Consider the following 64,846-nt stretch of genomic DNA (forward strand, 5'->3'; position numbering starts at 1 on the left):
GAAGAAGTAGATATTCTATTCAGATCATAACATTTCAGAATTTGTTTCACAGAAAAAGTTCACTTTCATAATCACCCCTTCCTCCTTATGTTTGGCAAAAAAAAAGTGCTGGAAACCTGCCAAGCAGAACTTAAAAATGTGGTCAAAGTTCTGAAAAAGACAAAGCCTGTTTCCTTCAAAAATACATGTGAAAATGACTCAGAGCAGGGACTAGGAGTCCTGCAGGTCTAGGTCTACCCTGAATGAGCAGACTGAGATTGGAAAGGCTCTTGTGCACAGGCATGTGGGCCTTGCAGATTTATATTGGAACAATCTCTGAGATTAGAGAGACAATGGAATTCTTGGTTTTACTTCTCTGCTATGCCAGTTTTACAGATTATTCTGTAGGTATTCATATTATTCATTAGTAGGTATTTATCCGGGTTTGGGTTTTCCTAGGGTTATCCCACCGTTCCTATCCTCTCACACTGCTCGGTGGCAGCTTAAGAGAAATTCTGAAGTATTAGAGAAGCTTCCCTGCATCGATGTGCTTTTGCTCACTTGTCACCCCGCAAGGTGCCTGTAAATGCGGGGAAGAGAACGTGGTTCCTCACTGAGCCACAAGGGACACTATCAGGCTGAGTTTGGAGCCCTGCTGGGGCTTTCGTGCCCCTCCCCTGACTGGAAGAACAGGAATTAGGGATCTGCGAGACTTCTGGGTAATGAGATCCTTTGAGTTTTAAAGAAATTGAGACTCATCTTGCTTCAGGGGAAAAAAATCGCTCTCATACAAAGGGCCTAGAATATACCATTCCTGAATCGGCAGCTACTGGGAGTCTTGCAACCCCCTGAGAGACCCAGGTACTAGCCAGTCAAGAAACAGGACACTCACTGCTCAGGCTCAGACTGAGAAGTTGCTCTGAGCAGAAAAACTCTGTAGCCAGACAGGATGAATACGCTGAGCAGAGACAGGAGACCAACACTAAGGATGTAAAAAGAAAAATTTGCTGATGACAGTAAAGGGAGCATGCAACCCTCCTTTCCATACAAGCTGATGAAAATACTGAAGGAAGGAATTACAACTGAAGCCTGTGCTCACAGGGGAGGAGGTTTGTGCTCAGGTGCTCACTAAAATGTACAGACTATGCTATGTTGAGCAAGCTGCAAGGATAGGGCTCAAACTCAGACAGAATGAGGCTTCTTATAGAGAATATGTGGCCAAGAGCAAGGTAAAAAGGGTCCATAAAACCGGATAAAAACTTTGTATGTAAATCTAGTCCATCTTTATTTCATTAAGAGAATGAACTCATTAATATATCTGAGTCCATTTTGCCCTTATAATTCCTGACTGGCTGTGAGTGTGTAAATACATTGCAGGTATGTGTCTGACATTGGGCTTCAACAATACCAACAGGGAGCTAGACAGGTGTTTGCCAAAACACAGGGCAATACACAGATGACTTATATTAATAATGCCATTTTCAGCACGAATAGTCCCATAATGGCTATTGTGAAGAAAATTAACTGTACCTGAGCCAAAACCAGCACATCATATCAGGAGCATGTCTACAGCTCCTAGTGAAACTGCAATGTTGTTGTGCAGATTTTTGAACTATATGAAAAGGGTTCCCCTTCTTGCTCATCTCTCTGCATTGATGGACTTGATAAAGTAATGGGGAAATGATGCTTCGCATGAAGGTATAGCTCTGGAAAATTCTGTTACAGATTTGCAGTGGGGGAATTAAAAATTTCTTTATTTTTTTTATTGACAGGTCTGAATTCTGATTAGCGGAAGATTTTAAAAAATGCAATTGTGAGGCATTCTCTAACTTCATTTGAAACTGCATTCCACTATGCAGTGTAGACAGAACAAAACTGCAACAAATCTCTCCTGTCATTGATCATAATGCACAATTGAAGTATCACAGGTCAAGCTATCATCTGAGTAGTTATTCTGTTTGCTTAACTTTTTCATGTGGCAGAGGCCAGAGATAGGCCTGGAGAGATCAGCCTGCAGGTATTCCTATCCCCACTTGAAAATCCATTCAATGCCTCCAGCATTCCCTAAAACCAAACCAAATCAGCACTAGGATGAGGACTAAAGACACAGAGAGACTATCACAGCTGGGCAGACAGAACTTGGAAAAACCTGCTGTAGTGTATGTTTACCTTTGGGCAGATGGAGAAAGATTAAAAGAGCAATACTAAGTGGCTGTGACTGTGGTGGCCCAGATGACAAATCCTTCTGGCAACGCACAAGCTGAGCAGCATGATTCGCACAACTATCATCTCTGCATTTGATTTACTCTATCTCTTACGTAGGAACACACATGGGGAAAGTACCTTCCAAAAAATATGCAACATCCTGTTTGTTTAGCCTCAGCCCTGGCCAAAACCAGGGCTTGGTTCCTTTTTTAGACGCCAGCTGGAGCTCCAACCCCACCACGGATGGGAAGGGGGACACACAGGTAGCGGTGGTAGAGAATTCAGAGTTCAAACTGTGCAGGTGGTGGGTGCAGGTCCCACGGCCACTCCAGACAGCAGGCGGAGGCACCTAGGAAAGGAACGGGGAGGCACCTCCGTCTTCCTCACGGCGGCAGCTCCCCTCCCCCGCCCGTTCGAGGGCGCAGCGGGGAAGCCCCGGCGGATCCTGACGCGCCAGAACGCGAAGCGAGGCTGAGGCTGAGGCTGAGGCTGAGGCTGAGGCTGAGGCTGAGGCTGAGGCTGAGGCGACGGCGACACCGACACCGACACCGACACCGGCACCGGCACCGGCACCGACACCGACACCGACACCGGCACCGGCACCGGCACCGGCACCGGCACCGGCACCGGCACCGGCACCGGCACCGGCACCGGCACCGGCACCGGCACCGCCCCGCGCAGGGCCGGCCCGTCCGCACCGCCCCGCCGGCACCTGGCGCGGCCCCGCCCGGCCGCGGCGGTGGGCGGGCCCCGCATGCAGATGCGTCCCCCGCCTCTCCGGTGCGTGCTGAGGTCAGGCTGGGCTGCGCTGCCAGCGCGGAGCAGCGGGGCTGAGGTCGCGGCAGACCCGGAGCCGCGGGGGCGGGCGCGGAGCTACGGCGAGCGCCTGGCTCGGGCCAGGAGCGGCTCCCTCCCGCCGGGAAGCCGGGGGGCTCGGCGGGGCCCTTTCAGCCGCTGGCAGCGGGAGAGCGGGGAGTGCGCGGAGCGGGGCGCCCGGCCCGCCCCGCCGACCCGCTCCTCCATGCGGGCGGCGAGCGGGGTTGGGGCGCCGGGCGCCGGGGGCAGCGCGCAGCGGTGCTGAGGCCGCGACCGGGAGAGACGATGGCCAAATGGCTGAACAAGTACTTCAGCCTGGGCAATAGCAAGACCAAGAGCCCTCCGCAGCCCCCGCGGCCCGACTACCGGGAGAAGCGCAACGGTGCCGGCAGCGCGCCCCGCCCCGAGGGGCCGCCGCACCTCCACCTCCACCACCACCACACCTCGCCCGGCTTTTCGCGCCGCCGTCTGCGCGACGACACCAGCGACCTGCTCCGTGCCTACCGCGCCCAGAAGGACCGCGACTTCGAGGACCCCTACAGCGGCCCCGGCTCGTCCCTGCGCAAGCTGCGCGCCATGTGCCGCCCGGACTACTCGGCGCCCGAGGACCTGGGCGAGGCAGCCCTCAAGGCTTCCTCCTCCTCCTCATCTTCGTCGTGCTGCGCCACGCCTCCCACCACCGGCTCCCCGCACCTCTTCCGCAGCCACAGCGAGCGCCGCCCGGCGACGCCACCCGACGTGAAGTACATCTCCCCCAAGCACCGGCTGATCAAGGTGGAGAGCGGCGGTGGAAGCAGCGACGGCGCGGGCAAGAAGCTCAACAAGGGCTCCAAGCAGCCGTCGGTTGCGGCCCCCTCTGCCGTGAAAGATAAAGTAAGTGTTGGGGTCCTGTTCCGCCCCTGTAGGCTAGGTAGTAGGGCTGGGGCTGCGTCAGCCCCTGGAAGGACTTTGGGCTAGGGGACCAGCTACTGTGCATCTGGAGTTGCCTCTGTTCTCAGCCATCCTTCATTGGGTGGCCTGGCCCTTCTTAATACTTTAGGTCGTGCTGGGCATGTGTAGGGGTAGCACGTGAAGTGATGGTGCCCTGTCCTTATGGCTTTCAAGCTCATCTTCTTTCTGATGGGGCAGATTCCCAGGTGTGTCTAGCCCTCCTTTGAGGCGAGTTCACTGCCAGCCTCGTGATGGGTACCAAGGCTCTTGGTATAACCCTGAAGAACAGGATATGACTCGTTAGGGGGATGCTTGGGGAGCGCTAGAGGCCCTTGAAAAGCCTTGTGCTTGTGACCCCAAGCTGAGGACCGAGCCCCACTGCATGTCGTATTGGGCAGTCATACATACAAATTAAATTGTTTTTACGGAGAGAGTTTGTCATTTGTTTATTTATAAATTTTTTTACCTCCTAGTTCAGTGTTAAAGGTGAGGTGGTTCAAAGTCCTGTCTTACAATGCATGGCAACTTCCATGATAGCTGTGTTTCCAACTGGTATGTAGCTGAAGCAAATTCCACAGCTGCTTGCCCAATTGCAAACGTTATCCTCTCTTTTACTGGTCATTCTCCTCAAATTTGTACGCTCCAGTACAATACTGGAAAGTACTGGACTTGGGAACTCAAGTTAGAGAGGGTATAGCATTAATTGTTTTTTAAGAACAGCACATCCTCCTGCCTGTGTTGGTCTTGTGAGTGTAGTTCAGTTTCTCTCGTGTATTGGAAATAAATGTTTCTCTATTTTGTTAATTGGCATTTTCAACTCCAGGATAATAGTCACATCACAGGAATTTCAGGTATGTGCTGAATGTTATCAGTCTAAATGATCTGTGTGTACATGTTTAAATATGTAACATGATTGCATTGCCACGCTTCCATGACAACCTGATAAATTATATCTGTCCAGGTGGAATTCCAAAGAAATCTGCTTGTGATGGTGATGATATAGGGTGAAAAATCTAGGATTTATTCTATTGTCTTAGTAGGTGTTCCTGACTGGTAGCAACTTTTTTTGTGGAAGTGATTGATTAAAGGTTAGCATTTCCCTCTGTTTTACACTATATGTTACAATCTATTCAGTCTTCTTCAAATTTCCTACATTGATATTAGGTATCCTCTTTTAGGGACCGCCCTTCAGCAAAAACAAGTGCAGAATGGGGGCAGAATGTATTTCTTTTTCTTGTTTTAAAATCACTGTTCAATTTTAGACCCTACTGAAGCAATTTTCATCAGAAAATACGTATTTGTTGCTAGGTAACGTGGTGCTTTGTAATGGTCATAAATATGTATGCTGGTCCCAAGCCCTTGTTGCAGGTTCTGAAACTTGTAGGCAAAAATTCTCAGTCATATTTGGAGGTTTTTTTTCCAATTATTGAGAGAGAGAACTATACATGACAAGCAGGAAATCTGAAAGTATCTGAGAAAAGCCATCTGTGGCTGCCAGCAACAGCATTTTTATGCAACATAGCTTGCCTTTTGTTCAATTGTGTTATTTTATCCCAGCAGTGGGGGTGAAATCTCGTTTATTTCACAGCCCTGTAGAGCAGAGCCCAAATGTAGAGTCTGACAGGTGAACTTGGTAAGTAGGGGTCATACTGGACCAGCAGGGAACTGCTTCTCTTCTGTTATTCTGTGAAGCCTGTGATTCACTGAGGAAGAAAAATTAGGAACATAGTTAACTCAGTGTCTATAGTTCAGTAGTGAACAAAGCAATTGAAAATAAACTTCTCTAAGAAAGATATAATAAGGAAGACAGTAAAGATGGAATAAAACCCCCCAAAGCTAGAGGTCTGCTGTTCATAAGAATTCACAGACATGCTAAAAACATTTTAGAAATTGGGTTTTTTATGCTGTGTGTAACATAGCATAAGCTAGTAAACACTTTAGGAATTAAAAAAAATAACTAAGGGCCATATAGTTTTGTCTTCATAGAAGTATGTCAGTGTTTAATGATCCAATAATGCCTGTTAAATCTTGTGTTTCATTCCAGCATCACTGTTTCAGTATTTTGGTGGGGTTTTTTCTGATTTTATTTACAAGGATAGAATGCTGTTTTCCTTTATGTGTTGATGGAGAAATGAGAAGTAGGGGTTTCAACGAATTCAGTGAGCAATTTTATATCTTCTGTGGTTTGTCATCAGTAAAGAACTGGCTGAAAATCTCAGTTGTGTGTCATACTTGAAAGAGTTACTGGAATGGGAAGGAGATTCAGGGAGGTGCTTGTTTGGTGTGGTTACTTATAAAGGGCAAATGGCAAAGTATGGATAGTGGCAGATCAGTTAGCTGAAATTCCCAGAGGAAAAGAAAAATTGTAAACTAGCTGATTCAGGGAATAAAGGGGATGGAGATTTAAAGTGGTGGCAGACATGATTATATTATGCAAGATTTTAGACAAAGGCTGGTAAAATAACCACAGAGATATAATGTGTCTGGGATTCAGGAAGTTTTGATATGTAGCAGTGGAAATACCAATTAAAGCTGAAGCAGACAAACCCAAATTGCCATGCACCTTTTAGTAGTAATGTGACTAGCCTGTACAACAGGTGCCCAGTGAGAGTCATAATTTCCAGATGTCTTTGAATTCAAATTGTTGGGAGGATTTTTTTTTTTTATTATGTAGGTAATACAGTTAGGTGGGTTTGGGGACTTTAACTGTGATGTTTACCTTCGGACAAGGGAGAGCAGGGTGTGTTAGAATTAATGGCTGAAGCAATTCAGGTCCTCCAGTATGGTGGATGAAGAAATGATTGGCTTCCATCTTTAGTGCTGTCTTGTGAGAGCTTAACTTCTTTGCTTGCCACAAAGAAGCTAGGGAGTGTGGGCAAGTTGAAACAACATGTGGTTGTATTCTGGATCAATCTGGCATCTCCTGTATTTATGTAAGAATAAACACAAGACTTCATTTAAGACCAGCTCACTAGGCAAACCACTTGTGAATGGAGATCAAAAGAAATAAGCTGAAGTCTTCCTGAGTGATACACACACCATACACATGGTGTGTGTAAATCCATGAAGTAATAACTGAGGGGGTAGTATGTGAAGAAATACTTCAGGTATGTTTTCACCTATTATGTATTTGAACTTAACCATTCCTCTGCCATGTTTTGCAGCTGAAGAACCTGGGATACTTCCCAAAAACAGCTGTATCATGCTTCATCACAGGAAGTTCTTAAGATGTAAAAGCTGGGTTTGTAGCACATTGTCCTTTAAAAGACATTTATTTCATAATAGTGCAAAATGCTGATCATCTCTGTTCAGTGGAGACAGAACAATGTAACAATTCTTTCTATTGAATGCAGAAGACACTGCAAGTTGCAAGATCTATTTCCACAAAGAAATTTTCGACATTAATCTCTCTTCTCCATTAGACAGGTTTGTTGGCACAGGTCAGGGACTCTGAACAAATAAATCCCTAGGCAAATATACACTTACAATTCAAACTCACTATCCCTCACATGACAGTCTGGACAAACAGCAGCATTGGGGTCTGGGGTCTTCTTACTTCTGATTTTCTGTTTTGTTATCAACTGCTTGCTATGTGTTTAGTTGGTTCTGCCATCTGTGTTGTAATATGGTTGTTGCAGTCCATAAGCTGTGATCAATTATTTTTAAAATAATATTTAAAATGCTAGTTTTGTCCAGTTTAATTATTATTAACATACATATTGTTAGCTCCAGACTGTACTATAATCTCTGTTCAACTTAAAGAATATAACCTTGTAGTTCCGATAAAGTTCAACCTACAGCCTAACAATTCTAGCTATTTTTGTCAAGCAAGCACTCAGCTACTTTCAAATAGTACAAAATTTTGAATGGCAAGACAGGATGAATCTGATGCAGTACAGAATAACTTGATTCTGCACAGTTGGAGTGGATCTAGTGCAAAATCATGTGAATGTTGTGCAGCAGCAGCAATCAACCAGGCAACTGCTCAGGACAGCAGAGCTGCTGACTGGATGTACAAAATTCTGAAAACACTATCCATGTGTAAGAAACAGGTGCCTTTGCAGTAGACTAGCAAAGTAGTCTAGTTTTTGAACTTCTGACATCTTGCATAAAAGTGATTAGACTATCTTGCATAAAAGTGATTAGACTCCGTAAAACATTATTAGTGTCTTTATATTATTAAAGTTTGAGCAGATGCTTGTCTTATTTTTGTATATGGAAGGCCTATATTTTATTTGATCTTTAAACTGAGAACAAGTCGTGTATTTAAGAGAATCTTGCAGCTGGTATTTCAAGGTGCACTGAGAAAATACTTGAAAGATGTGTAAGCTGTGTTGGGGTTATTTGTATTGGAGAATATTATTTCTAGAGATCCTAAACTACAAATGAACCTCTGTGTCTTATTCCATGTTTAATCCATTGCAGCAGATTTTCAAGCTGCCTCTCCATACAGTTGGTTCTGAAATAGTCTTCCTCTCTACATGTGGTTCCCATTGTTATATGGCTCTGGCTTTGAGTAAAAGAAAAAAAAATACTCATGGCTGCTGGTTGTGCATTAATTGCTTAGGCAAGGCCATACATGAAGGCAGGAAGTTATAGTTTTTCTGCATATCTATGTTGTTACAGGGCAGCTGTAATGCAGCTAGAAATGCAATTTTTTCACACATGTCAGTCTCATGATTAAGAGACTACAGCAGTCTTGTGAAGAGGAGAATATTTAGACACAGCCTGAGACTTTGGAGTCTTGGCTTCATTTTTTGGATTGATGTGGTAGGCTGTTCAGTTACAAATATGCCTGGTATCTGCACTGTATGCACTGCTTGGAACACTCACAGCTCTGGAAGCTATCCAGATAGTCAAGACTTTTGGGCACAAAGATCCAAGCAGAGAGAGACTATCAGGAAAGAGTTGGACAACGTGGAGATTCAAGAAGGGAGTGGTAGACTTCTGGAAGAGTGTATCCTGTGTATACCTTTGCAGTAAGCATCTCAACTCCATTGTAAGAAAGTTCCTCAGATACTGCCTTCAAACAAGGGGATGGACTTGCTGTTCTGCTACAACACTGGGGTCACCATAAATGCAGCTTTTTTACTATTGCATGATAGCACACATGTTACCTGCAGACTTTTCTTCAGATCCCTCCAGATGAGTAAAGACATCTGTATTACATATCCAACTTCTACATATCCAACTTTAGGTAAACTTGCACACCAAGTGTTAGCATTAGGAGTGTTGAAATGTGCATATGGCAGTAAAATCCTCTATAGGCCAAATAAGGTTATGCAGTTTACTATGATTCAAAGGGTATTCTAACTCTAAATGAGAAATTAGGCACAGCGAAAACTGTATGGGAACTCAAGTATTTTAGCCTGATTAATGAGGGGAAAGGATCTAGAAAGGAAAAAGATGAAGCTGTGTTTCTCTTTTTAAACATCAGGTTTGCATGTTATCTTGTAGTTTGCAATCTGATCTTGTGGCCAGTTTACCATTGTATTTGCTTGGATCACTCAAAAAATGTCTGGTTTTAAAAGATTCTTTGCTCCCCAGGCTTACTGACAATGGGATAAGAGAGATCTTTATGTCTCTAAACGCCTTTGTAAATGTCCTTGTTTGTGCTAACCACTGCCTGGTGGCAAACTATATGGTTTGACTTTTCACTCCTTTGCTGCCCTGTGTCAGTGTGGTTGTATCCTCAACTAACAGTATGGTAGACATGGTTTGGAACTGGAGGAAGTGATATGAGACTGAGCAGTTGAAACAGCATAATGGTGAATTCTAGCAAGAGATAGGAAAGGACTGTAGTGCAGATCTTCCTGGATAGGTTGTTGTTTTTGTAAATGTTACCATTAGACAGTCTATTTACAAGGAAACAGACATAAGGTGTGGTTTTGGAGTAGTTGTGCATTGTCCAAGAAGTGTGGAAAATTGTTTAATTGCTATACAAAATATATGGCTGCTAATAACATTACATGGGATACAATGTTTTTGCGCTTTTTTTTTAAACTTTGTTTTCTAAAGGGAACAATATCTCTTAATTGTTCTGCCTATTCTTCCTTCAACAACTCTTAGATCTACTGAAAAATCTTCAAAGCTGTATTTTCAGATTTAAAATACTTGAGTGGATGGGTCAAGAAAGCACCTGTTTCTTTTTGAGGGGAAAGGTACAACTGCATTTTTAAACTTTGAGCAGGAAGTGCTGCATTGCCTGCTGTGTGAAGAGTGGTCTGCATTGCCCTTTGTGAAGCAGTGACACTAATGGGATAGCAGGGGACTTCAATTACTGCTTGGGGATAGAGGAGAGAAATGGAGGGCAAGAAGGCAAAAACTGTTATTTGTATCAACTTGTTAGTAGTTCAGTTCTGTCCTGGTGGGTGTGTGGACTTGTAAAAACGGAAGAACAATTCATCTTCGCTGAGCACCAAACCTTGTATGTGGGAGAAAGCTCTTGAAATCCTGTTACTAAATACTGGGGGTTTTTCCCCCAGCACCCCACTATCAGTTCACGATTCTCTGAGAAATTTAGGCACCACATTTCCAAATTTGTGTCTCAATTACCTTTTAGATGAGATGTGTCACTCTTTGGAAGTCACTGCTATGAATGAGGCCTGTGATTCCTTCCAAGGTCAGAGCTAGTGTTGGTCTTACTAATAGTCAAATTTAGGACTAGGAGGAAATGCTCTATATACACTTTATCTGTAGGGTAGTCTTCTAGAGTCATACCCTAAATTTCTGACTTGGTAGCAAGGTATTAAAGGTCCTTGATTTATTTTTCCTGTTACTTTCATATCAGGATCTTTCATGTACAGATCACTCTATTAGCATGTTTTCCAAGGCTGTGAAATTTATTTTGAATAAAAAGTGGTACTTAAGTTACAGGGAGGATTATCCAATTCAGTGCTTCCATTTTATTAATATGGAAAACAAATCAAGACCAAACTTCACAGTCCTGCTGTATACAGGCTGAGCTTTGTCCAGGCTTCAATATCAGACATATTTCTGATGTCTAGTTGCCTGCCTATTACATAAAAATATAATTATTTAGGAAACATCTGCTTAGGGTATGTTTGGGATGTGAGACCTAGAGGTTCCTTGGGGCCAAAGAGAAAAATTTGGCATTTGTCAAAAATATCATGTTGTGAAAAAACCCCAGACATACCCCTGCAAAAAATCCCCAACCGATACAACACAACACCAACCAAACAAAATAACAACACAATTTTCCCCATGTAATATTGCTAATCATTGTTGGCCACCATGATGATTAGATGGATAGAGCACCTCTCATATGAGGAAAGGCTGAGGGAACTGGGGTTGTTCAGCTGGGAAACAAGAAGGCTTTTAGGGTCACCTAAATGGACCCTTCCAGTATCTGAAGGGAGCCTATAAGAAATCTGGAGAGGGACTTTTGTACAAGGGCATATATTGACAGAGCAAGGGAGAATGGCTTTGAAATGAAAGTAGATTTACATTACATTTTAGGAAGAACGTTACTGTGAAGGTGATGAGGCTGCCCAGAGAAGCTGTGGATTCCCCATCCCTGGAAGTGTACAAGGCCAGGTTGGATGGGGCTCTGAGCAGCCTGGTGTATCTGAAGGTGTCCCTGTCCATAGCAGAGGGGTTGGAACGAGATGATCTTTAAGGTCCTGTCCAACCCAAGCCCTTCTATGGTAATTTAGAGTCACTTCTTCTGCAGCTAGAGACTGATCTTTTGTGAATACAAATTCTCAGAGAGGATTAAGAATTTTCATTACATTGTGTTAAATGTGTTAACTGTGGTGTTCTCAGAGATATATTCACAGTTTTTAAGTGTCCTTGTCTTCTTTATCTTTGCTGATAAAGACATGCTGTTATCTGCTGTATTGGTGGACTCAATTTCAACTCTCAGAAGTTGAAAGAAGAATATATGGTCTGTCTTTATACAGTTATTTAAGTATGTGCCTGCCCATGCCAAGGAGGTTGGAACTAGAGAATCTTTAAGGTCCGTTCCAACCCAAACCATCCTATTATTTAATATTGGCAATATAATAATATATTTTATTTTATAAGAAGAAATCTTTAAAGTAAATATCCCCTAATAAATTCTCCAAAGGCCTGGTGGGCAGGAAAAGTCTTTTAGATTTTTTGCTACATGTTGTTTATTATAATTCCTCTTGGATTCTTCTAGAACAGTGTGTCCTTAATCACAATAGCTACTAAATTACTGAAATAGCTAACAGTTCTGTACTGATGTTGGTGTTTTAAAGAGAGCTTGATCTTCTGCATTTCCGTTCAATTCAAAAAAGAGATTACCTCCATTTTTTTCAGTGTGGTGAGTCCTCAGTTGTTTCCTTCTTTTTCATTCCCTTTAAAATGTTTGGTTTAGTCAGAGAGAGATACCTGTGAAATTATGCACTTAGGTGTGTTCTTTGGTTTCTTCCTGTGGCTGCATATGCAGATTATGCTTTTGAATATGCAAATACTCATTTAAACTTGTGTTTAATATGATAATATTTGTCAGACTTTTTTTAAGACAGTAGAAGAACAAAGACTATGAATAAACAGTGAAGCTTGCAACTTAGTTAATATAGAATAGAGGGATAAACCAACCACAATCTCAGTTTATATGTAATTTTCTGGGAGGTAGAGTGATTATTGGGTTTTTGGATCTTGTATCTGCTGATTAACTTTTTAGCTAGAGTTATGGTTTTTAATTTGTCAACTTGTCTGGTAACTGACCTGTACTCTTTTTCTCTATCTTCTGACTTTTAACTAGCAACCTGCAAGGAAGAGCCCCTGCGAGTGTTCTCTAAATGCTTATTGACTTCTTTTAATAACTGCACTTCTATTTTTGTGCTAAAGTTTCTTTTGTTTGATGTTACTGATGCTTCAAAGTACTACAACTACATGTATACAAGAATAGAAAATAATACCATATATCTATGGGGTGCCATAGAACAGGCTTGAATAGAGCAGAAATCAGTAGTTGTAGAAGCTCCTAGTCCACACCCAGAATGTAGATCTTGCATTCTGTCAAGAGATAAGCCACAGGTCTTTGACAATAACCCTGACAAATGCAACTGATTTTGACATTAATTTGGAATCTGGATGACTGCCTTCTGGGGATTCCTGATAGCTGTGTTTTCATTTTGACAGACAGGACCTGTGGGGAAGGTGGCTGGATTTGGCAGAGCAGGGAGTCAAATTAAATGTGTCCTGCTCCAAAGATCATCCTCTGTGTATGAATGCTGTCTTTAGCATTTTTCTATGAATGCATAGAAAATTTCAACACGTTGCCATTCCTCTGATTATGCCCATGGTAGATGTGGCAACTACAGCATTAGATCCTGGATAATCTAACTAGCTGAGACTTCTAGGAGGGATGCATTGGTAGACAGTGGATGTTGTCCATTATCTTCTACCTCCTGTCCAATGTTCGTCAGTCAGTAACATGAAAGATCACTTTGGAGACCAGACGAATGAGTTTAGCCATTTGCCTTAGAAGGGCACTAAATCAAAGCTGTGGAAGGGACACTGCGTGCAGGCCCTAACCTGGGATCTCCTGTGCTTGCCTTGACCTCTGGACTGTAGAAAACAAATGCCTGACTGAGACCAGTTTGCTGGACAGTGGTTGAAAGGTTGTTGGGAGAAATATAAACAAACAAAATGCCTCTTTCTGTAAAGCTAATGAGCTCTGGTGAACGCAGGAGCGCATTGGTGGTCACACAGAAAGACCTCCTTCTACGTGCCTGGGGGGAAGAAGTGGCAGCATGGTGCTCTCACAGTGGATCTTCCCCATGTGGCATGGAGGTGATCAAGATCATGATCTTCAGAGCTCCCACTGCACATGCAAGGCATGTACCCGTGATATTTGTGTAACATTGGAACACTTTTTCTTTATCAGGGTAGCATGAAAGGGGTATGAGAACAGTGTATTAATACCATATGTCATGAAGCAAGTGTTTTGTTTAACTAGAAAATTCATGTACTCAGAACCTTCTATTTCATCAAAAGTTTTTGTCTGTACTTTGTCTAACCAAGCATAGAGGCTTGGAAGGTGAGCTCATCAAGCTAAAAGTAGCTTATGTGGAGATGGTAAAGAGACTTGCAGAGTAGGAACTCTTTTTCTGCCTGACATCTCTGAAAAGAGGAAAAATAATCCTCTGAAATAGGGTTGTCAAAAGGAGTTCAGACATTTACAGTAAGTATGTTATAATAAAACCAGCAGTCATACTCATTTGAGGTTTTCAAGCACTGGGGTTTTTTTGAAAGAAGTAGAAATACTTCAGATTTCCTAGAAGTGGAGAATTTATAGCTGTTAGCAAGTATAGAAGAAATCGAATTCTGGCACTGGCCAGCTGCTACATCTAGGCTGAGAATTACTGAATTTTAGTATATATGGAAACAGTAACAGTCAGCTGGGGAGTCCTCTGACAGCTCAGCATTGTAAATCCACATGTAATAAGATACACAGTTCAAGGAATGGTGAGGCAGGCTGCTCTTTCTGCCTGAGTGCTGAAAAGTGGGTTTGGTATTTGCTCTGAGAGTGTTTAGGTTGGAGTTTTTCGGATTGCTTTTTTGGGGGGGGAGGCAGAGTCTTATTTGACAGCATCTTTTATGTATAATTTTCCTCCTAGTGTACTTTGGGCAAATGACGAAGAAGAAGAAATGTCAAATAGCTGTACTAAGTCTGCTTTCTGTTTCGTGTTCTAGTACAGTTATGCAAACGATTGGTGAGTACTGTGTGTCAACATTTGCAAAGGAGAGCAGCACAGAGCACATGCGACCACCTAGCAGCTCTTGACAGGGTTGGAGCAGAAGAGAACATGGATGGCATTTCAGCTGCATCACTGAAATAAAACTGCCCTTGTGCCAAGGAGATATTACTGCTGTGTGATACACATTGTCCTCTTTGTCTCAAGTGTGTGCAGCTGCTGTCACTTGATTTGCTGCTTGGGCATATGTTGCTAGACAGGGGGGAGGGGACTTTTCCCTTTTGTGTTAACTGTTTTTCGAAATAATGAGGGAGTAATTTTGGACACCAAGTGAAAGAAAGAATTATGTTTTCCTCTCTCGATGATCCACGTCAGTCTGGTGATTTCTGGTCAAAAAAAAGCTTCCAGTCACTTTAAACTCTGAGTGGAGGAAAACACAAAAAACCCATAATTAAAATGTCAGTCTTGTAGTAAAATAAGCAAAATAAGTAGTATAAAATTGCAGTGTGCCAGTGTTATGGGGCCTGAGTAATGACTCTGAAGTGCGTTAGATGTTTTGTTTCCTAATCTTAAAGATCTCTGTCTTTCCTAATAGAGTGTTCATTTATTCCATGGCACTTGTGCAGGTGTTTGATCTGTGAATACTTGTGTGTCCTGTTTTTCTTCTCTGACTGGTGGGATATGCTGGCAGCAAGAGACAGAAGCAGATGCAGCCCCAGTCTCTTAGCTGGCAGTGCACTCTTGGTTCTTTGTTGGAAAGATGGAAACTGTTGGAATAGCACTGTGCTGTAAGTCTTACTAGAGCTTATCTTAAAAATATGAAGTAACTCAGTTGAAAAATCCCTTGTAAATAAAGTAAGCAGTCAGGGCAAAACCCTTTAGGCTTGCCCTGCTTTGAGTGATGAGTTGGATAGGGTGATCTCTTGTGGTTCTTTCCCACCTGAATAATCTTATGGTTTCATAGAGATTCTGATGTTGAAGCCTGCCTCTGCCTGCTTTTGTTTGCTTCAGACTCTTTTGCCTGCTGAAGATTCTATCTCTGTACTCTGCAATAATTCTCATATGAGGATTTCTGGCTTTGCCCCAGTCTGCTTGTCACATCCCAGGAACAAAAGTCAGCTCTACCACTTCAATTATAGGGAGGGATGATTCCTGTGACTTTAATTGACTGATAAAAAACCTATAGATGGGACCTACACAGCATACAATGATTTTGCAGTGGTCAGGAAAGCATAGTAATATAAGGTCAAGTGTGAGGTTTTCTAACTTTCAGATTTTCTTAGTCTTCTAGTGGGGGACGAAAATGCGTTCTGACAGATTATTTTTACTTATATTTTGTGAACTGAGACAAAAGATAGCAAAAAGAAATTGTTTCTTTGAGAGAAAGAATGGCACAGATGGGTTTGAGGGTTTAAGTTTAGCCAAGAAGTTTGTCTTGTTTTTTTCAGGTGAGACCTAAAATTTAAATGCTTCTCATTAATGCAGTGAAAAGAATAGCCTTAGAATATTTATTTTAAAAATTTCTTGCAGTATTTTCAGTTGTAGCTCATAAACCTTAAAAAGCAGAGGAGATGAAGTATGTGCAAGGGAGAGAGTGCTTTTTTTTTTTTCCTGAATATTAGCAGAGTTCACTGATAAGATTTGCGCTGGATGGAATTTGCTGACTGGTTGGCTCTTTCTAATTTGTCCATCCCAGTTATTCCATTGCTTGTGCTAGTCAGAAATCCTTTTGACATGGAGTCTGCCTTTATTAGGTTTCTGGTATAAATGGGAGCACACTTCTATTTCAGTACTGATCTGTATTTCAGTATTGATCTGTGGCAATTTTGTATTTGTCCTCTGAACCAAGACTGTACTTTGAAGATGGCATAGGATGCAGCCAAGTGAAGCAGTTTTTATTTGCTGATATGATGTCATTGCCTTCTGCTTTGCACATCTCACTGGAGACTTCAGTAACAGCTACCTTCCTGTCTTTCAGGTATTGATAGCTGATGACTACTCAGATCCATTTGATGCCAAAAGTGAGTTGAACAGAATGGGAAAAGGGGAGAACACCGGCTATATGGAACCATATGAAGCCCAGAGAATAATGGCTGGTAAGAAAAGACAGTTACACGTGTGAGCTCCAGTTGCATGGCAGTTCACATGCATATTATCACTGCTATGAAACAGAAATGTCCTTTGGCAGGGAAAACTGTGGTTCTGAAGATGCTTAGGTAGGCAGCAGCAAATGCCATAGAAGCACTGCATTTTCCCCCATGTGCCTTTATACCTAAAAATACTGCTCTGTTCCTCACTTTTAAATATAGAAGTTTTGTACTGTCATGTAATAAGATGAAAAAATAAGAGCAATGCGAATTGGAGTGTGTATTCTTCCTCTTGGCAATGTGAAGGCAGTCATCTGTGTATGTGGTTAAGATGGCCAAAGCATGATATTGTGTTATTCCACTTAAAAACAGTTGAACAGCTTGCTAATGGAATTTTTTCCTCAATGAGATTTGGACTTCTTGGTGTTTGAGGAGGGCTGCAGAGCTACATCTTTCTGTAGTCTTCTTGCCTTCCTTGCTTCTCTGATGTTTTTTTTTTATCAATAGTCAAAATGAGACACTTTAGGATGCCTGTGAGCCTTTAATTGCTATTCTTGGTAGTGTCCTTCCTTTTCTGTCATGTAGGAAAATGGTTAGGGGTGATGTTGTGGTATGCCTTTGAACTATTCAAACCCTTTTACCGGCATTGTGCAACTCTATTTTCCGTGTATTTTCTTTATCAGGATCAATATCCTACTTGTTGGCTGTGCAGTCTGTAAAATGTTCTGAGGTACTGGGGCATATGTTTTTAATTTGTGATGATTTGACCAGTCAACACATATCTTTGTGCAGATCCTTGGATTTGTACAGCAGGTCCTTTTTTTCTCATTTTGCGGTATAAGTCACTCTTGTGCCTGGTTAAGTTGATTGTATGCTTTCCTTTTCTATTGGCAGCTCCTGTTTTGGGCCCTCAGGAAAGATTAATCAGTGGGGGAAGATGAGGCTGTTGGATGAAAAGATCATTTTTTCATGCAAGTGTTCCTATTTTTCTTTTCTTAAAGCATTTCTGAAGAGACACAGGAAATGACATGGAAACAGCTCCTTGGAAGTTTTCAGTACCTTATAGAAGGGCTGGGGGCTGTTACTTTTCATTAGTGTAAATCTATTAATTTTAAGTCAAGGAATTTCTCAGAAAATCATATTAGTCCAAATAATTTCTTGCTCTTTATACAGCAGTGGTGAGCACTTGTAATTTAAATTAAGCTTGTAGTGCATTGGTTTGGTTCTTTTAGGACTGGAGTTTGTTCTCTCTTCTTTTTCAGATTAGTCATAAGAAATGAGATATTTAGCAGGATGATACTGGATGGCTTATCTGCAGTAAGGGACAGTAGGTTCGTGAGCCATTGAAATTACGAGACATCCTTGTGCCTAATTGATACTTGGTGCAACTGATAAGCTGTTATATCTGCTCCATGTCATTATAAAGGAAACATGAGGAGCTCTCCAAGATTCTAAAGGCACTTTTGAAAATAGGGTTTAATTGATTATAATGATAGAGCAAGTGTTCTGAATATTCATGTGACTGAGCAAGTAGAAGATGATTGATATACCTGTGAAGATGTTTAGTGTTTTGAGATCTGGGTATTTAGTTTCCAGTCATCTTGTCCTGATGTGGATAGAGAAGGTCTCCCCATAAACCTCCATGGCATCAGGCTATGTTGACTGTATTCAAGCACATAGCTTTATGTGTGGGGATTTTGTTATTGCTCAGGTATTGCCTTTGCACTTTACTTGATAAATTAAAATCCAAAGGCAACTTGTTGGAGAGTTTTTAAAGGTTCTGTTTATATTTACTGAGTGAATTCTATTATGTACCTGCTGCTTCTGAAGACCTTTTGACTGAAGTTCGACTTGCCTCAAAATATTTACTGCTTTGTTACGTTTGTTAGTTTTGTTGTCTGATGAATAGAAGAACATCAGATGGCTATCAGTTTAGCCTGACTAATCTGATTAAACCCTTCTGATTGCATTTAAAGTGGCTTAATCCTAGAGAGCAGGAATTTGCATAATGCAGTGGAATGTACTGTAGGAGACATAGAAAATAAAACAGCTTTTTAGTGGTTATTCCATGTTTACTGGTGTACCCTAACTCTTGAACTCTGGGGACCCAGTGTAAGCGTTGTTGAAATATGACCCTAAAACTTTTGTGCGTGCTATGTGTTCCTTGATTTAGTAGAGGATTAGGCAAAAGCAGGTGTCCATATGAAATAAGACCTTGTGATTTCAATATGAGAAAGTAAGCTTACATCTGAATAGAAATGCATGATGACTGAAGTAACTAATATTTTTATTCAGAGCTTATCCTTTCTTCCTAAAAGTTCTGTGTTCTTGCAGTTGTCAGGCAGTTTGTTCTGAGCTGATGTTTGATTTAAAAGAATAGGCAGTCCCTGAGTTGTTTTATTGCAAGTAATTATTGAAATAAATAATTCTATCTGTTCCCATGCTGTCTGTGGTTAGAATTGGGTTCAGTCAGGCTTGAAGTTTCTTCTGCTGATAGTGCTCCCCAAAAATCCCCAGATTTGCGGTTGTGATGACTGGAAAAAAGTGCAACCTTTATGATAAGGTTTGGAAAGACTTCTCAAAGAAAGATGTGACTTGAGGCCAAGGTAGAGTGTGTTGATAACAAATGCACGTTGATAAGAAGCTATCATCTTTTGTCAGGTGAACATATCTGCTGTGGTATTGCCATTCGTAAGTGTCTACCCTGTCTTCAGGAAATCTGTGCCAGAGGTTCAGAGGGAATCCCTGGCAATCCAGTTCTTGAAGTGCTGTGTGGTGGGAATCTCAGCTTGGCTGGGTGTGCACCCAAAGCCACAGCAAGAGTTGTTGCATCTTTGCCTTTGGAGATTTGATGTCCCAGAATAACTACATGAGTATAAAGGATTATATAGGTGTATATATATATACATCATATACCACCTCTATGGTTTATGATGTAAAGTATCCTGGACTATGCATGGAATTGGCTGAAGATCCTGGACTGTCTGCTATCAAGCGTGCAATGGCACCAATAGAGATAGCTGATTTCTAAGGATGCTGAGTAGTAGGTGGATCTTACTTCTCCCCTGGTATCAGTCTGTAGCTGCTGCAGTGGCATGTGGCCTGTTACAGAAACAAGCCTGTGCTGCTTTACCTTGAGTGTAACCAAGCATCACTGCTTGGATCAGGTGTAGTATGTTCATGCTTGAGAGAGAGCTCTGCAGAGAAGCAGTGGCTGGAGATGCTGCATTTGAACAGAAGTGAATGGCTGAGACACTGTCAGGTCAGAGTGTGGGTGATCATAATATACAGCCTCTCTGTCATCCATTCCTCTCAGGGAATGCTAAGGGAATAGAAGTTAGTTCCGCTTGAGTATTTACTCCCATCAGCTTGCACTGAAGATCAAATCCTGGAGAAGGGTCTCTTTGTTTTCTGTGGTAATCCCTTACCTGAGAGAAGAAAAAGTTTCCTTAGTTCATGGATATGACTGTGGCAGTGGTTGCGGAAAACGTGTGCAATTTTTTCCCTTAAAATCCCCTGAAAGTCAGAAGGCCCTATTCTAGCTATAGCTTTACAGCCATGCCTTTCCTCTTTCTCCTGACAGCTGTGTGTGTTGACATAACTTTTCCAGGCAAGTGCCTTTCAGAAGGAACTAACACCAGTCCTCAGATTGCATGAAACATCTGCAATCAAATGCCAGATCAAGGCTGCCTATACCACAGCCTTCTGTGCACCTAAAACCTGCCTTTGGAGAAGGATCCAATTTTGGATCATCATTCAAATGGAGATATGCTGGTAGGCAAGTTGTTGCACAAACAATTGTGTCATTTTAAGATATGATAAGGAATACTGGCTACAGAGATTGAATTAATAAACTGCATCTGTTGTCCTACTTGGTGCTTGGATTTGAAGAGAGCATCTTGCTTCCAAAAGGAGATGTTTTATGCCCTGACTAACCTCTAAAGTTACCCTGATCAGAACAACTTATGATCTCTTGAGTATGAAACACCTAGCATGATACATACTATAATGTATAATTCAGCTTACTTAAACAACTGTAAAATTAAGGTCATTTTAAGTCTCAGAATAATTTGTGACCACATAATGAAAAATGGCTGGGTAAGGGGTGGGGGCAGGGGTGTTTGTTGAGAGAGGAAGCAGAAAGAGTTATTGCGATATGAGACCTACCTTAAGAAAAGTGTGTTGGCAAAATAATTTCTGTTCTTTCTGGATCAGGAATTGTATCTTCTGTTCTGTAGAATGGTCAGGGAAGGAGAAATAGGGAAGGTTAAGCCCTTGAGTTAGAACAGCGATTTGAAAAGTGAGATAAGCATGTGGTGCATCAGTGCCTTGATTACTTAGAGATCTAGGAATGCCTCAGGTCAATGCCCTGACAGTCTTGATGTACATCATGTTCTTTCCTTTGCTTTTATAGATGTGATCTAGGCCTGTGCCAGAGACATCAGCCTCTTTATGGGCTTCTGGCCTCTAGGTCATGCATTTGCCTCAATGATGTGGTAGCCAGGGAAAAAACTCTCTTCTTGTGTCTCAGAATTCTGAAGACTTAAATGGGTGGCATTTCTGCAGACCGTTGCTTTCCCTGAGATGTAACATTCCATGTGGTATTCCTTGTGGAGCAAATGCCATGTTGCATGCAGACTTAAGAAGGCTGTCATAGCACTATGGATAAAACATACACTGTGCCTCTATTCTGATCCGGGTAACTTGAGAGGTTCCTCAGGGCATAAAAGATCTCCTTTTGGACAGCCAAAGTAGTTGTAGGAAGTAGTAGGAGGAAGAAATTCAATTTGTTATTGATGTATTTCTCACAAGAGTCTAGTCACACAATTGTCCTGGGGACTTGGCATGTTAGGTCTTGTAGCTGGGATGTGCCAACCCATGAGGACAGGGAAAAGTGCTCAATGTGTATTTGGTAAGTCCCAAATCAACACAAAAGCATGCTGCCAGTACTCCTTGAACACTGGAAAATCTAAGTCATAAAAAGGCTTCTGGCCATAAATGGAAATCTGAATTAAAGTTTAATCTGAAAAGATGAGCTTGTATGCATGCTCCAGGGTTAGGTGAGTGATGTGGCAGAAGGATCTGTGTACTGGACCTGAAGAGCTGGAATCTATTCATAGGGATGCTCTAGAGCATTAGAATCATGGTACAGAGATACCTGTTTTCTTGCCTGTGTTGTTCAGTGCTTTCATCAACCTGAGCAATTACATATTAGCAAAAGTGAGCATAAACTAAGGGAAGTGTGTGATGAGGAAAGGCAGGGTTCTCATTTAGAGGGGCTTTAATGAATGTGAGCATTTTGTCAACAGGAGCTATTTTAAAATTAAACGAGGGGTTATTAGAGAGAATTCTGAAAGAAAAATATCAGCTTTGTTCAGAGGCTCACAATATTTTCTTCTTTTTCTATGTATTTATCATCCTGTCTCCATATGCATCATCCTGGCTGTGCCATAGAACATCAGTGAGCAAGTCTAACTAGCTCATACTTAGAGATTTTGTGCTTGGCCTTCTTTCTCTGAGGATGCAGAAAGCTGAGACTCCTCTATAGGTGCAGACAGTGCTAGAAGAGTAAATGCCTTCTTGCACTTCACTACTTCTTTCTAGGGACTGAAGTAAGAGTCCATAGCTGCATTACAGTGGAATCTCTAATGCATGACAGGCAGCCTAGCAAAAACAGTGCACCTGCCTTAACTGGGAGCTTCCCATGGACATGCTGGGAGAAGTAGCTCAGTCTTTGTGCCAGCTATCACAGAAATGCTGGGAGTATGGAGAAAACAGCATTCCCATGAACCTGGACCTACTTCAAAAGGTCTTGGGTGTCAGTTTCCCTTGTAACTAAAAAGGCTGTTTTTTTGTTCAGACATGTAACTTCATCTGAATAGTCACTAGAGCACATTGGTGGTGAGTCAGATCTTGTAAAATTCTTTACCAGGTGGCCTCTGGCATGTTGCTTGTTGGCACCAGGTTTGCAACTGCAAATAATACAAGAAGAGCAATGATAACTACTTTGATCAAGGCTTTGATTAGGATGCCTGGATTAGCATGTACAGCTTAGGAAGTTTAGGAAGAATATTTTTGGGCTATTGAAAATCACTGAGCCTAGCAAGCTAACCAGATCTCTAAGCACTGTAGTGGCTCTGTGTAAGATTTGCTGTCTGTCTGTACTTGAGCATGAGAGACAGCTGTAGTGAACACAGGAGAAGCAATGTGTTTGTCCACTAAGCTCAACAGCTGTCATAATTTTTTACAAACTTTAAGCTCCTTCTTTTGTTCCTACTTTCATGTGTTTCAATTCTAATTCTCTTTGAGAGTCTAACAATAGGCTAGCCATGACTGGAAATTAACCCCAAATGAGAATCGATCCATTGTGAATTTCTCATTAGCACCATTATCATCCGGTTTCCAGATGATGTAAATAGACCATATGCTGGTCATTCTAGTAGAAAAATTAAATTTTTTTTTCCTTTAAAAGTGTGGAATAGTGCAAGGTAACACTTCACTCTTGAAATTTAATGTGTATGCGCTCTCATCTCCACATTTGCAATGTGGACAGCCGCTGGTAGGATTTGAAGATCAGTAGCACACAGAAGTAAGTTTGTGATTGGTAAGAAGATGGTTTTATTTACGTTGGGAGTTTCCTATAGAGCAGCCCTGGAAATCTTGGGGAGCTCTTCCTAGAAGTGACAGAGTGATGTCTGATGTGCCCTGAGCATTCCCCATCATTTGTAGCATAGTGCTAGTGTTACTGTCACCTGCTGCTATCCTGTAGTGCAAAATTCCCTGCAGCTCATGAGAAGCAAGGACATATGCTCTGAACAGCTGTGCTTCTTCCTTAAAGTATGCTAGATGCAATGTTAATTAGAAACCTCCTGGGCGTCAGCATCTATTTCAAGTTGTTTCTTACTTAATTTGGAATTTGGACAGACATTCCATTGGGCAGTGATTTAAAGAAAAGAAATTGTCTAGGAACAATTACAGAAGAGAAAGTCTTCCTTGGCATTAGGTCTAATGTGCATGAATTGAGTGATGTTTGAAATAGTGCTGGACTTGCTTCAACACAATTCCTTGCGTTCTCTGCGCAAAGCAACAGATCTCACACGTGCCTTGGACCCCTACCAGTTTAGAGCATGTCCAGTTGCCAGGATCATCAGTACTTCTCTTCCTGTCTTCATGAGCACTTTGTACCCCATCCGTGACTGTGAGAAGATAAAGCCAGAAAGTGGAGAGCCTAGTTTCTCATGTAGTGAGAGACAGATGTGTTGTGGTTGCTGCAGCTAGGTGCATTACTGGGCTAGAAACCAGCTGTGCATAAAATTAATACAATTTCTTTATATTTAAAGATGTCTCTTCCCCTAGAAAGATTTAAGGTGTTCTCTCTAATGATTAATACTACAAGTTTAATTTAATGTTGGTTTTGTTTGTGGAGTTTTTTCTCCGTTTCAACACCTTCATCTTGCTCTTTTGATTTGATATAGTTTGGAAATGGACTAAATGTGAAACTTGAATCACAAGCCTGAATAAAAATTGAGTTTTTCACAGTTTCTTGACTCTTTCTCATTAAGACAAAAGTTTATGCCCAAAATAATGCAAACAAGATGTACAGAACTTTGGAAATGTACATCCGAATTATAGTAGACTACTTGAGGATGCATGTTGAGGGACTGTCATTTCATTCATTCAATTTCCTTGCTCACTGTCTGATGTATCTGGCCTATCTACTTGCACAAAAACCAAAGTGAAGGAGTGGATGTTTGGGAAAGAGAAACCAATGAGGACAAAATGCTATTTAACCCTTGCCTGCAGTCTGGAGGACTGGTGTTGGCAAAGAAGCAGTCGTTTCAAGCCACATTTGATGAAGATGGTTAGTTTGACAAAATCTATCTGCTTTCCTAATACAAGCAACATGTGTAATGTATGCAGGTGCTTTTTCCTTGGTGCCTGCCTGTGCTTTGCATGCAGCGTTGCTTGTGGCATAGGGAGTTATATTTGCATTTCTTAATATGCTGCCTTGATTCTATGTCTGTGGTAACTGGCAGGTGAAAACAGGTCTTCCTTCTACGTCATCCTTCTCATCCCCAGATAAGTTTCAAGATTTTGGACTGCTCTTCTTAAGAACAATGATGCTTTTAATATAGGATGTGAATTGCCTGTCCCTTCAAGACAGCAATTCTTCTGGCAGCAGTTTCAGTAGCACTGAGGTCTGTGTGGTCCCAGAGGATCTGTAATTTTAGCACTCTAGCAGCTGTGTCTTGGAAAGATGAAAAAGCAAACTGTGACCCTAGAATAAAAGGAATTCAGTAAATTGGAATATTGGTATTCTTTTGGTTACAAAGGTGAAAGAGCTACTGTTTTTAAATTTTGTGTCCTGCTGATCTGTTCAAGTCCTTTAAATCTCCCTCCCGTCTCCCCTCTACCCTCCTCTCCCCAACTCCTACCCTCTAGTACCACATATGTTGAATTTGAAGGTGTCTTACTTCTCTGGTCATCTATGGGTACTTCATCTTGGCACAAAGGATTCTCTTATGTAGAACATGCCTGAACATGAAAGTATATGACCATGATGGAGTCCTCTGCCTGTGCTGTAGAGATTGGTGTGAGTTGTGTAAACCCGTAAATTGGATAAAGTAAATAAAAAATGAAACTGTTTTGCATTTTCCCTTGTAATCAGACCTCTGTAGACTGTGATTCCTTCTGATTTAATCAGTGTTCCATCTGTTCTTTCCATGCCTGGAAAGGCTTAGAGGCAATGAACACAAAATGAAATAAGAGGTTCATTGAATACAGGGGGAAAAAAAAATCTCACTATGAGGACAGTCAAATTTTGGAGGAGGTTGCCTAGTGAGATTTTATAGTGTCTGTCTTTGGAACTTTTCAGGACTGGACTGAGAAACCAGATTGTGAGTAACCTTGTCTGACTCCATAGCTAAAACCTGTTTTGAGTTGGACATTGAACAAGATGACTTCCACTTCCTGAGATTTTGTTTAACCTAGCTTATTTTATGATCCTGCAACTGTTTTCTGAAAGAGAAGTGGGAGTCAGCATATCCCAGACTAGATTGCTGGAACCCATGTTTGTTTAGTCTCAGCTGATTTCCAGCTTTACCACCATGGCAGTATGTTCCCAATACTGATTGTTTTAGACTTTATCTCTGGGAAGACCAGACAGGTGACAGTGAGGCACATGGAAACAGTCTGCTGAAATGTAGCTTGAGCAGGGGCTTATGCACATATATTCTGGTTTTGTGGAGGTAACCCTAGATGGGCAGAATCCATGCTGAAAGCATGCTGTTGAAGCAAGGGAGTCTGACTCTTGACAGCTGTTCACTATCAGTTTGTGGGGGGAAGGAGCAGAGGCTGAACAGATGGGTTTCCAGACTGCACTCAGCCTGTTCATGCACTTCTGGACTCTGTTGGCAGGAATTCTGGTTGCTTTCCAGGTGGAGGTATGATGGAAGCATGGCTGACTGATACCACTGTGGCCTGCCACAGCAAAGGAACACTGTAAACTCATTTCTGGTCTGACTGGAAGGAGTGTTGTTTTATTAGGTAGGGGGACATCAGAGGTACGTTGTGCCGGCTTATCAATTCACCTCTCAATCTGCTCAAGCTGGTGCCAGCTCTGTTGCTTCTTGCACCATGGCTCAAAAGCAGAATGGGGAGAATTTGTTGCATGAATAATCAGCGGTGTATGGGAGATGTAGACTGTTGCTGATGAGTTTTACAGGGATTTGTTATATGGAGATGCAATAGTGATACTAAAAGAAAAAGTGAGACATGCACTTGGGACAAAAAATGATACAAAAATCCCTTGTCACACTTGTATGTATCTTCAATTACGCTTTGTTCCTTTTCTCTTTCCTTTTATTCTTTTGCAAAGAGGCTTTTAGCCAAAGGAAATGTGAAAATGTTCAAGAGCAGCATGTTAATAAACAAGCTAGGGTCAGGATGACAGCCCTGGGAATAGATATTTCTAGCCTAACCTGGATTTATTGTTTTTTAAAGGCAACTAGTGGACTTCACATGGGCTGTCACAGCAGAAGGAATTTCAACCCTTTCCCCAACTAGCTGTACTCAACTCAAAGGTCCTGCTTGGGGGTCCTTTCTCCCCCGCCCCTAAACTAGTGAGAATTTTTTCTCAGAAGAGCTTTCTCAATCATTCTTTCATATTATACTCTCACTTACTCAAATCACTGTGTTTTTTATCTGCACTGTACAGAAGAGTTAAGTAGGCTCAAAAAAGCTGGTACAGGAAGTATTAGTTAAGGATGAGGTAAACAGAATAGTTTTGAAGGAACAAGATACCCTTTCAGCTCTCATATGTTGTCATTTTTATTGTGCTTAGCTTGCTAGTAAATGAATAAAATTTTTGCCTGCTGGTTTTGCATCCAGACTCTGCAAATCCCGAGTGGCAAAATATGAGTGAAACCTTCAGTAAATTAGGTCTGTTTCTGACATCAGCTGCAATGTAGTAGCTAGTGTGCTTTTCCAGTTAGGAAACCCAAACCAGATGAGTCCTTTCATATCCTTAGAAGCAAATGAGACTTGAAGATTCAACGGGTTAGTTCTGTGTCTGTTTTTGCCGCAGAGACTGTACATCTTGCCACATTAGTTTACCAACAGTTTAATGTGGCTTCACAGCAGTGTCACAGAACAACCTTAAAACTTCAGTGAGAAGTGGTGAGAAACACAGTTTTTGTGCTCTTTCCATTTTATGTAGGGTGGCAAAAATGTACAGCTTCTCTCTTTCTCTGATTTCTGGCTATGAAGAACTCTGCTTGAAAATGCTCCTTTGGAGGAGCTCAAACATCTATGCAAACCCAGCTGTTCATTATCATTCTGGCTGCTAAAATTATTAGAAGCAATTGTCTGCAGGAGCAGCCTGTTCCTGTTCCTCCCTGACTGAGGTCAGGTAAGCCTCATCTGGTTTTGGTGTGTGTTGGTGTGCTGATATGTCCATTAATCTTTGTTATCCCTACTCAGGTAAAGACCTAGGAAGCCTTCAGTGTGTTTCTATTTGCTGATGGACTGTGTTGTGGTACTGTGATTAAATTTGTTGAATAATACCAATGTACAAATAGAAAATGGAAATATTTAGTCTTCATTTGGGCTTGAACAAGGCTATGCACTGTTCAGTTTCATGTGTAGGTGCCTTGAAGTGGGAGAGTCCACATACATCTTGGTTTTATGAATCAGGATGTAGGCATGCAAAACTGATGCTATTGCAGCTTACACTAACAATTAAGAGCAATGCAGGTAAACCTGGGGGAAATAGGTTTGCCTGAAGGAACTTGGCTTGCTTTCTGCATTCATTTTCTGTGGATAATTTGAAAATCACTGTGATGAAGCAGTGGGTTTTCTGCTGTTCTGGCTCTTGTCTTTTGTACAGCTGAACAACAGTTGCACTTGTCTGGGATGGGCTGCAAGACAGAAAAGTGTGAGCCTTTTCTAAGCAAGTCCTGCAGCAGCAGTTATGGCTCTAATGCAGCCTGAGATTATTGTGAAGGTGTCTGTGCTGCTGCCTCAGTTGAAATAGAAAGGGGGGAGTGAGATGAAGTTTAAAAAGGTGATGTCTTTCATACGTACTCTTAATTTAGCATTATGTTTTTGTAGAGTAGCACATACTATAGCTCTTTTCTTTGGCTGTGACATGCACCATCATGGTAGAATATAGAGCATAACAAAAGACAGCCTCTCCTAACTATTTTAAAAGGATCTTTTTGTATCCATCTCTTAAAACAAATAACAAAAAACCCAGCAAAAAATAAAGCCTTCCACAATTGTCTCCATGGGTGTGGTTTTGTGCATTGTAAATATTTCCATGTTCACTGTTTGGTGGTTTAGAGAGGCATATTGGAAAGTAAGACTGTAACTGGAAAATTTACCAGAAAGTGTTGACTCAGTTGTATCAGGATCAGGATCATGATTGCAATGAATTTTTATAACATGACATTTTCTGACTTGACCTAATTGGAAAATATTAAATATTGCTCTTCCAGATTTGTGATACTTCCATTGCAAGAAGTGAAAAAAAGTACTGATTTATGATGTTTGCACATGACTGTCATTTGTGTTCTTAAAGCACCTGTTCTTAACCATTCTGTGCTGAATGCTAACCAGATTTATTTGCTGTTATGTATCAGTGTAAGCACAAATACTCTTGAGTGATGATGTGATAGACTGTATACTGCATACACGCAAACACTGCTGCATGTTCTGTACTGTTATGTAAGTCTTGTCCAAGGGGAAAACCCAACACTGTGTAACTGACAGATTACTCTGCAAGTGGGCTTTTAACTAGGAATGGACAGCCATTCAGGGTTTACCTTAGTATAATAGTTAGATAAATCTGCAGACACAGGCAAGGTACTGAATATTAGCATCTGCACAGCTCAGTGCAGGGTATTTGAAACCTACAAATGCTAGACACAAGTTTCTTCTTCCATCAGTCCCTTGCTGACCTACTTGACATAATGAGTAAAGAGATCATAGGCCAAAGAGGATGAGCTGAAACATTTTCCTAGTAATTTCAGTGTTCATATCCCCCACTTTTTCTGTGCTGTCAGCTGTCATTTAATGCATGCAAGGCCTTGGATTGTGATAAGTAAAATCTATGGTTGCATGTAATGACAGCTGAGCAGCTTTCTTCATCTAACCATGGGAAGGTAGAATTCTAAACGAAACTATTTTTTCTCCAGGGCTGAACAGCAAATGCAAACCATTTTTTGTGTCTACATTAATGATCTTTATGGCATACTAGTGCTAGGCTTTAAATTTACATTGGAGCTTAACATTTGTGGTTATATTTGAAAGTTTGTATGTCCAAGAGGTGGTGATTCATCTTTATTTGGTGCTGATCGGGGTTGCTAGATTATCCCCGTAATTCAGTTTGAATGACAGAACAGAAAGATTGCAACTAGGACAATGCTTCCCTTGGGAAAGCGTGTAAAAGTGGGGAAAATTGCAAATAACCACAGTGGTTGATTTCTGCCGCTCGCAACTTGCCAGTTGGAAAATTGCAAATGATCACTGTTGCAAATAATCACTGTGGCTGTTCCTTGCAGTGAACAGGAGAAAAACCAGATGGTTTAGCATGCAGATGCTGTGTGGCTTTTAAGTCCTGCCAAAGGAGGAAGCAGTGCTGATAGTGCCTGCTCTTCCTGGAATGCTGGTTGGGGAAAGAGCTCTTACAAATGGATCAGATATTGTTTCCAACGCTTTGACTTCTCTTTGTTTTCTTAGCATTTTTCTTTTAAAAAATTACTAATAAGGATAAAATAATGGACATTAGTTACCAGGAAAGTTTCAGGCTGTGTTTTCAGCTGGCAGTTGGGGGGTTTTGAGTTTTTTTTGGTTGGTTGATTGATTTTTTTTTTTAATCATGCAATCATTCACAGGCTGGATGAAAACAATGTGCAATTCACATTTCTGTGTTCCTCTTGATGATGTAGCCACAGGTCTATGAAATAAATCTGTTGTAGGAATTATTAAGTAGCAGTTCTTCTCCCTTCCTTGTACTCTATATGGCAAATGCTAGCAGGTGGCTGAAAGAAGATAACATGTCTCATCTGGCTGAGAATATATCTCATCTGAGTTTGTTAAATCAGATATGGAGTTTCTTCTGGCTACAAAAATCTACTGCCGTACTGTACCATGTAAGTTGTACCTGCAGGGAACTTCTTCCCACTATTTGGATCAAAGGGAGGAAGTCTAGAGGGAGGCCTCTGTCTACTGATCCTTCTCTGTGCTCTCCCACATTCCTAGGAGGCTGTGTTCAAAGCCAGTAACATGCAGAAAAGATAACTCCTTTCTGCATTATTCTCATAGAATTAAACCTCCAGCTCTCAGAAAACTGTTCCCTATGTTGTCTTGTTCATATAAACTCCCTTTTGCTCCCATCTGGTTATTCCTTGCAATATCATCCTGAGTATATAAATACATACTGAGTATATAAATAATCATTAAAAATAATTTTGATCAGCGCTTATCTCAATTGATAATTTGATTCTTTTGAGTAAGCTTTCAGCAAACAGAGACTCTCACAGGCAGACATGATGCAAGAAAATATCTTCCTTCTGTGTGAGTCTTCAAGAGCATTTAAATTACGAATGGTTTCTTCTTCAACTCCTGCCCTCTCTCAAGGTGATTGCTGTGAAGGTGAGATATTGTATTCGTGTAGAGCACTGGCAAGGGCACGGGGGACATCAGTAGCAGTCATGAGCAGCAGGACTGATGTAACTGCAGGAAACAGTCATATTCACTATAAACTTCTTGGTCCTAACATGGGACAGCATTAGCTTGTTTAAAATACTCATTTAGACTTTGGTGTTAAGATGGCTTTCAAGGAGAATTTATTCTGTTTGTACTAATCTTAAAACAAATCTCTTGGGACACTGTAGTTTGTGTCCTGGGCTGATGAGAACCTTTGTACTAACTGGTGTACATGGAAATCCCAGCACAGTGTTCTGTTTCCCAGAGAGCTTCTGTTCCCTCTTACCACAAGAAATTAATGTTCTTTTACACAGCTCAGAAGTTTTGGAGCATGGAATGGGGATCTTGAATTTTTTTGTTTGCACTGTTGCCACTTGGATTGCTCTGTTTAGGCCATGAAACAATGATTCTTAAATCCCAAAGGTCAGTACTCCAGGCAGATCAAGAAAACCTACAAACAAACCAGCAATATAGCACTGTGATGTAAGTGGCTGTAGCAGCATCTGGAGTTGGCTCTTACTCTGTCAAGCAGCAGTAAACGTACAAAGTTGTGGAGTTTTTTTGGGTTGTTTGTCCTCTTATCTAAATAAAAAGGGCATCCTTACTCCTCTTCTGTCTTACTGAAAAATGTGCAAGGAGAAAGTAGGTCAGCAGCATCAAAGCACCTCCAAAGAGGCAAGCTCTGCAGAAATCAAGAATTTAAAACTGACAGTTAAACACTGCTTAGTTATCAGAAAATATGGTGTTGAGGTGGAAGGCTTTATAGAATAAATTTCTCCCTCCAAGGAACTGAAGAAAGTTAATTTTTTATATTTCTTTGCCTCTGCCAAAAGAGAAATACATTTCTAAAGATAATTTTCATGTCCTTTAGAAAACAGTATAACTGTCCTTCCAGGCCACCAGGATTTGGGTTTTCTTCCCATGTGTTTTGTTTTTTTAATCAGCCTCCTTTGACTCCACCAACACCTACCCCTCCTCTTCCTCACCCTTCCCACCCATAATGACAAAGGTGTCCTTCCTGTCTTCTTGGGCAGGGTAGTGGTTGCTTGTTTTAATTCAGTGCATACCTTCTGTGGAAAATATTAATGGGGTTTTTTTGCTGGTTTATTGATACTTATCATAAACTGTCTTCTCCCTGCCTACCCCTGCTCTGACTGGCCTAACAACTTCTCTTTATCAGGATTGTTGGAATGTAATGTTGCTTTGAATGCTTTTTCCTGGGGTAATGAGTCATACTTGGACTTTAGTAGTATTTCCGGCATGATGCAGGCAACGTGAAGATGTTGGTTTTCACATCAAGGGGGTTTGCCAAGCCTCACAGGGAACAGGGGAACAAATGTCTCTTCGTTCCTGGAAAGTGGCTCACTTCTGAGTCATTTGGCTTCTGTTTGGAAGAAAAGATGAGGGAAGGAAAATCTTCTCATATCCAGCTTTTCCTGTAGCAAAATCTGGAATAATTACCATTGGGTGGCAGTTGCTGCAGTCTCAAAGCAAAACAGCCCTCCCTGCGCTGGAATATAATTGATGCTCCCTTGTGTCGTAGCAGTTGGAGGCATCCAGCTGGATCTGGAAGCAGAGGGAAAAGCAGTTTGATTTCTGGTGACCTGAGGTGAAATTTGACAGGGGTAAAACTTAACTTCTCTAGGGAATATGCTTTGTAGTAATAAAATGTGAATTCTGCATTACAAGTCCTGAAATATTTTCAGGCTATCTTTCCAAAATGGATGTGAAAAGAAGCAGTAATGGCAAGGCTTGGATAAGTAAGCAGTTGGCTGAGTATTTTGACCTTTTTTATCTGGGAATTAATTCAATGGAAGCAAATGTTCATATCAGGGTGATCTTTGCATTAATCTGTCTTATGCCTGGGGCAAACTGGCAAGTTACTGGTTGATTGTTGCTTGCCCATACACCTGGAGCAAACAGCTCACTGCCCTTCAATGTGATTACTTGCCAGTTCAGTGATTTTCCATTAGAAGCCTCAAGAGCAGAACATGTGTAAAGCAGAGGTTTGAGCATTTCAGAAAAACTTGCCTTGATAGCAAGCACTCCTGCGGATGGGCCTTTGTTGTCTGTGATCAGATCTGGCCCTGGTGTGACCTTTACCTGCTAGAGATTGCCAGGCTGTCGGGATAATGTGGGGGGAAATGCATCAGATGCTCAGCAATACCTCTCAATGTGAACCTGAGCATTTTCAAGTTTCTTTCTGCTTCCACTGAAAATTTCTGGTTTTCAGTGGTAGGTAAGAATACAAGAAATGCAGTTGGCTCTTGTCCTCAAACAGGCCTTGTTCCTGAGTTATGTTCTCATGTACTTTTTTTTTTTTTAATATGGAATTTTATTTTTCCCAGACTTATCCACAAAAAGCCAGTGTGCGTATGGCAAGTCCTCCAAACACTTTTTGGACTGCCCTTTTAGGGCTTTTGAAAATAAAATGTTTGAATCCACATTCCACAAGTTCTGCTGTTTGTAATTCTGCTCTGACTATCCTAGTTAAAGTCAGGTTAGCCTGTTCTGTCATTGCTAACAGAAACACTCCCTCTCCATATGGAGAATTTTGTGTATATAGGAGGAAAAAATGAAAGAAGTTGACTCTGTTAAGTCTATAGCTCTTTGCTTGTTTGCTTTAATGAAATACCTGTATCTTCCTGATGATAAATGTTTGGTCTGCCTGTGTGCCTTGAAAAGTTTTGCGGGTTCCAGATAGCTTCAGTATTGAGATCCTTGTCACTGGAATTATCTGGTAGATTTGAGTGACACAGATGTATTCAGTGAGAATAGCAGCCCAGTATTTGGTGTTCACTGCAGGCTGGTTACAGTTTTGCTTGTAGTTAATAGCAGTTGTGTTTTTTATTTGGTTAGTGGGAAACTAAATCCAGGTCAGTGGGATTGAAGTTGTTTAAATGCTGACTTCTGGAAAGAGAGCAGAAGAAAAGCAACCATCTGTAGTCTGAAATCAGAGGTAGGAGGACAGAAATTCTTCAAGCTGACAGCTTGACAGCTGTCCTCTGTACAACCTTATTCCAGCATAGTGTTTACATGTTAATGTGTGTTAAATAAATGAATGAAAAATCTACTGGGCTTCCTGCAAATAACTATGTATTTGAACAAATTTAACTGCATGCCAAAATGACCTTGAAAATCATTATACTTACATTAAATCATTATACTTACATTAAAATCATTATACTTACATTATACTTACATTATACTTACATTATACTTGTTGGAGTTACAAGTATTTCCAAGTATTTTGCTTCATGCTTTCTGAAATAGGATGAAGCTTTATTCAGCAATGTGGCCATATAAACTCTGTGAGTTCTGTACTGCTGAATGGAGCTGAGTGCAGCTAAATGTCCCCTGTAAAATCCCTTCAATAGAATTCTGTTCCCTGTCCTGAGTATTGCTCTTAGGCTTGTTGGATACAAAGGGCATTGATAACCCTTGTACTTTTCTTGGAAGTCATTTTAAGCGGTAGTTTTTCAAAAGTTGACCTTGCATCTTTGTACTGTTTCCAGCATGAGACCTTCATACTCAGATTTGTCTCACTAGGACAGGCTAGAGCAGTTCTTTTGGCTAGAGAAAGCAGCTGAGAACTGGCAGGCCTGTCATTTTAATTTGGCACTAGTCTTGAAAGTGGCAGCTGAGATGGAGAGAGGTCTGGTTTATCACTTTTGTACCTGATATGTGTGGGCCAGTGCACTTTGAAATCTAACATACTGGCAAGTCTAAACAACTTTATTGCACTGCTGTTGATCAATCTGTAAGTTAATATGACTATATCCAATTCCACTGTAGTTTTCCCTGTTTTTCAGTGGAGCATGCATAAATTACAGATGGCTGTCAGCCTGATAAAAGAGCCACCTATGTCTGTCTTACCACTGATGCTGTGATTGGTTGCATGTAATTTGTTTAAAAGGTTTCCCAATACAGTAGCAGAGTTTGAAAGAATCAGGCAATTGAGATAAGGTAGAGATTTTGTGTCCTGCAGGTTTAGACTCTTCCTGCATATTAGATGTAGACGAGCAAGATGTGCTGTTACTGCGATGCAGGAACCCCAACCTGCACAGTCATTGTTCATTGTCTTTCACCACAAAGGAGAACAAAAACCCTTGCAAAGCCTTAACTTCAGGGAACCCCTCTATAACTAACATCCCTTACATGATTGTGACAGTAAGACTCCTGCATTTTGCCTGTCTAGTTTTTTATCAAAAGATATGTTAAAAATGGGCTGTAAGAGGCATTGTGTTTATTACTGCCTGGTGACATTTACAGATATGGTTGATTTGGGAAAATAGGCTTTTATATTATCAGAACTTTTTTTTTATAGCACATTGTTTGACCTCTTGTTACTGCATGCTGAAGTTTGAGATGAAGGAAATATCTATTGGCATCTGGCCATTATAGAATGGTCTGGTTGTTTTTTAGTCTGCTGCATCCTTTTGGAAGGCTAGCTGTAGAAGTTCACCTGTTGGATTTGGTAAGCAAGTAAGGAAATGTTGAAAACATCACTTTGTTGGCTTCATAGCTGTTCTGTTCCCTTGATGATATATCCCCTAATTCTCTTCAAACTATTTTCTGGAATATAGTGCATCTATATGTAATCCTGTTCAGTTATTTAGGGCTATTGAGGTGTTTGTTGTGCCTGATGTGGCTGCTTGTCCTGTGGAGCTCTATATGTGAGTATCAGAATTGTTCACCAAGTGGGAAGAACAATGTCAAATCTTGTATCTCATAGTATTGTTTCAGTTTCGGTATCTCTCCTAGTCAAGTTCTTGGTTTTACACAGGAGCCCAAACTTCTGGAGCCTGATTCTGTAATAACCACTGATCTGTGAGAACAAGAATTATCTGTGGGAGTCTTCCAGGCTGCTGGCAAAATTAGTGCTTTCAAAACTTCAATTGCTACTACTTTTGATAGTTATTAACTTAATGCTGAATTGTATACAGATATTCTTTTAATCAGCAATACAAATTCTAATTATATAGTTCATAAAAGTGAATTTCTAAAGAAAAAGTTAAATTAACATAGTTTTTTACTTCCTAATATTTCCAAAGACTTTAGCCCTTAGAAATGTCACTGTTAGAGGCTGTAAAATTACTGTAAGAAGTGTTGCATCACAAATGTGCTGTTGTCTTCTACTATTTGATTCCTGATAATCAAGTTTGCGCTGAGCTGTCTGTGTATATAATGCTAACACTGCTTATGGTACAGATTCAGCTGTGCTGTTGTTTATTGAAAGGAACTTTTTCTGATTTAGCTTTTAGTAAAGTTACTTTTATTTACAAATACTCTCATCAGTGAATTTTCAAGCATATTTATACAAAGCTTTATAAAAGAGATTGGAGATATGTGTGTAGAAGTGTATGTGCATACATGCATATGTTTTTATATATTACAGAATCACAGACTGTGGTGAGTTGGAAGGGATCCACAAGGATCATTAAGTCCAGGGCCTGGCCCTGCACTTTCTTCATCTAGGTTGTAGTTCTTTCTAGAAAAAAACAAAATGTTTATCTTTTTGAACCGGAGTATTCAAGAGAGCAGTTTATTCTTTCTATTGCAGTTTTTTTTTTCTCAATGCAGCATTTTTTCTTGATTTGGTTGTTCATAACTAGAAACTAAGAGGATGTATCTTGCTTGTAGCATCAATTTTGGTGTATATTTCTTCAAAATTACCATATTTTTAATGCATAAATGAAATAATTTGTTTTTCCAGGAATAAGGGCACTGTCATTTTGCAGACTTTTCACTGTGCTTTGAGGGGTTTGGAGAAGTTACTTGATTATAATATCCTTATTGATATATGACTTGATTTATGACTTTTATTGTTTTAACAGAGAGAACTGCTCTAGGTTTTTGCTTCATTTGTAGCTTAAAAAGTTCTCTCTCTGAGTATTTTCATAACTTTGCAGTTTGCTACATTAGGTGTTCTTATTTTGTTGTTGCAGTGGTCAGTATAATCACACAACATCTGAAGTTGGAAGGGACCTCTTGATATTGTCTAATAAAAAATCCTGTTCAAGCAGGTTCAGCTAGAATAGATTGCCCCAGAGCTATGTCTAGTCAGATATTGAATATTTCCAAAAATGGATAATTGCCTCTCCAGGCAACCCATTTTTGTGTTTGACCATTATCACAGTCAAAATGTGTTTGCTCGTATTCAGATGGAATTGCATATATTTTGACTTGTGCCTGTTGGCCTGTCAATAAAAGTCTGTCTCCGTCTTCTCTTTGTTCCATCAGGTATTTATAAGCATTGATAATGTCCCCACTAAATCTTGTTTTCTCCCAGCTAGCAAGTCTCAACTCTTTCAGTCTCTCCTCATATGAAAAGTGCTTCAGTCCCTTTACTGAGCTTCATGGCCTTTTCCTGAAACTTCCTGCAGTATTCTGTGTTTTTCTTGTGCTGGGCAGATGAGAACTAGACCCAGCAGTCCAGATGTGGCTTTACCAGTGCTGAGTAGAGGGGAAGAATCACATCTGTTGATCTGCATTCAGCGCTCCTGATGCACCCCAAGTTAGGTTGTCCCTCATTCCCGTGAGGGTGCATTGCTGGCTTGTGTTTAACCTCCTGCCATACAGGACCCCAAAGTCCTTCTCTGCTGAGCAGCTTTCTAGCCTGCTAGTCTGCTATTTTCCGGCCTCCCTGGGTCCCTTTGAATGGTAGCACAGCCACCTGATCTATCATTCACTCTACCCAGTTTTGTATTGGTGGATGGAGGGACTGTGGCTTTGCTAAACCATGGCTCTGTAAACTCCAAAGAATGAAGACACTTCCCATGACCTGGGAACCTATCCCGGGGCTGCACCTCATGAGGGGAAGAAGGTACCTGCAATGCAACACTTGGATCTCTTGAGCTACCCCTTGTGCCTGTTCCTCCTTACTGCTTCTCCTGATTCTGCCCAAGAAGGTTTGATTCTGACTGCTTTTCAGGCAGCTGAGAGCTGCTGTTACAACCCCCTTGATGTGAGATAAGCTCTAATGCTTTTGTTTAATGTTCTTATTCTAGTTCTAGCTCATTTTTTGCTGATACTCTGTAGGTGTATGCAGACAATTTTTTTTTAATCAGCATATGCAATTGTACTGTGTGATTTGTTTTTTTATGTTTTTGTGTCTTCAAATTTCACTTCAGAACTATCTCCTCCTGAAGAGCTAACTATACACAAATTTCAGTATTCTTGGGAATTTAGGTACAGTTTCTTGTGAGTGTGCTTTCTAGCAGCTGACAGGGATTGTGTGCTTCCTGCAATCTGGCTCTACACAAGCTGGGAAATGTTGGTGGAGGCATGAAGCTGTGGTGGTTAACTGGAGCAAACTTTTGCTTCCAGCAAGTTACCAATGGTAGAGGTAGAATTTAGAAGTCTTGTACAAGCTTGTCATCTCTATAATTACATGGCTATTAAGAAATGGGTGGAAGTTGAATGCTCTAAAATTATAGACTGCAATGATAAGACATGGTTAGTAGTGATTCTGATGCAATTTTCTTCCTTGCCAACAGAGTTTCAACAGCAGGAAGGCATGAAGTCCCATCAGAAAAACATGCAGCTCTATGACACACCCTATGAACCAGAAGGCAGTGGTGTGGAATCCGATTCTGAAAGTGTGGTGAGTCGCCGTTTACGAGAAAGCAAATTGCCACAGGATGATGACAGGCCTGCAGATGAGTATGATCAGCCGTGGGAGTGGAACAAAGTCAGCTTCCCAGCTTTGGCAGGTAGGATTCTTAGATCCCAGCCTCAAAATTCCCTCTCACAGTTATACTATATATACTTGCCTTTGGGGTAAATCAAATACTTATGCTCTTCTGTGTATGTGTGTGTGAAGAAATGTCTGAAAAGTGAATGTGGGTCATCTCAAATCTTTACCTGCTGCAGAAATACTGCAGAAACTGCACTTTTTGTTTGGTACTTCAGCCAATCTGTTGTCAATCATCTTAGCACTTGTTTCATAAAAGTAAAAGTTCTGATTCTCCCACTCCTTCTCCCTACCCTCATATTAATGGATGGGATGTAGATAGTGTTTATTGTTGAGTATCTCTATAGTGAGGAAGTTGCTTTGCAGGATCCTGAAATTGTGAAGCCATTCTCAAAGGGACAGTGTGATGAAGTTTTGGGGGCAAGGCAGGAAGAAAAGAGGTGTGGCTCCAGGACTGAGCATGGAAGAAGCCCGAGAGCAGTGATTACTGAGTAGTCAGTGTGCATTTACCCAGATAAATCCTGCTTGACAAACCTGTTTGCTTTCTGTGTTAAAGCTACTAGATCTCTTAATGGAAAGAGAGCAGTAGGTGTCATCTGTGCAGACTTTAGCTTTCAGCTTGTTGTGCTGTGGCATCAGCTGTGTTTGGAGGGTTGTAGCCCAGATGGGTGGACTAGTAGATCTGTGAAAACCTTTCAGAGTCATTACCTCAAAGGGTAGTGGTAGTGATTCATACTCTTCCTGGAGTCTGCTTATAAGTGTGATTCCTCCAAGGATATGTTCTGAAACCCTTCCTGTTTAGCATAGCTATTAGTAACCAAGTGCAGAAGGAGAGGAAATGCCCCTTATCAAGCTTGGGATAACAGCCAAGGGAGGGGACGGTGTGTGCAAAGCTGCCATTCTGAGGGACCTGAACAGGCTGGAGAAATGGACTGACCACAAGCTTACAAAACCTAATGAGAACAACCTAAAGACTTGCATCTGGAGCAAACTAACCCCCTGCAATCATATGGACCTAGATCTGTTTGACTTGCTGGAAGCTTTGCTAGGAGGGCCTTAAACAGCCCTGGGGGAAGTGGACTAAATGTGGCTAGCAATGCTCTGCACCATGATGAAGGCTAGCAGCATGCTAGCCTGTGTGAATAGGAGCAAGCCAGTGGATGAAGCCTAGTGACTGTTCCTCTTTACTTCGTATTTCTTGAGTTATGCATAATGCTGTGGCAGGATTCTGGTATAAGAGCAATGTTGATAAACATTTTTGTTAGCACGCAGCCAACAAAAAGACAAGAAACTGCAGCATATGACAGGACATGTGAAGAGATGCTGAGAGAACTGGGCTTGCTTAGCCTGGAGAAGAGAAAACTTTGGGTGGGACATAGTGTGAACTTTCTAATGCCTGTGAGGAGATCCTCAATAAGATGGAGCCAGTTTCTTCACAAATGAGCAGGTGTGTGATGGGAAGATGAGATATAGGATGAATCAGTAGAGGTTCTGACTCAAGTTGGTTTTTTTCTCTGCAAGAGCAGTTAAATATTGGAAACAATTATTCAAGGAGCTCTTGCAGTCTCTATCTTCAGATTTTTCTCATCCTGTGCGAAGAAATGACTGGATAAACAACCTCATCTGATCACATAACTTCCCACACAAGGTTGGTGATTGTGTGCTACCCAGAAGTAATTTTTCTTTCAAAAACCAGCAATTTCATTGCTTAATGATGCTGGGATGCAAGCTGTGGGACCAGTATACATCTGTCTCCAGTGAGACCTCATTTCACAAATTTTTGAAATAGTAATAGAGCAGCTACAGAGACTGGATTTTAAAAGTTAAGTCTAATGAGTCATATATGGGCATATGTAAATTATTATCCTTCATGTATTGGTCATATTGTATGAAATCTGAGTTTTATTTCATTTGGGTCTTGTCTTAACCTCTGTATTCATCTTTGTGTCCACTTTTTTGGTCTTTATCAGGTAAATTCTGAAATAGGGTTTTTCTGAGTTGTTTTAAAATGAAGAATCGTAATTTTGTTATTTTTTTCTTTATATCTACTTTTCAGTTTTAACATGTAACTGTAAATTAACAAGGTCAGTCCAATACAAGATTTTATGATTGGTTTATGTGTAAATATTCTTTCAAATACTATGCAGTTATGAAAGCACCCAGAGGAAAATATTGCTTTATAGAATTAATAGACTAAAGAGAGGTTTAATTAAATGGTTCTATGATATGGTTGGTTTACTTACAGGCTCAGCATAGATAATTGTTATTTAAAATAAGAAGGGTAAGCACTTTTTGAGATTAATTAGATTTCTCTCATTACGTCTGCCATGTATTATAGATTAATTTGTTTTAGGTACAAGGTTATTTTAAGTACAAGAATTTCTTTTGTCACAAAGAAATGTCTAAGGATTGTGAAATTCATCTGGAGGGAACAACACACATTTGTGATGAGAATTGCAGGCACAGAGTCTTATGAAGCAAATGTTTTTGATTTGTCAGGTGATAGACTGTAGAAACAAACCAAAATCACCAGCAGCACTAGAATTACAATGAACCTAATTGCTCATGCAAGTCTTTGAAAGAAATAGATTGTTCTGCCATGATTTCAAGATTTGTTGCTGAAGCATAGCTAAAACCTGTTTATCTCCAACATGGACTTTGAGATTTGTCAGAATGAAAGTGTGCACAAGCTAGGAGGCTGAGGACATTGTGTCTGTGCTCTGACTCCTAAGGATGAGGCTGAGGCTGGTGTCATGCTGGCATTGTGGACGGAGCAAGATGTTCGTAGCCTGTGGATTTTGCTGTGCTAAAAGATGTGTCTCTGTGTAGCAGAGCTGGAATGCAGCATTTTGACTGTCTGCAGCTGGAGTTCTTTCACAAACAAATTTGAGGTTGTTTTATTGGAGGCTGTCCAGCTGAAGCTATAATGTGTTTTTGATGGCTTTTATGGGAAGCAAGCAGGTCTTGTTAGAACTCCTGCTGAGCTGGGCAGACTGGTTTGCCCAGAAGAGTTGAGGTTGGCAAAGCAACAGGAACAAAGTAGCTTCCAGGTACACAAGTCTGGCTAGAAAAGGAGATAACACCGGGGAGAGCCCACTGTATAGCTAGAAGATAGCATGAGCACCAGAGGGCCCATTGAAGAATGTCACACTGACACTGGCTTCCACTGAGGTTGTGAGAAATCCGTCCTCTTCAAACTGTCGTGAGGGCACAGAAAACCTTTGGGTAAAGGAAATGCTTGTGAAGTCTGCAAAGCCAGTCTCAGTATTGCTTTACAGAATTGTGACCCTCTCTTACAAAGGGGGTCTCAATGGTAAAGAGGGCCATTTTGGTAGCAGTTTCCAGCACTGATCATGGGCTCATTGAAGAAGGACTGATATATGCCAAACTTTTTCTGGCTTCTACTGCTGTTGAATGGAAAGGTGTTGCCTAGGACCCTGAGTGACCTAAAGCGAGGGAGTTCTGGCATGCCACTGTCACAGAGGTAGGCAGGAATTACAGTGCAGTGGAAGAGAGGCCACATGGAGAGTGTAGAAGCACTGCAGTCAGTTCCGTAACTGCAGTGGCTGGATACAGCTTTGTTTAAGAGAGGATTCACAGCAGCCAAAACTCTGACCTGATTACAACATTGGGTGGGGAGGTACCTGACTGGGAATCACACTTGTCGCTTTAATCTGCCTGGATAGCCCTTCAAGACTGCTTCTTCCTGGGGGGGGGGGAAAAAAAGGCCAGAAGTCCAGACACATGTCTGAACTTTTCAATCAGAGAAGAAAGCCCCAACATTCAAAAGCATTTGAAATTTGACTTTGTCATATTTTTGGAGAATAGTTCCTGTGTCTTATCATCATGTTTGTGACTTTCTACACAAGCATATAGAGATAAAAAAAGAGGGAATGTTTTTAAACTAAAAGAGGAGACATTTAGATTAGATGTTAGGAAGAAATTGTTTAGTCAAAGATAGAGAAGCAAGGGAGCAGGTTGCTGTGTGTGAATTGTGGATGGCCCTTCCCTGGAACTGTTCAAAGCCAGGTTGGATGGATGGGGCTCTGAATAATGTGATTTAGTGGACAAAATCACTGCCTGTGGTGGCATCTCTCTGCTCTTAGGGGTTTGCAACTAGATAATAATTTATGTCACTTCCAGCTCAAGCCATTCTGTGATTGTGTTGTAATGTAAAGTTGTTAACAGTCAGAACTGAGTTTGTTATGTGAACTGAATTTTTTGGTGTCTGAAAGGTGTTCCTTGTTCAGAAGGTGACAATAAGCTCACTGGGTTTCAGAGAGTACCCAAGTTACATCCGGGTGTTTTTCGTAGAGTTAAAGTAATAATATGTCACGGGCAAGTATCCACATGCAGTGTTTCTCCTTGTTACGCTAATCAGCTTTCATTATCCAGTAATGAGGTTAAATCTGAGTTTATATTAAGAAAGAATCAGCATATTTCCACCATGCATACTTAGGAATGTGTACATTGTAGCTATGTGCGTTTGCCTAAATTTTTCAATTTAAAAAATTGTGCTTACTTTCTCTGAGTAGAGGGGGCATTTGGAAGTGTCCTAAGCTTCATGACAAAAGCATAAACAAATATTTAAAAAACAGCTCCAAAACACTTTCCTCATCCAACATGTCTCTGTGCATTATGATTTTGAACTTGAACACTGCAGCTGTCTGCTTTAAAAAACTTAATAATGTCACCCACATGCCTACTTGGCTGTGTGTTATAGTAAGTTCACTGTTAAGTGCATGAGGCCGGTAAGTTTTGTAGGGAGTTCCTTCAGTTCTCCTTGTAACATTTTTCTCCAGTATTGCTGTTGAAACTCACATAAGGACTGATTGAGCTGTTTGTGCTTGTGAGCAGGGTGATTTTTTACCTCCTGACACAGTCAAGGTTCTCTGCCTGGTCCTTGCTAGATGGCCTTAATATACAATCATTTGCAGCTGGGAGTGTTAGGTTTTGATGAAGCAGCAAACCATAGAAGGCAATGAGAGTCAGGAATATGGTGTGGGTAGATTCTTTCACTCTTCCTGTCAACATTCTGTCCTTTAGTTTTTGGGGTTTTTTTGATTGTAGCTATGGGGAATCTGTAAGTGTAAAATGAGAATGCTGACATCATTAGTATGTGCATTAGGATACAGGTGTTGCAGTGTTTTAATAAATTACAGTTTTGCAAAATAAGTTGTATTTCTTTTCTGGGAATAATGTAGTTAGTAAGAGAAATGATGAAAGGCTATTTTTCTTTTGTCATCTGTTTCCTAGACTTTAAAGGGAAAAGATTTGTGCCAGCAGCGTGTGAGTGGATGCACTGTTAATTCTTTGCTGCTTGACAGTATTTCTAATGTAGATGTTAGCTGCCTGCTTTGCCCCCAGATCACTGTTAGGATGATACCACATAACCTGAGGCAAACTGATGTTCTCACTTATTTCCTTTTGGAATTATGGCAGGTAACTGAAGGCTTGTTACTGTTATTTGTTTAACAGCATCAACTCTGGAGGATCAAAGTATCAAACGTCAAGATAAGCAAGAGTTATTATAACAAGGTTTAGAAAAGTATGAATGTTATTACTGGAAAAACAAGAGAGTTTTAGGACTGTACTCTGCATAGTAAGAAACACTTTACATGATACATATAACTTTGTAGATAAAGCATCTTAATGCTAGTGGGTATATGTTTATTCTCTGGGGGGTGTGACAACCACTGTAAGTGCTACAACTCTTTTGGTCCTTGTTAACCTTGCCTGGAGAGGTAATTATTGTGTGTCTTGCAGCCCAGTTTAATGGAAGTGGGAAACGGCAAGCATCTCCTTCTCCCTCAAATGACCAGCACAGGCAATTAAGAGCACCTGGAGGAGGCTTTAAACCTATCAAACATGGCAGTCCAGAATTTTGTGGGATCCTGGGAGAGCGAATAGATCCAACTATTCAACTGGAAAAGCAGATGTAAGTAAGCACAGTAATTGCTCTCTAGCTCTTTGCCTCCTTGCTTACAGGAGCAGTAAGTACCCAGATCCTACTGTCCAGCTTTCCTCCTCAGTATTCTCAAAGCCCCAAGGACTAACTCTTACTAGTCCTGCAAAGTGTAAGTAATTTTTGGGGGTGAGCAAAATAGCGTTAAACAGGAAACTCATCTCAGAAACAGTGAATTTTATCTGTCAAGTACATTCAGATATTCCATTTTCAGCCTTGTTGTTTATACTACGTTAGGGGAAAAAAAGTTGTCTCTCACATATAACCAAATTCTGTTTAAAGGTGCATGAAACCAATATATTTGTGGCTGCAGAGCATGTTTCTAATACATCAGATTTGCCTTGCATCTGGCAGTGATTATCCTCCAGGGAGAAAATGATAAGACCACTTAAACAGCTTTCAGAAAAGAGATTTGTTATTTCTACCCTTGTGCTATCAAACTTGAGGGCGATATTTAGATGCTCTTCTATCAGCTTCAAATTCAGGTTCTAGGTAAATTCCCTGCAGTAAATGTCCAGTATCCACAAGAGTGGCCCCTGTCCTGCCTTATTGTTGCTCTTCCTTGAACAATTTGGACAGACTGGCTTGTGTGGAGGAATGACCCACTGTCCTGTATCAAGGTTCAACCTCAGAGAAAGGACCAGAATTCCTGCTACACAGAGAAAAATCCTGAAAAGTGAAAAAGTAGAGCAATTTACAAAAGTCAGACTGATATTCCTGGTCACAGAGAAGTCAGTGGATTCATGCAGTAAAGTGAAGAAGCTGTGTCTTGAATCCCTGAAGGCAGTCCTCTCCAGAAATTGTCATTCTGGATTAGAGGCAGAATTTATTTGCACTGGAGAGGGAGGGCATAATATAGCATGGATGTGAGTATGGACTTTGTGAGAATACTTTGTTCCTTAATGCTAGTAGTATTGAAAGGATTAAGAATCCTTTTACACTTAGAACCCTCAGGAGGAGGGTTTGAGAGGAGGTAGTTCCAGAAATTGCTTTCCCTTTGACATTCTATTTTTCAGGCAGTATTTGGAAGCTTAAGTTTGAAACAGATAATATCATCCACATGTTGTCATGGTCCATCTAATCAGCCTCAGCCTTTGAACCATCTGCCCATTGATTGTATGCTTATCTCCAGTAGAGGAAGTAGCAACCATTATTGTGAAATAAGTCACTGATACTGTTAGGTAAATAACTAAAAGGCTGTAAATTTAACTGTAGATTTGGTCCTCCAAGTTGGGTAGTTCCAGCTTGCCAAAGTTGCTGACCCAGTCCCAAATACATTAAAAATAACTTCAGGAAGGTGAGTTTCTGTTACCTAATGTTTGACTCACAAATACGCTGTGGTGTCATTCTGTCTTTTAGTATAACTGCAGTTAAATGTCACAATTGAAAACGGCAGGTCTAGTTTTTCCTTTTTAAGTATTCAAATGTCAGTGACATGAGGGTTGTTTTTTTTTTTCTTCAGCATGATGGATCAAACCTAAAATGAATGCAGTTAACAATGATGCATCCTAAAGTGAAAGAGTCCACATTTATTTTACTATAGGATATTCATAATAATGCAAATTACTTGTTCTAGTAGTGTGAGACATCTCCACAGCACATGCAAAGCCCTTCCTTCTTTTTCTGCAAAAGTGGAGTCTGTTTTTGCAGAAAGGAATACAAGATCTAAAGAAAAGGATGCACACAAATTGGCAGGTGGATGGGTAGATTAGGATATTCCCCAAACAGGCAGAAATACCAAGGTGAGTTGGTATATAAAGAAAATATTTTTAGTTACTTGTGAATGAGGAATCTGTGACTGTGAACTTATTAACTCATGGACCCAGGGGAATAAAAGTAATTTGTTCTATTTCCTCAATAACAGTGTAAAGAAAAAGTGTGTTCTGCTGTTTCCATTGTCTTATTGAAAGTGAATTCCTCCCAGCCTTATAATCAAGATCTTGTGGTTTCCTGTTTTGCTCTAACTCAGAAACAGAGTTGTGCATTATATAAGCTGTAATAACTTATTATACTTACTTACAATTGATGTTGCTCTCCTGTCTTCAGGGGAGTAGTGGCCCCTTAGTGGCTGAAACCTGACCATTGACAAAGTAAGGGACATCAGGAAGAGAATTCTGTAAACCACAATCACGGGTACTTACAAACTTGGGAGGAGATCCTGTTAAGGGTCAAAGTGTGTGATTATGTTAGAATTTTGCTTTCAGGTTTGCATTGTGTGCATGTGTTTTCCAGGATATCTTAGAAGACATTCAGGTTATTTCATACTTTTGCGCTGGTGTCTTTCAGAAGCTGCCATTGCACTTTTTTATGACCACATCATTGATGTTTGAAATTTGATCTTTCTTCTCAAATGCTCATATGCTGACAGTCAAAAAAATGAGTGCACCCAGGATAAACAGACCCAATGCAGTTGAACAGCAAATCTCTCAGGAACTTAAAGCTGATTATCGCACTTTGCTTATCGCACTAGGTAGCTGTAACAGGAGCAATCAGAGTGTCCCAATTACATGGGCATATGACTCACAAACAATTACACTTCTGGATACTGCTGCTTACTGTCAGGTGTAGCCAAAACAGCTTCCAGACGTCACATCTGAATCAGATGTCTCATCTTCTGTTTACTTTCAACTCTAAAGAGCAGGTTTTTCTTCCTCAAACCAGCCCTATGTTCTTTTTCCATATCTCTCCAAATATCACAGTTAAGCATCTCCCTTATTTTGGTAAGGTAATATTTCACTTTTGTTTTATTTGGCCCTTTGGGGAGAAAATAAAGATAATTGTAGCTAATAGGAAAAGTTTTTAAGTTCTCCCAAATCCATTTCTTGATTACACTTGTGTTGATATTATTCCATCACACTCAGAAGGCAATCTAGTCTTTAAATTGCTTGTTAAGAAATATCCTTCAGCAGTAAATATCTAATGGGAGATGAGGAGGAGACTGTCTGAAATAATTTGTATCTGTGTCTCCATCTTATTTGTGAAGTGATGAAGCTGTCAGGGCCTTCCTTTCTAGTTTGTCTTGACTATACAAATATAACCTCTCTTTAGTTCCCTCTAATGAAGACTTTGGTTTTAATCACACACTCAATTAATTTTTAATTTGGGCACCAACTTTTTTTTTTTTAGCACATTCATCAGATTTGACATTGGAACCACCAGCAAAAGGCAGTTAAGGGAATGATTTCTGTCAAAGGGGCTTATCTGGTCTTTATTCACCTGTTTTTTAGTTGGAACGTCTTTCTTAGAGTAAGAACAAATGGAATTAAACTCTTTTACACAAAGCAAGCAACAGTTCCCGATAAAAACAGACAGAGAGCACTTCTGATGTGTTCATTGTCTTGCTTAGGCAGACATTATGTGGTAGTGCCACATAATGTTTCAAAATGCACCTGGCAATTGCAGGGAGGGAGTGATCTTTCTCAGAGCCACGTTTGACCGTTTGACACAGTACAGGGCCAGACACATTACACTGCTCTGGAAACTTAGGGAAGGGTCAAAGTGTTTACTCCTGGAGTCTCAGATTTTGAAAGCTGATAAGAGAGCAGCGTGCACTGAGGAGCTTCTTTGTTTGCAGTGGCTAGTTCAATGAAGGACCCACCTCTCCTCACCCAATTTCCTTTTTTCCCTGAGTTGTTCACATCCATTCTGCAGACCCACCAGAGATGTATATAAGGCTCTCAGAATTGTCACACCTTTGTTTAGAATGTGCCTTTTTGACAGATCTTCATACTTCATCACTCTTCTCCTTTTTCAAAGATTTATTTTAGCAAATATTTTCCACTGTTAACTGTTCATATTCTCCACATATGATCTTCAGTTTCTTTGCCTTTGTTGTTTATTTTGTGTATTAGTTTAAAAACTGATATATCCCAGGGATGAAATAGAGCAAATTGTATATCATGGATCTGTTTGCAAGATAGATTATAAGGTGTTTCTCTAAATGGGAATTTCTTACATAGACATGTACAACAATCTTAATGCATCGCTTCCTGGTCTGCGTTTATCCCCTAAGCTGACAGGAACAAGAAGCCTCCACAATTTGTAATAACTTCAGAGTTTTTTATCCATAATATATTAGATTTTAAAGGTATCCATGTGCTATTGGTAACAAATCACACTTTAAAAAACTAAGTAGTGAAAGCAGTATGAGTGGGAATATTTCTGTGTGTTAATTAACCTCTTTGCTTTTTTCTAGATGGTATCATGGAGCAATCAGTCGGACAGATGCAGAAAACCTGTTGCGTTTATGTAAGGAGTGTAGCTACCTTGTAAGAAATAGTCAAACAAGCAAGCACGACTATTCGCTTTCACTGAAGTAAGTATTTGTCAGTAAAACATAGTACATAGTAAATGTATTTATAAACCTAACTTCTCTGGTGCCATACGAGAAAATTATCCAGTTTGTTGCCGCACTGTTTTATCTCCGAAGGATTTCAGAGTGTTTGGGACTGTGTGATGTACAGTTACAGTCACTGAATTGGTATCTTCCTGTCTGGGGATGTTAATAGATTTTTAGTCTTCATTTGGTATCCACTTAACTAAATAAAGCTGGATTAATTTTTTTTTTCTGGTTCTAATTTGAAATGCTCCTGCTGCTTCTGCTTTTGGCTGAATAAGGAACTGTATTGTTTGGGGATTTTATTCCTTTTGTTTTGTTTGCTTTACTGGAGAAAAACTGTACAGCGTTGTTACAGTTCTTCAAAGTAAAATGCCCAGGATTAAGGACGAAAGATCTACAGAATTAGGAAATTAGCAGTATTCTAGTCCTCTCACTGCTCTGAATCTAGCTTAGGCTGAGCAGGATACATTACAGATGTCTTCAACATACCATAATACAAATTCATAAACTCTTGGGGTTGGAATGGAGGATCAAAGATCATCTAGCCCAATTCTCCCACCCGTGACAGGATAAGAAGTTCACTTCATTTTCTAGCTGAGGAAAATTGTCAATGTTTTATGTGCAGGAGAAAAAGAAGCCCCTTTACCTTGGTATAGGCTTGGTATAGTTAAAATTCCACTCTAGAACTTGAGAAGAAAAATATTTTGTAGGAGTGTATTTAAAATCATTATTCCTCTGCTACTATTTTTGGGATCTCTCTGTAATGCAGAGGTTTGCCATGAGCTGGAACACATCTGCTTTGCAATTGTGGTTGAGTTCCTGTTATCTCTTTTGTAATTTGATCTCTGTATACTCCAATATAGGTGTCTTCTAGATATTTTCAAACACTGAAGCATTAATGGCACAAGCTTTGGAATAAATTTTCTCTCAGGCCTAAATTGTCCCTTAAATTCAAAGCCTTGGAATATGACCTATTTTTAAAGGTATTTTACTTAACTCTTGCATCAGCCCAGTGATTTTTGTTATTCTGCCAGTGCACACTTCCAGAGGAAAGGTGACAGTTAAAAATATATTTTGCTGCTTTGGACAGCTGCATTCATGCCTTTAGTATCTTTTTGTAGTCTCTTTGGACAGAACTACAACATCTCCATTGTTTATTAGGTGTGTTTTGGCTTCTTTTAATATCATGTGTGAGTCAGCTTCTTTTCTTTTTTTTCTTTTTTTTTTTTTTTTTTGTTAAATGTTTCATTTCTGCTTCAGGGAAAAAGTAAGAATCATACCCTGATTTTGTGCTGAGACTAAGTAACAGTGATTTAAAATCTATTCTTCTGTTTCATGTTACAAGCTTTTCCTAAAGCGAAAACAGAAAGCAAAAACCAAACCCAAACCACTTCACTCTAGTTTTTTTTAGTTTTCTTTCCTCTAATAACAAAAGATTGTTTCCCAAAACACAGCAATGAGAATCTACCCAAATATTACCTGTATTTGAAAAGTGAAAAGATGGTAGAACTTGCTCATTTTCTTTTAATATAGCTGAATATTTCATAATGGAGACCATTTTTTCCAATAGCAGGAAGTCTTTTTATGTTCTGTGGACATTGAGAGAGCCAGACAGGCTTGACTTGCATAGGGAATTTGTGGGAGATATCTGTTTCTTTCAAAATCCAGAAATTATCATTCCAAATACAATGAAATGAGTGTGAAAATAGCTTTATTGCTAAATTAGCATGCATCTGTGTATAAAACAGTCACTGAGGTTGTTTAGGTTCCTCATGTCAATGTCTGTCACTTTCAGATGGTGTAGTTTACCCAGTGAAATTTAATTGCCCACTGAAATGTGGATTAGTTATATCTGGGGGCATCAGAGAAGGTTTTATTGAAGTACACATTTATGTTGCCCATCTCAGTTAGAAACAAGGAATTGGTATTGCTGGTGACGAGTATTTGAAGCTAAAAGCATCTTTCTGTGGATTGGGATCCAGAGAGCTAAGCCTCCTTATCAGCATTGTTTAAATTCTGCACAGCAGAAGAGGAAGAGACTATGATCTACCTTCCCAGAACGAAATGATCCCAAAGGCATGAGGAGCAGCTGTACATTCTCTTGAATCTCCTCTGTCAGCCCTGTATCATTCCCTGTGTTTCCTCTTCTCTGCATGCCTTCAGGGTTGTAGATATTTGGCTTGCTCATACCCGCGCACTCTTTCCTTAAACACAATTATAATTGTAGAAAGTTAGGTAAAAATTGGAGACCCATACTCCTGGTAAGTGTGCTGTAATCAGAAATTCCTGGCTGCTGTTGAAATGCCTAGTTTCAAATTCCTTGTCTGACACCTGTTCTTTACTAACAAGCACACTGGTGAAAAAGGTAGATGTGCAAATGGAAGAGGGAGAGCCATTTCTTACTTATAAATGTTTTAGGTGTTCAGCAATTACTTCAGTGAACATCAAGCTCACAGAGATGCCTTTCTGATGTAGCAATAGAAGAGGATCTCAGCATAGGGCTATCATATTTCAGTCTGGCTCAGTGAAGACCAGGTACCAACTAGGCTCTACTAGCTAATACTTTGTCGGGATTTCCCCCTCCCAAGGCTCTTGCAGCAGTGTACACAGTGCCCTCACCACTTCATTTCCTGACTCAAATTTCAATTTTGGGAAATGTGGCTGTTGCTAATTTTAGATAAGGATTATCTCACAAGTTAACTAAATGTGCACTCTGTGAGCAAAAACAGTAACAGGCATTGCTTTCTGATCTGTCAGGTAGTTCCTGCATAATCACAACCACTGGAAGTACAGAGCTGAATTCAAAGAGGGTGGTGCCTTTTGACATCCTGATCCTGTGGACTCATAAACAGGCATGTGGTTTCCCTGAATAGCAAAGGAAACTGCAAGCTCTGGGGTTTTTTGTCATTACAGTCTGTAGAAGTGGTCCGGATTTCCAAAGTTGAGTACATAAACTTTGGGTAGTTCTAGGTTCTGGATAAATGTTGGAGTTTATCAACAGCACCTTTCTGTTGATTTTTGTTCTTGGAAGTAAATATTGTAATATTGTAAAAATAACAAGTTTCTTCCTGTCAGTATAATTTACAAAGAGGTCGGGGGATTTTTGATGTGTCTCTAAATTAATAATTGAATAAAAGTATTTGAAAGTGTATTACTAGTCTGTTGTTAGCCTAAAGCATAAAGTCCTGGCTGTTAGCAGAAAGTATGGATTCAGTCATTTCTATGGAAAATCCAGCAAAGCTGAGGATTCTCACTACCTTCAAAGCAGCAGATGGGAACTGGTTATAGAGGATGGAGCCTGGGCTTAGTAGTGATTTTCACAGATTGGGTGCAAATAAACACTTGTACGCCTTGTTTGTAGGGAAAGAGATGTTTATTTTATCATGGAGACAGTGTCTGTCAGGTGTAGTAGGACAGTGTTGTGTAAAATATTCTTGAAAAAGCAAAGTGAAACTGGAAGAACAGTTCATAGCTCAGCCTCTTAATGCCTCCAGTAAATGATTTTTCAATTATTTTTTCTTTTTTTTTTTTTTTTTTTTTTTGTCTGGAGTTAAGCAGTGACCTTTTATTTTATTTTTATTTTCTTTTTTGTTTTTATTTTCTTTTTGCTGCACTTGGGCTTTGTTCAAAGTTATAGCATGTAACACAAGTTAAAATAATAAAATGAAAAATCATTTCAGAGTGGAAAAATAACACAACATATATTTCCTACATTGCTAGATTTTTTTTTCTGATGATATTACGAAGTTGTTTTTTCTTTATGCAAGTGACTTTTCATCAAAATGAATGCAGAAAATCTGTTCTGACAAAACAGTGCTTTCTTCAGCAAAAATAGGGTTCAGAAGACTTGGCCAAACTTTCTGATTGTAAACACTGAATCATGTTTTAAAACCATTAATATTTTCTGGAAAAAATACTAGGTTTAATATCTAGTTAATATTTATTACACCTGCTTTTATCACACTTCATGCATAAGATCAAAAAAGCACATTCTAATTAACTGTCTACCCAATTCCTTTCCCATCCTCACTGGGTTTTGAAAACTGAAAGAAAATATGTGGGGAGGCTGCAGTTCAAAGGCTCTTGGTATTATGGTTGTGTTGCCAAACATTTTAAGCAAGGTGACTGACTGTTAGTCTTGTGTCAAGTTTGTATCTGTGCAAACATCTGTGCCTGAGAGTGCGAAAGAAATTTGTTGCAGGGATCAGCAATTAGCAATTTTCTTCTGTGCTTGAAACTCATGGGAACGGTTGCAAAAAGGAAAGAAAGAGTACAATATTGTCTCTAGTAGCCCTGTTTTGTCGCTGTTTGTCAATTGAATGAAAAAGTGGTGAAGAGTTATTGCAACATTTGAAAAAACCACAATGACACTTAGAATTCACATAGTAACAATATCACATGCTGTAGTTAAGGTCTCAGCGCTTTCTCTTGCAAAATGTGTATGTCTTGTCTCTTCAAGGCACTGGCTCTCACCAGTATTCACATATGTGAACTTGGTATCACTATTTAGGTTCTTTTCTTCAAAAACCTTGGGCCTGGTAGGTTCTAAGAGAAAAATAACCATTCCAAAACCAGGACTACTCAGTTGGGCACTTGTTCAGGTAGACTCCGAAAGTGCTTCAGAAACTAAGCAAAAACTTATTTTCAATCACTTCTACCATGAAGCTTTTTTCCTTGTCATTACCTGAAATTTCAGCAATCTCTTTACACACTAAACTCAGCATTTGGAGGACAGAAAGAGAGAGTATGACATCCAGGTTCTTTTTTCACATGGTTCCTGTAATTGTAGTCACTGGTTTAGCAGAATTGGTGTTGTTAATCAAGTGCAGATGCATTTCATTTTGCCCTTATCTGTTACTAAAGGCACTGATTCTCTGAGTCCAGGCATACCAGAAGAGGGGAGACTGTGAGACAGATTTTAAGGACAAATAGAGACCGTGAGACAGCACAGAAGGATCCTTAGTGGAGATAGGAATAGTTTCACAGAATAGTTTACAGTTGAAAGGGTTTAATTCAAGGTGCTGAGTTGACTTTCTTCCAACTTAATTTGTTCTACATTATATAAGATGAGAATTGTCTGGTTTTTTATGTCTACTTGCAACCTGTGATAGTTCATTTGAAACAGGGAGGGCAGATAGCACATTCACAATGTAATTTTTGGACACTAAAAGAGTGGGGAAAGGGACTGAAGAAGGAAAATATTTGAAAACATAATCTTCGCTTTCATCCACTAGTAAGCCTGAAATAATCCTCAGTTTAAAGAGTTCTGAACATCCAGAAAAGTTACCAGGATAGAAATCAGGTCTATCACTACCAATGTGGTATTGGCTGCAAACACTAGCAGTAAGCAAAACCAGTCCATTGTCTGAATGTTCTTGCCTCTCAGTTCTCCTTTATGAACAGAAAATTTGCCTGTGAGACACTGCAAACCTTTGAAGTCAGTTTAACATACTTCCCAGTTGCCTAGAGATATCTAGTTGCAAATGGACCTGTGGAAATGTCTAGTCCAATCCCCTGCTCCAAGCAGTACATGTTTATCAGGTTGCTGAGTGCTTTGGAAAACTTGTGAGAATGAAACCCTTCTGTCGTGGGCTCTAGAACAACTATAAGGAAGAAGCCCCTGTGTCCAGTGGGAACTCCCTTGCAGCTTGTTGACTGGGAAACCTCTGTTTTCACTGTAACTCTCCCTTTTAGGGAGTGGTTGATTGCAGCCTGACACCCTCCATCTCACCTTTCCTTCTGAAGACTAAACAGGCACAATTCCCTCAAGCCTATCCTTGTACGTCAAGTATTCCCATCCCCAGACCGTGTTTTGTGGTCCTGCTCTGGATATGCTCCAGTATTGACATCTCTTTTATCATGGGACACCCTTTCACCAGTTACAAATGCAGCCTCACAAGAGCTCTGTAGTAGTAGTTGCTGCCTTCCAGCAGCTGGCTGCCCTTTGCTGTGGAACTCAGGGCTGCAGTGGGCCTTCATGGGCAGACCATCGAATCATCCTCCTTCCCACCATGTGTCCTCCCTACTATAGCTCCTTCTCTGGCCTGTTGTGCCCCAGCTTGCGCTGCTGCTTGGGTTTGTTCCATTCCAAGTGCAGAAGCTATGGATTTGCCTTGTCTACGTTCCATTACCTGCTATTCATAACTTTTACCTCACATTCTTTTTCCCTCACCCTCACAAACAGTGTGGCCTTCCAGAAGGCTCACCTGTCAGGATATATAGCAGGGATTATTTTGTGTGATCTCAATCCTGAATATATACATAGGTCCTTCTTGGGGAAGCAACAGCTGTCATGAATGCATGGCTTGTAGCAATTTGCTCATACTCTGTGCATTGTCCTCCTGTTCAAAAAAGACTTGTGCCTTTTCTTTCTCTGCACTAAAGTGCACTTAAAAGATTCTTCTTCAGTCCTTGCCATACTTCTGAAATTAGCATGCACCTGATTCCATTAATGTATCTGCACACTTTTAAGTCATTTTGTGACAAAGTAAATTCGTAGTCAACTGAAGAAAGAGAGCAATACATCTGTCCTCATAAAAAGTATTTAAAGATGTCGCTCTTATTTAAAGGAAATAATTTAGAGATTAATTAGGACTTGAAAGATGTGTTTTCCCACGAAGAAATTGATATTTAAAGCATGGTTTTAAGCATGTAGAGCCATAATTGCAGTGCCTTCCATGGTTTCCATGCACCAGGTTTCTCTTCATCAGACAATTGTTGAATACATCTGAAAGATATGAGCTTGGTTATGGTACAGGCACTTACAAAGGGAACGCTGCACCTGCTAACTAGAATATGGCAGATTTTTGAGAAGTTGGTTTTAACATAAATTGTTTTCCTGCTGCAGCCTTCTGTGTCATCTTGAATTGGGTTTTTTTGCTGACACAGACCAACTCCAGTTTTAACACTACTGTCTCTGCCCCTGGACACACCTAGAAGAAACAATGGCTTGGAGCCGGAAGGTTAGGGATTGGGACATCAAACAAGCTGTAAAAGTCTTCTAAGCCTCATTTAACATCTTGACATGAATGAGCTGTTCTTTGCACTTGTGTTGCAGCCAGTTGCCCTGGCTGAACTCTACGCTCTTAAAGTAGTCTGTATGTTATGTTAAGACAGCAGACACTGAAGGGTCACTTCTGGAAAGAGCTGAGACCATCTTTACCTCTGGTGCTGTATGGCAGTGTGGGTGCTACCCATTAGAGTGGAATTCTGTTGGACGGGTTGCTTTGCCAAGAGCAGGCAGGGCAGTTTCATGAGTTCCATGATACTCTTCTCCTGCCTGTGTAATCATGAGCCTTCCCTCAAAAAGAGTGCCTGCAGAAAGACCACAGGACAGCAGCCCTTGGTCAGTATAGTGCACAGTCTAAAGCAGTACTATGCCATGAACCTGGGGAACATGCTCACCTGGAGTAGTTTTTGCCCCTGAAGCCACCAGATCATGCACAGAGATCTGTTCTGGGCAGTAACTGCCTGGGTGGAATGGGTAAGGTCTGCCCTGAGGCATCTGCAGGGTAGAACAGGACAGGTCTTGTCTTGCCTAGCTGAGAAGGTTCATGGCCTGCTTGTGCCGATGAAGGGACCCTCAGACCTCTGACAGGCCAACACCACAGATACTTGGGTCCAGATGTAATGACTGGCTATAGTGAAAATAAGTGTTCACAGTAAAATATTGAAGGGGCTGGAGAGAGGGGCCATGGGAAGGAAATGGATTATTTACTGGTGCACCTTGTGCATGTGGATCAAGGCAGTGCAGGTGCTGAAAACAAAATACTTAGGCTGCCTTTGTGGTGAACTGTCCATGGGGGTTGCAACTAGCGGTTGGAGATGGTCAGTCTGGCCACTGTCTTGGGCTGCCACTCAGCAGCTACTGGCATTTTGTTCTGCTACTTTCCTTTCCATAAGGAGAGCCTGTCATGGTGCTTCACCCCTCTTCCCTATGCACAAGCATGAACTTACACTTTGCTTTCCTTGCAGGAGCAGTCAAGGTTTTATGCATATGAAGCTGACGAAAACCAAAGAGAAATACATCCTGGGTCAGAACAGCCCTCCTTTCGACAGTGTTCCTGAAGTCATCCACTACTACACTACAAAAAAGCTGCCTATCAAAGGAGCAGAACACTTGTCCTTGCTCTACCCTGTGGCTGTACGGACTCTCTAATAACCTAGTCTCACCCCTTCCTGTGGATGGGAGGTGAGAGATAAGCTGGGTTGCGCAGAATTCATTGCCAGAATTCAGAGCCTGCGTCTATGATGGAGAGAGGCAGATTTAGTCTTGTGAATGTGGGCTCTCTGCAGAGCTGTCTGTGGGACTGTGTGTGATACACTTGTGCTGCAGCATGCCTCTAGATTTGTAGTGCTGCGTAAGAGAAAAAACACTTATTTTAGTGCAAGGAGAGCAGATAGCCTTCCCAGACCTTCTATGTGAATGAAAGTGCTTCCCAACAAAAGTTCTTCCTTCATGTTTTGAGAAGAAATAACAAGTTCTTCTCAGGATTAAAAAACCAACAACTTGTATTCTCTTGCTACCCTGAGAAACTTCTCCATGAGAAAGAGTAACCTTACTCTGAGGGACCCTAGGGTGTTCTTGATGGACCTGAGACGGAGCTGCTTAGCAAGCAAGTCTCTGGCTCTGGTCACATAGTTTGATGGGTTTGGGATTTTTTTAATGCAGTTTCTTGGGGTAGTCAAATATTGAACTTCTATTAGACACACAATCTTAAAATAGTTTTGTGAGAGCAAATCATGGTCAATTACTTATGAATAGGGGATGTAATTAAACAGTAGTTTGTTATATATTTTTATCCTTTTTGGTACAATAATCTCTTAATGTTTACTGTCTTCATTTGCAAGTTTCATTTGTAGGTACAGGCAGCTAATTCTGTTTGGGGCAGTTACATCATAATGTTTTAAGTAGTTAGGATAAGTAATTTTGATATGTGGGTTAGTATTTATGCATGAGGGTGGTCAAAGGCTTTTATAAAGCTTTAGTAGGCAAAATCTTCACTTGCTCATTCGTCTGGATCAAACAACTGTCCTACTGATGTAGCAGGCTAATATGTGTCACGCTGCCTTTCCACAAGATGGCTTTTGCAGCTGTGAGAATTGCAGTATGTAGCAGAGCAGAATTTTGTTTTTCTGGTCTACCAAGGCATTCTTAAGCCATAGCCCCACTGGCACATACCTTCTGGCCAGTGCTCTTTATCACCATGAGCTGAAGCCTGCCTCCTGCTGTGTTTCAGTCACTGTCAGCCAGAAGCACTGGGGAAGCTGCTCTGTATTTTAGTCCTGCCAACTCAGTGCCCATCTACTTGGGACATATTTTCTACATGCTCTGTGTGCTCATTCAGTGAGATAAGTGAAAAATTATAATTGTACACAAGCTGGAACTGGGGAATCTATAGCCTTATAGTCCTCATGTTGTGCCATCTCCCACATACGTCTAGAATGTTGTGCATTAACCCATCAGCTGGTATAGTAGCAAACTGGTTATATGCAGGTTATGTATTTTACAGACAGCAATAGGACTGTGAAATTGTGTGCTATTTAATTCAGCTTTCTTAGCTACTACTATTTTTTATGTATGCTTAGAAAGAAGTGCAAATCTGAAAATTGTGATGGAATAACCACTTATTGCCTGTAAAAGTAGTTCTTCATGGTATTGCTTAATCTGTTAAGAACCTCAAGGATGACCCATATATTCTCACTGGTGCTAAATATTCTGTTTCCTTTTAACCCTGCCTTATTCTTTAAATGGCATCTAATGCTGATTGAACAGAAGTTTATCATAGGTGTGTGAAGAGCCCAGTGTCATTCTGTGCAGCAATAGTAGTGGGTCAAACTGTCTGTCTTACCCAGAATTGGAAGCTGCATTGCAATAGGTTTTCCAGGTTTCCGGGGAGGGTGGCTCAGTGGAGGACAAAGAGACAACATTCCTTTCCAAGTGAAAACAAACATCCCCTTTTCTTGTACTTGATGCCTTGAGAAGGCTGACCTAGAATAGAGGCTAGACAGAGCTAAAGAATAAAATAGGTATTTATTAAAAGGCCCTAAAGGATGCACCTTGGGCAGTGTAAGAGCCTGGCCAGGGCTACACCCAAGATGAACCCAAAATGGTCACAAAATGGATGACCAGTCACAAGGTGTCACACTTTTATAAGTTTTGGTCCATTAGCATATTGGAGTTAATTGTCCAGTTATAGGTTGAGGTTATGAACTTCCATCCTCCTTGTTTTCTCTCTTCAATTCACCATTGTTTATACTCTTTGGGCCTGGAGCTTGTAACAGTTCTCCTTGGTCAAGCTGGAAAAGGAATTGTTTTGTCTATCTACCCTGTGAAGAGAACTTACCAACACTTAATATGAAGCTCAGAGCTACACACTAAAACAGCACAGAATCTGAAAAATATGAAAGCTAAAACTAAAGGCATCATATTCACCTGCCTGCTTTTTATTTCCCTAAGGTCTTTACTTTCTTAACATCACTCAACTGACAAGAGCATACAGGCACTTTTAAGTTAGTATATTCTCTCACCAGAGTAGGAGTTTATGAAGGTGGCAGAGTTCACACAGATTAGGAATCAGGTGACATCTGCTCTGAGTCTTGGCCTTTGAGGGCTCGAGCAACATTATCATGCCCTTTGGGACAGAAATATGTGTTATTTCTTCTTTTGCGTGTTGAATCTGGCATGATTGCTGTTCCATTGTCTGTTTTTCTTCTTTAAAGGGAAAAAAAAAAATGCCCCTACTCTGTCTAACAGCAATTACCGGTAGAAACCAATAGCATCATTAACCAAGGCCTTGTCTGGCTTCCTTAAGCACTTTGTCTTTAATTCATGGGGATAACTATTGTACCAGACCTTTCTTGTCATGGGTCTGATCAAAAGTCAGACGAAGCCAGCAAGTGCCATTTTATTGCTGTCTGCAAATTTTGGGTTGGGATCAATCGTTTCATACAAATTATGTGAATGTACATCATACAAATGAGTATCCTGCTTATTACAGCTTCAAGGATCAGATCAAGGTTCTTGGTTCTGGAAGAGGAAATCATCTCAGAACATATTGGTTGTCCATGGGAAGGTTTTTTTATTTTTCTAAAAGACTTTTAGAAAGTACTCAATAATTGCAGAATAAATAAAACCAGGATTTTGTTTGCACTGTAATGTTGTCTCTGTTTATTTAAGTGATTGTATGATATTTTTCCAGTGAAGGAATATTCTTCCGAGATTTTTTAATGTACAGTGAAAATGCGGTGTGTTAACAGTGTGTAGTATTGCGTATAGGTGGAAGATCTTGTAGTGATCATGCCTATATTGCACATTAAAAGTTTATTTAAAAAAATAAATACAAACCTCTCCCTTTTTTTCCTCTGATTGTCCTTGTGTACTCAGATTGTCATGAATAGCTAATAATTGAAGTGGCCTTTTACAACAAATTGTGTTTATTTGCCTCCACTGTGTTGTGAAAGTAATCACTAGGTTGTAATTTGGAGTCTGGAAAATCATGTATCTCAGTTCTACCCTGACTAATTGTGCACCTTTACTAGGGCTGACACGGGTGCATGTGTGAATGATATTGCTGGTGGTGTTCAAGGAATCCACCTATTACTGCTAACAGCATAACACTGGTGAGTCACTCTTTGCAGTCTCTGTAAGAGGTGTTAATTGGGCTTCTATTTTGATGAGTATTTCACAGCATGGTGAAGGCTGTGAACATCTGTATGATGCATAGGAGAGCTTTAGTGGCCAAGATTGCGTTTCACAGCTCCTTCCATAATTGGAAAATCATTTAGGTTTGTGGAAGTACCATCACCATGGTTTCTCTACTTGGTAACAGGTTATTGTCTTATTTGAAATTGTCTTCAGAGACAGGATGCAAAGCACAGGGCTGAATTAAGTGCAAAGGTCCAAAACAGACATTTTCCGCTTCTCAAAGAACATGGCCTGAATCTATACTCTGAGGAAGATGCTTACTGCTTGGAGGATGACACATTTGTCTGCTTCTCTTCAGCATCCCATTGGGTTTTGCATTTATCTTGATGCCATGGCTCAAGCTGGCAACACAAACACTATGTGGCAATGTTGGTGGAGTCCACAAATGGTATCTTTTACCCAGGCTCTGATTCCATTTCGACACTGCTACGCTACTAAGCCATCTCCGTCCTCTGCTGCTGTAAGTTATTCATGCTGTCCTTGGGTGGTACCTCAAGTGGTGCCTGAGCAAAACAAGCAAGGTCTTAACAGAATATTAAATAAACAGAGTAAAGACTTCATCCCACACACTACTCTACTCTCTCCCTGTAGAGAGGGTAAAACAAAACAGATTTGGAACAGAGCTGTCTGTACTCCTGGTATGAGCAAGGGGTTAAGGAAATAGAAAGAAGATTCAACTGATTTTCATACATTTTTTCTTTTTTAATGATCTGCAGAGATCCCACATAAAATACTGCGTATTGTTTTCCTTTATTACTTATATTTTGGAGGCCCCAGTAAGAAGGTAAGAAGAAAGTAAGGAAGGCAATCACAGCAGCTAAATATAGTTGTTGATCTGACATGAAGCAAAGTCCTACTGAAAAAAAAAATGTTCATATGTTGCAAGGGATGACTGTGTTCAATCCAATTTTCTGCAGCATGTGATTTCCCATCTTGAGCCTTGAGACTTCTCTGCAAACAAGGTATGCAGAATTTCTCTAGAGATAATATGGTGACTTCAGTGCTCGGCACCTTGTTTTTAGTTCAGTGATAAGATTAGACTGAATGCCTTTGCTTTCAGGGTCCCTGAATTGCATTTGTTGTTGCTGACAATTCCAAGACACAAGCTTGGTGAAGTTTGTTGGCAAATTGATTATATTAACCTATTCCCCAAGTCTGCCTCCAAGAAACAATTGTTCTAACCACAGGAGAAATATCAAGAGGATGGCTGGAAATCTGCTGAGTTGCATAAGCCTTGGGGATGACTGAAACATTATGATTGTATGAAATTAATACCTAGGAAGAGTTACAGGATTGTTTATAGAGTAATGGCTAGATTGTGTCAGGTAGTATGGGTGGGGCCTGGCTGAAATTTAGCAATGAAAAAATAGAGAAGGATAAGGTAACCATTTACAAGTAAACAGCTTGTTAACTGCTGTGAAAGTTGTAAAAGTGTCATGGAGAAAGTGTGGAGATACTGTCAGCAAGGGCAGACTGAATGGCAGTGAGGTAAGAGTGAAGTGCAAGATACTGAGAGAATTTGAATACAGGAACCAGGCATTCTCTAGCAGTCTGTAATGGATATTGTCCACTGTCTCTCAAGAGAGACACAGAAGGTACCTACAGGAGGTAACCCAGACAAAGAGATTATGAGGAGAGACTAAAGAAACTTGATGAGAATCCAGAGAGACTCAGAAGAGACCTGAAACAAAACCCTGGGGAGGAAAAGGGGAGAATTGAGGAATACCTTGGGAGAAATAGAAGGGACCCTGTGTCCTTAGACTTCACACAGTAAGGCTGGAACTGCTACACTGACCCTCCTGGCTTCTCTCCCAGACTGTGTGGTCTACCATACAGGACAAGGACTGCACTGATCAAACCAACTTCTCTTCTGGACTGTCCTGTGGAACAGGAAGGTCATGTTTCTCATGGTTGACATCATAGATATCCATGTCTAAAATGTTTTTGAATATGACTTCATTTAGACTCTGCACTTTCATTTAAACTTTTGCTGCAAAAAAACAGCCCTGAACTCTCTATTTCTTATTAATTAACTTTTGTTAATTATTTTCAAATATAAAGTTATGTGATTAATTGTGATAAATTATTATAATAAAAGGATTCCAGTTAGTAATGTTGTATGGCCAGGATGGACTCATGGTTTCAACCTGAGTATTACCAGTTCTGTGAAAATAAGGGTCATGTAAACAAAGTCTTTGCTTTTTGTTGTTTGTTCATAATCTCCTTTCAGCACAAATGTAGTAAACTTTCCTCTGAAATAATCTTATTTTTACCTCCAGTAATTAGATCCATTCATAGAGAAGGCAGTCTATAAAATCTTATCTGTCTGTTTTTTCTACACATTAGGACTGTTTTTATCTCCATATAAATATCTCTATATAGAATTATTTAGGTCATCGAGTCCACCGTTTAACCTGACACTTCCAAATCCACCCCTAAATCATGTCCTTAATGCCACATCTTTTAAATATCTCCAGACAGTGGACTGAATCACTTCCCTGAGCAACCTGCTCTGTGGCTGATAGCCCTTTCAGTAGTGAATTATTTCCATATTAATGCAGTCTAAACCACCACTGGTGCAACTTGAGGCTGTTTCTTCTCATCCCTTCATTTGTTGGAAGAAAAGGCTGACCCCCACCTCACTAAAGCCTCCTTCCCAGTAGTTGCAGAGTTGAAATTTCACTGAGTCTCCTTTTCTACAGGCTTAACACATCCAGTCCCATCAGCTGCTCTTCACAGGACTTGTGCTCCAGACCCTTCACCAGCTGCTCCATTGCCCCTCTCTGGACACACCCCAGCACCTCAATGTCCTTTTTGAAGTGAGGGGCCCAGAACTGGACACAGAGCTCAAGGTGTGGCCTCACCAGTGCTGGGTACAGGGGGACAATCACTGCCCTGCTCCTGCTGGCCACACTCTTGCTGATACAGGCCAGGGTGCCATTTGCCTTCTTAGCCACTTAGGCACACTGCTTCTTTGTGTTCAGCCAGGTGTCGACTATATCACCCCCAGGTCCTTTGCTGTGCAACTTTCCAGACACGCTGCTGCCCATCTGCAGTGCTGACTGAAGTTGTTGTGACCCCAGGACCTGACACTTGGCCTTATTGAATCTCACACCATTGGCCTGAGCCCCCTGTCCAGGTCCCTCTGCAGAACCTTCCTGCCCTCCAGCAGGTCAACATTCTCACACAGCCTGGTGTTGTCTGCAAAATGACTGAGGGAATGCTCAGTTCCCTCATCCAGATCAGTGAACTAGCTGTTAGCCAAAACTGCCTCCTGTAGATGATCCCTGGAAAAAGCATTTGTGACTGGATGGATGTAGCTCCATTCACTGCCACCCTCTGGACCTGGCCATTCAGAGTCTTTGTTATGCAATAAACAGTGTACCCATCCAAGTCATGAACAGCCAGTTTCTCTGGGAGAATGCGGTGGGAGAAAATGTCAAAGGCTTTGATTGAGTCAAGATAGACCACATCCAAAGCCTTTCCCTCATCTATTAAGTAGGTCACCCTGTCATAGGTCAGGTTGGTCAAGTAGCACTCCCCTTCCCTAGATCCTTGCTGGCTGGGCCTGATCCCATTTGTCATGTACGTGCCATGTGATGGCACTCAGCATGATCTGTTCCATGACCTTCTCCAGGCTGACAGGCCCATAGTGCCCCAGCACTACATAGATCCTCCTCCCAGCCCTTGTAGAAGGGCATCACATTGGCCAGCTTCCAGTCTCCTGGGACCTCCCTGGTTAGCCAGCACTGCTGCTAAATGATTTAAAATTACTCAATGAGCTCTTCCACCAGTTCCCTCAGTACCCTTGCAAGGAACCCATTTGGCCTCACAGACAAAGCCGTGTTTGATTGTTAATTTTTTTTCCCCTTGGATTATTAGGCCATCATTCTGTTTCCCATCTATGTCTTTCAGATCACAAGAGGTATTGATAGAAACATTTTCTTTTACTGTGGTGGCCAAATTAAGTTCCAGTTGGGTTTTGGCCCTTTAAATTTTCTCTCCATACTAATTTGGAACTTGATAGTCTTCCTGAGTGGAGACCCATTTTTTCCAAAGGTCATACACTCTTTACTGAATTATAGCCAAAACTCTCTTGTTCAGACTGGTTTTCTTCCCTGCACCCTCCACCTCCACCACGTCTTTTGGCATTCAGGAACGGTGCTTCTGCACCTCTAAGAGCTTTTTCTTCAAAAATTGCTAGCCTGCCTAGATTCCTTTGT

At 40.7% G+C, this 64,846-nt stretch overlaps 1 protein-coding gene across 1 annotated transcript; it reads left to right on the plus strand.

The window, feature by feature from the left end:
- The first annotated feature begins 3,012 nt into the window (after positions 1-3,012).
- On the plus strand, positions 3,013-60,185 carry SHB (SH2 domain containing adaptor protein B). The gene is made up of 6 exons (XM_084225310.1): positions 3,013-3,873; positions 16,600-16,717; positions 38,416-38,631; positions 44,379-44,550; positions 48,773-48,892; positions 56,891-60,185. The coding sequence occupies exons 1-6, from the start codon at positions 3,286-3,288 to the stop codon at positions 57,072-57,074; spliced, it is 1,398 nt and encodes a 465-aa protein (XP_084081436.1). The 5' UTR covers positions 3,013-3,285; the 3' UTR covers positions 57,075-60,185.
- Positions 60,186-64,846: the final 4,661 nt, after the last annotated feature.

This window comes from Fringilla coelebs, assembly GCF_963513975.1.
Source record: "Fringilla coelebs genome assembly, chromosome: Z".
NCBI lineage: Eukaryota > Metazoa > Chordata > Aves > Passeriformes > Fringillidae > Fringilla > Fringilla coelebs.

Coding starts and splice junctions, on each gene's coding strand:
- SHB (XM_084225310.1), top strand. CDS start 3,286: ATGGCCAAATGGCTGAACAAGTACTTCAGCCTGGGCAATAGCAAGACC. Junction 3,874..16,599: donor CCTCTGCCGTGAAAGATAAA/GTAAGTGTTGGG, acceptor CCTGTCTTTCAG/GTATTGATAGCTGATGACTA. Junction 48,893..56,890: donor GACTATTCGCTTTCACTGAA/GTAAGTATTTGT, acceptor CTTTCCTTGCAG/GAGCAGTCAAGGTTTTATGC.